Consider the following 72,089-nt stretch of genomic DNA (forward strand, 5'->3'; position numbering starts at 1 on the left):
GAGAGTCGGGGGCTTATGGGACCCCGGGGTCCCACCATAAAGTTCAATTGTTGCATTTTAAAAAATCATTTATATTAAGTTTGCTTGCTTGCTTGCTTACGACCGTGTAAATCTTGCGGTCGTTTTTTAACCCACTTCCCGTGATCCAATCGAGCTGACATTTTCCACACAGACTCGTTGTGCGTGACAATTAATGTTCGTGAAAATTTTTTCCAAAATTTTACACTTTTTAGGACAAAAATATTATATTTAATTACCAATTGCTTAATGGTGCAATGCAATCATCTGACCCATATGTGGCAGCCATCTCAAGCCAGAGGACGAGAGGACTCTAGCCGCCACGCATATAAAGGATTTATAGTGAAAAACTTTGTTTTTACGGGTTATACTTGTTTTCTCCTCCAGACAGCTCGCTTGCGTCCAGCTCCAACCTTGAATGCAGCACCCGAGGACGGCCCAAACCCGAGAGAAGCCCGGATGCGAAATGCCTCTTTAACGCGTGAATGTGAAGCCGGCAGCCTCACTCGCCACGACAACTCAACAGCGTGCGCCTTGCGACACCTATGGGACTCCGACGGGAACAAGCATGGTTCGAAAAAAAAAGCTATTAGGTTATCTTCTTGGTTCTTTCGGTAAAGTCACGTAGAAGGGAAATAATAAAAACAATAACATAATAAAATACAATTTTCACGACGTTTCGGCCACAACGCAAGCAGCCGTCCTCAGGTGAAGACCTGTTCTTCAACAACGCAAGCAGCCGTCCTTCACCTGAGGACGGCTGCTTGCGTTGTGGCCGAAACGTCGTGAAAATTGTATTTTATTGTTGAATTTTTTATTATTTTATTTCCCTTCTACGTGACTTTACCGAAAGAACCAAGAAGATGAATCCCTGCAGTCACGTAAGCTTTAAATCAAAATATAAATAAAGTAACCATAATAGTTAAGATTTAAAGCTTTCGTGACTGCAGGGATGGGATTCATATTATTGGTTCTCTCGGTAAAGTCACGTAGAAGGGAAACAATAAAATAATAAAAATATAAAACAATATTCTCCACGAAATTATAGTTTGGTGTCAAACTCGGAGCCCCGATGACGTAAAGAGAGGTCCCTCGCCTGTGACATCAGCTGTTCACTAGGAGATTAAAGCGAGCCCGACTGCTGACGGGATATTATGCCGAAAACCGGTTCAGTTTTGCTCGTCTTGAAGAATTGATGCTTAAATTACACTCTCTCACAAGGACGTGCGGCTGATGGCTTTGTGAGAAAAATGTATAAGTTTTTTTTGCGTGTGGAGAGACTTGCGGAGATATTGCTGCTGCATTATGTTATTAAAGGTAGCGTCCGTTTTGTCAGGGTATTTGACATCACCGATGCGTGCTCGGAGACATGCGACCGCACGAGTTGCAACATTTAGATTGGTGCCAACCACACTAGTTTGTAGAAGAGATACTTAAAAAAATGGCTCTCGGAAGCGATTTAATTGATCATTTTAACCTTTAACTTCGATGTGCATTGGTATTGGAAAGCGGCGTTGTATTTTAGGGATTTGTGGATTTTGTAGTGTTTGCAAACGGACAAAAAAAGTGTCTTCGGACAGATATTTCCTCGGCACAAAAGTGTCACGTTTCCATGAGCCATGGAGCCATAGGCGGACTTTGATATATTTGGGGTGGGGTAAGCTATCGCTTTGTCCCTCACATTGGGAAATCGCAGGGTGCATATCATTCATTTATCATCTTAATTGTAAACTACTGAAAACGTATTAATAAAGTTGTCCAGTTTGGTGGGGGGCATTGCTACCCCCGTGCCTTCCAAAACTCCGTCCGTGCAATGTAGCCCCCCCAAAGTGTGAACTCCAGCCGCCACCAAGGCAGCACGTTTCTGAATTCAACTCGAGCTGGGCCGTGAATTCAGGATTTTTTGCTTTTATTATTTTCAATTTGTTTATTTTATTTAACAATTTTTATTGTGGGGTTTTTGCTTTTATTTTCAATTTATTGTTAATTTTATTGAACAATTTTATAGTGGGTTTTTTGCTTTTATTATTTCTAATTTATTTCAATTTATTTTAATTATTTTTATTTTCTATCTACGTGACTTTACCGAAAGAACCAAGAATATGCAACCCTTAAATGTCCTGGGCCTGAATTCCATACAATCAGAAGTTGAGCGGAGACAAACATGTTTTGAAATAATGTTTGTTGGCAGCGGGAAGGATGTGTTGAATGTAACGTTTAATTTATTTATTTACAGCGATGCAGTCTTGCCGTGATTCTATTTGTAAGAAATTTGTATTTTTGGGAAAGCCTTGTACGTACTACATGGTAAACTAGTGACTTGGCAAATCATGGAAATGGCATTTTGTTTTACCCAACGCAAGTCGCCCTCCAAACTCAACTTCTGGGAAGAATTAAGCAAACTGTAAGTAGGCTCGATTTTGACTATCCCATGAAAAATCACTGATCAGGTTTCTTTAAAAAAAAAAATCTGCATGCTGGTGGCTCACAAGGACCGGTGGTTCAAAGAGCTCTGCTGCAGCATCTTAGGTGTGTAGCTTACGAACGGCCTTTCGGAAGAGTATTGAACACAGGCATATGGAAACTGCTGGGGTTTGTGTACATAAGCACTGTCAACCATAGCGAATCAATATTACAGGCAGGAACAACAGGTTCCACACTGCCCACCAGGTAGGAACAACAGGTTCCACACTGCCCACCAGGGATTATTTGTCTGTCGTGCATATTCGGAATTCCGCCCACCCATGCACCTCCCCACCGACCTCCGAGCTACACCGCGATTGGTTGACGATGTCGGGGAGGGTGGGGGGGGAAGGGTAAACACGCCCACTCATCCAACTGCCCCCCCCCCGAACGCCGCGCTGTCCAACCAAGCTCCTACCTGCCCACTCCGAAGGAACGTGTTTAGTCCTCAAAGCAGCACGAACAACATACGACGCCAACGCAAAGGAAATTATGCTTTCATTTTATTGGAGTGCAATTTTTTTCCCCCCATTTCCTTTTTTTAATGCAATTAAGCGGTCACAATGCAATGGAATGAAACAATAAACGATGAACGAGAAATCGTCTTACTGCAGTGCTGCGATTCACAAAAGTGCATGTTATGATGATGGCGAGCACCACTCTTTAAATCGCGGACAGTTTCTCAACACCAACAACGTACTGCCTTTGCCAGGTGTTTCGTGGCCTGACGAATGTAACACCGCAGTAGAACACACAATAGGAACGGAGCACACGGATTTGTGGCCAAATGTTTTTTTTTTTTCAATGAACGACCCGCAATGGAAGACGTTATACTACACGAGGAACGGATCTTAAAATGGAGGAAAGAAAACAAGGCATTTTGTTCACCCAAGTCCTCCGAAAGAACAAAAAATACCACCAAAACACATGGTCATGCTGACCTGACATGGAGTGTTTGAGGTATGGACATACTATGACAAAATAGGTTTTCAAAATAATTGACAAATTAGGCTGGTGTTCAAAGCCCTGAGGTTCTAACTGTCAAATATTTTAACGATGCCCCTCCAGTTGATGAACATTATTGCAAAAACAGAGTCCAGTATTTTATTCACCTCTTACATTAACAATGCAAGATCATTTCACCGGATGGCAAGTTGTCGCTGATATTGTTCTTAAAGGACACGTTTTATTTTAACACGGGTGAAGTTGTTGAATGGCTTGATGCAAGTGTGGAAAATGCAATAGGTACGGTAGTGGCAATGTTAATGTGGTATTCAAGATTTCTGATGCTTTTAACTAATTGAGCACTTTATGATGCACAATTTAAGCAATGTTAATTCATACTTAAGTGGTCATTCATGGGCGTTCACAGCAATGATTAATGCGGTTTATGAACCGTGCGTGTGTTCCATACAATTATTGGTTGTTCCAAGACAAACCAAACTTTTGAAATAAAAACACTATGCGTTTGTAATCTGCCTGCGAATTTAGTGAGAATATCAGTTTGGCATCTTAACACATGGCTGAGTGTAAGCGCATTCAAAATATCTCTTTAAAAAATGTAGTCCACACATTCAATTCAAATCAGGGACAGTGGCTTTTTGCGGACTTTTACATTATAAAATCTCAACGTAATAAGAAGATTATTACACTCTCGTGACATGGTGGTTATTGGATACGTCTGTTTCATGTTTTTTAAAGTTCCACATTAACATGTATGATGGGAAGAACATGTTCACTTTTGCAGAAATGTGCACCAAGTCACACAAAAAAACTTTTGCAAAAAATTACATCACTTGCTTTTCCTTTCCAGTGTCGCTAATTTTCAAGGTACTATAATAAAAAGAGATTTGTGCAATTTAACAAGGATTAGATATGTATACAACTCACAATATAAACTTCTCCTATTGCACTAATTCAGTAGCCAATTTTCATCCACAGTGTCATCTCAAAGTGGAACTTGCATTTAAATCAGAAGAAACTCAGCATAAAAGATATTCTTGTATTTAGATGCTGTCAAAATAAAAACTGTACCATGTATACGTATCGCTATTCCATTTACAAATGATATGTTTAGAAACATTTCATACACATGTCCAAACGTGTACGTTGGAAAGACAGACTGGCTGATTGTCAGACTTGTTGCAGTCACAACTATGAAATCTACTGAAAACAATATTATTTCAGGAGGCATATTGGTTGATAATGCCTCTGAACAAATTTATTGCAAAACTTGGAAGTACGACAATGCAATGCTGCATTGGTTCAAATAACAGTCTGTCGCTTTAGGCATTGACAACCAGCAGCTTGCATTTTGTGGCTATCACCTCTACGATTGTAAGTCCAACTTCGGACAACCCGATCCAGTTGGAAAGTTGTAGCGCTGGCCGACAACAATGAGTTAAGTCAGCTGTGAACATGAGTCACAGGGGATGGAAGGAGACTGGGCTACAACTGGGGGATCCGATCAGTGGGCTGCGATTGCTTTTTAAATAATGCCTCGGGTACGTTCAAGAACGTGCGGCGGTGGGGGGGATGGGGCATCATGCGACTGTGTTGCCAGAAGTCCTTTGCAAGTAACATATAAATTTGTGTGTATTCCCCACCTCCCCCACCCCTACACACACCCCCCCGCCTCCTCCACCCCATCTCAAAACAATTACAAATTATACAAATCGTCGTTATTTTTCCCCCACCGACACCTCAACTGTGGTTGACCTTCTTGAAGCGGATGACCCGCGACGGGGTCGCGATGCGGCTCCTCTGCCAGTCGACCTGCCGCAGCGTCTTCCTGAGCGCCTGCGCCCCTCCGCCCGACGTCCCTGCGGCCTCCCCCGGAGCCCCGACGGCCGCGGCCCCCCCAGCGGCGGCCGCCCCCGACACATCGGCGCCTCCCCCGCCTGCCGCCGCCACCGTCTGGCGGAGCGTGAGGAGCGCGCCGGCCACCAGCCCCACGATGAGCACGAGCGTGTACGCCGTGACGGGGGAACCGGCGCCGCCGGCGCCGCCGCAGCCGCCGGCTGCCCTCGACGCCGACGCCCACGAGCCGGGGAGGGACGCCAGCTCGGAGGCGGCCCTCGACGAGCCGGGGTTGAGGTCGAGCGCCTGGCGGAAGTGGACGCTCGCGCCTGTCACGTCACCCACCGCCTTGAGCATTTCTCCTGCGAGGGAAGGTGAAGGGAGAGAGGTCAAATTCGCGAGTAAGGCTGTAGCAGAGGCGCTACGCGTCACCAAAGGTTTTGGTCCGAGTGGTGATGTAATGACATGCCTCGGTGGGGTGACAAGCAGCTCGCTTATGCTAAATTGTACTTTATCTAATGAAAAATGTGAAAAAACAAGCAGTTTACAAATTTTATGATTTAACCTGACTGATTGAAGTGGTCGGCTGTCAATTGTTTTACCCTTTTACTACACACTGACTTTCAAAGCTAATCGTAATGTATTTCACATTTTGTTTAAAAGATTAAAGGTTTACACAATTTTAGTATTTACAATCATCATCTGGTAAAAGGGTTTACAAATCGGCAAAATGCCACTCGTTGGCAAGTTTGACAAAGTGAAGGATATTTTCCCAACCTTTCTCGTTTCATTGTTCCGGTAAAGGTGCTAGTTTAGCGCCCTCTGGCTGTAAACCACTGGTAGGTCACCAATGAGAAAAAAATCACAACGCTATTGGTACCAATCACAACTATTGTGTACAAGGTATAGGGACATTTAATACATTTTTATTTGACCAGGTAAGGCCCACTGAGCTATATAGTTATTTTTAAGAAGCGACCTGGTCACAAATGGTAGCTCAACGAAGTAGCTTATCACGTGGAAATTTATAGCAGCCAAATACTCTAAAAACATGTTTCTAAATGTGGAGGAAAAAACCAGAGGGCCCGGATAAAAATCCCAAGCGACCACGGGGAGAGAGACGTGGAAACTCCAAATATACAGCAGGCGTCAGGGTCGCGATCGAACCCACGACTTCTTGTATATCAGGCAAGGGGGTTAACATCTCACCACCGCGGCACCCCTATCCCCACATAAACACGGCGAGTCTATGCGAGGGCTATTATGCCAGGGTTAGGCCAGCTCATAGAGTGTCACATGCTGGAGCCATACGCTCCCAAGGGGTTATAGAGTTAAGCATTAAGGCGAGGCTTCGAGTCATGGCGAGTGGTTACGGTGAGCGTTTAGGAACGGGGAAAGGGTGAGGGTCACCCCGACTCACCGAGCGTCAGGTGCTGGAGCCACGCGCTTTGGTCGGGCGGATGTAGGTGCAGCGCCCGACGCGCCAGCTCGATGCCGTCCGCGCTGAACTGGTGGCTGAAGAGGAGGCGCGCCAGGTCCAGCAGCACGTCCGGCCGCTCTCCCGCCAGCGCCAGCGCCTTGCGGAAGCACTCGATGGCGTGGTATGCATTTCCCTTGAGGCGCCAGTAGTTGCCGATTTGCCGGAAGAGTGAGGCCATCGTGCACGGTGATTGCTTCTGAAAGGGATTAAGGGGGAAGGTGGCAGAACGTGTGCAGCAGCCAGGGAAACGTGAATATTCCTGGAGTTGCTGGGAGACGCATGGGTATATGCTACTGCATATGCCCATGTATTCGCAGTTGTGTTCCCCACAACATGCATGGTGATAGCAATCCATTTCGCCATAGGATACATCAGACTTAATTTTACGTGATTACTTAAGATAAACTTCAATTCTGTGTGAAACGCACGGATATATCGGATGGTGTGTGTGGTTGTGCTTGACAAACAAAAAAACATAAAAAGCAATCGAGAATAATAGGTGTGCGCATAAGATACGTTCCAATGTATATTCGAAATACAATTACTGTATTAGATGGAAGTCAGCACATATTTATAAATATATGCAGTTGATAAACCAAGCCGTTAAAATGCAAATTAACAGCAACACAAATAAAACTGATGACGAGCAAATGTGGTTTGATTAGAGGGGATGTTGGGGAAAAAAACAATGCCTTACTCTTGCATGGTAGTGGAAAATAACCCACCAAGGATTGCACCGATGGCAGAATTTCTGCAAAAACCACTGCAAGACATTGCCTACGACGAAGCATGTGAAGTGGAAGTCGCGTTTTCAGAGTTTCAACTCGACCAGCCGCCCTGGTTATCTCCGGCAGGTGCAACAACCGGAAAATACTCAGCAACGCCTCCTTGACAGTGGCGTCGTGGTCCAAATTTTTCTAATTTGGATATTTACCCGTGCCGATCACTCGCGACTGGGATTAGACACGCAGCAACGTCGCCCCCCTACTGTGAAACTACCGCAGACTGTCTGTAAAACACAGCCTTGTCCTTCGCGACAGCCTTGTGCAATAAAAATGATGGCACCATTACCAAATGTGCCAAATAATGTTTACTGTTATAATGAACCCTGCATGTGCCCCGTGTCAGCAGATCTTTGAAGCCTGTTGAAGTTAAAACGTTTATTTAGTTAAAACAGGCGTGAACTCACGAGAGCAGGATAAATGTGTACCCCGATACACGCTAATTTGATTTACGACGATTGGTTATTACGTTTAGCTTCCCCATGCGTTTTTGGGTTGTCCCATGTATCGCTTGGAACGATGCCTGACATTCACTCCATGCGCTGGAGCTTCTACAGATGCTGAATTGAGGAAGTTCACTCGGTCCTTCGATTATATCGTTTTACCGGCTGCTGCTGTTCTAGGCTAAGGTCTTCAATGTGGACTGGACCATGTTGTTGTTTTTCATGATTTGGGATGAAACCGGAGTGCCCAAAGAACGCTCATCACCGTACATACGGGGCAGCGTCCTCTAAAAGTCCGAGAAACAGACTGGTTCACAAAAGCCTACTTGCTGCACTGCTGTATCCCAACCACCACCTCATAATCAAGTGGTTTTGGAAGTTAATGCCTATGCACGAATAAGCCTTGCCTTAAAACACTCCATCACAGGGTGCCTGCTTTTGTTAAACAAAGACCAATATCCCCCGTATAGCCTTCAAAGACTGTTTGGGCAAGTGTTGTTAGCGAGCACCTATGAAGGCCGAAACGGCACACGAGCAGATGGGTGGCCAGCACCACGCCGGACTGCCTTCGTCTCCCCAGTGGAAATGTTTTTACACATTGCACCAGGTACACTTTTGAGGCCAAGCCAACCTAGGGGAGACCCATTACCGGTTAATTAACCGCTACACTACCGCTGCCCACACAAATTAGCACTGAACGTTGAGAACCGTGGTAAATCGGAGGTGCGGAAGAAAGACAAACACAAAAATCAGATCTAAAGAAATGAGTTCTCAATCTAGATTAAAACGTAAAGAAGCTCCAGTGGCTTCCTAATATCGGACGGACGGGCGTTCCACACGGCCGCACAAGCACATCTTGAACAGGAGCAACAGGGAGGCAGGGAGCGGCCCTCACCTCGCGGCCGTGCTGTGCGACGGCCTGCCGCAGGTCCATCTCGAGCGCCACCTCGTCCACGTGGCCGCCGTCCTCCGAGCCCGTGAACAGCAGCGCCACCTCGGGCTCGGGCAGGAAGGCGAGGAGGTGGCGGCGCGAGATGCCCTCCAGGTGGTCAAGCTGAGTCAGGTTGACGGGCGTGCCGCACGTCAGAAGCCCCTCGTCCGAGTCGTGCCGCCTGCGCGCACAACAAGCACGGCCGCTCGTACTTTTATTGTCTTTCTTTCTTTCTTTGCCCATACCGCGCAACAGAATAATCATGAAAAAACTCATTGTAACGATTTGAAAGTAAGTGGCGGTTCTGAAACATAATTTGGAAGTGCGATTCCAAGTCAAATTCACCCCCTTTTTTAATTGTTACCACGAGATTTGCACCGTTTCCTCTTTTTACCTGTATCATTTGCAATCGTATTCACTATTAGTCTACACGAAACGCTGGCACATCATGTCGCATAAAGCGCAAATAGTAAGTTCTCGCACGCACCTCCGATTAGCGCGGTTGGCTACATATGGTGCGAAAGAAGTTCAACATACGTAGCTATAAAGTATTTTAAATGGACGGAAACCAACGGACAGGTGCTCCCTCTAATGCCAAGGTACCACCCTCCCACCCCCCACCGACCGCGAGGGCCTCCACCGACCTCTGCTGCTCGCCATGACTCGTGCTCGCTCTCCTCTGCCGAGCGCAAGCGCCGCAAGGCTGCTGTTCTCGCGCACGCCCCGTCTTCGTCCGCCCGCTCATCATCATCATCATGATGGGGTCACCGCCCGGGCCCTCCCAATCTGTCTCGTCGTCGTCGAGGAGTGTATATTGCTGGTCGCCTCCATCTTTGGGCCTCACCAAACCTGGGGGAGAGATAGCATCATCATTTATTTACTATTATACCACACCTTCAATGGAGTATATCTCCAGGCTCCAGAACAAATAGGCATTTGATATAAATCACTTGGGAAGAAAGTCATTGCCATGTACAATTCAGTATAGATAATACAAACAAGAATGAACAACAGTGAGAAGGTAAACTGTGCTTGAGGCCACTTCCCCTTTTCTCACCGAGTTATTCATAGGCGATCTGAACAAAAATAAACACGTCTTTAATTTAGTCTTAATTTCATGAATTGTGGGGGTATTAACAATAAGTTTTTTTAAAAGGTTGGTGAGACAATCCTCCTCGTTAGGTTGGGCTTGCGCTTCAATAGCAACCCCAGAGCCAAGCAGGGAATTCACTTAAACCCCTCCCTGACAGCACACAAAAAGAGTCGAACCTCTGCTTTTGTAGCAACCGATTTACCAGCAATAAGATTCACACTAATATGAGAGGTGCACAGCGAGGGTGGATGAAGAATGGTAACCAACGAGCTGTGCAAACCGAGAGACAGTGAGTGTGCAAAAGAACTTGCAAATTGGAAAGATTCGTTTTGCCCAAACGAGAGAGAGAGAGAGAGGTGGACAGGCACTTTGTGGCGTCCCCATGGTGGTGGTGGCGGGGGACAGAGAAAGGGGAAGACGGGCTATAAGAAGAGATGCGCAGGGTACAAAAGGTCAAGAAATCGGGACAGAAACCGAAGCAAAGGCCGGGATAAAGGTGGCGCTGGGCTGATAGCGTGGAGCAGGCACGAGACACTTCCCTTCCAAAGCCGGGGAGGGGAAACCAGGAGCGCGAGTGGCAGAAGACGCACGGGGAGTTGTGTAGCAAAACGAGGTAGTTGGAAAAAACGGGAACAAGAGGGAAGACCATTACAACGAGACCCCCATTTAGCCGCAACAGTCATTGGGGGGAAGTGCCGTAATGAACAAGCGCCATTCGCCACTAAGTGTCAGTGACGTCACCACGGCGCTTGTGTCGGGCTATTTGCACTTTAAAGCCACGTGAAGACCCGAGGTGCCATGGGTTGACTGAGATGACTGGCAGATGTACCACCTGTGCCCCCTAATGTGCCAACTAGGGGGTCATTACCAACACACAAACATACTTATAGGACAGACCTGCTACAAGGGAGTCGTTATTCAAATGTATTGTGTCGTCATCTACAAGTAATTTACAAATAAGCATGGATCGCCCATGAGCCCCCCCGAAGTGGTAATTTCACACTTTTAAAATCGCAAAGAAAAAAGTTTACAATTATAGGTGCCACAAAAATTGGGAGTGGGGGGTGCAAGATTTTTTAACTTTTCGTTTTTTAACATAGCCCAACAAATGTTTGTATCTGGAGATTGCACTCACTGTGCCAAAACGAAATACTAGATTAGGTTTTAAAATCACTTAACCAAAATGGGAAAATTTTGTACCCTGCATATATTAGGGTGCATACAACTATTCTGATGGGAACAGGCATGACATTTGTCCGGTGTCACTTACAAGTTCAGAATTTGCTAAACTGTTGCTTTTCTTTAAAATATTAGTCGAGACATTAGTCGAAAAGACTCAAAGGCTAATGGGCTCAAACGCTTTTAGTTTTTTGTATGTGGACAAATGAACCTTTGCCTACTTATTATTTTAGACACGGGCTCAGTTTCCCCGACTTAAAAATAAACGAACATTTGGATTCACTGGTCTATGGGGATTCTGGATAAATATTTTCCAGCAACGTTTGCCACAGTCTCCGATTAAATTACCAAAACCTAAAACCAGGCCAGAGTTTGCTTGTGGACACACTGGTGCAATGGGCTGAAGGTCTAACTCTTCTTTCTTCATGGCGATACAAGACCCATATCAGTTTAATATCTTACCTTAAAGATTTTTTTTATCATGACTAACTGTACAGTCCACAGCATGGAAACATTTACATATTTGCTTTAGAACGTTTTTTGTGTTTACTTTGTTGTACTTCCCCCACACTTCCGATTAACGCAATTGGCTACATATAGTACGAAGACGTTCCACAACTTATTCGCACTAGTTGTATGGTGAATATGCAGCAGTGTGGTGTGCAATAGAGTGGGTAGAATAATACACAGTGTAATATTACATAAATATGCTACAAATTACTCTTGATATGCAAATTATTTTGTCAAGGCGCTCTTCTCCTCCTCCCTCCCAGCTAAAATAGACGCTCCAAGCCCAGGACGTGTCATTCAGACTGTCTTGTCGACGGACCTGTTCTTCACCTGAGGACGGCTGCTTACGTAATGGCCGAAACGTCGTGAGAATTATTTTATTAGTTTTATTTTTATTATTTGCATTCTACGTGACTTTACCGAAAGAACCAAGAAGATGAATCCCTGCAGTCACGAAAGCTTCAAATCGAAAAGTTCTACAAAAATATATATACAGCGCAAAGTTATTCCCCTTTCACCAGAAATGTCCCCCTTTAAAATGTTGATAAATAATTTATTTTCCATTCCATTTCTAAACACATCAAAGTACAATTTTACAGGTTTACTGAACCACCATGAGACTGTCAATACTGAAAGACTTGGAACGATCATTAAGACACCGTTAGATGTTGTGCACACGGAAGTATAAGATGTTCAATGCAGCAGCCTGGGGTCACCAGGTTTCTATTGCGGAGATATGGATTTTGTCCAGGCATGTCCCGAAACCATGTTTTGGGCACACCCATCAAAGACGACCACAGACGACATGAGATTTAGTGCACCGACAAACAACAACGACCTCCCAAATATTGGATTTGTTTTCTCCTCCATCCCACTCCCATTTTTTCCCTTCGACCCTATGGAAATGAATAGCACAAGCATGAACGCATGGTTTATATGCGCTTATTTTTCTTCTTGAAATTACATGTAAAATCTAAGGTTCGTCAAGGAGCCATACCTAGATACACATTTCAGGTAAGAAAAGTAATGGAAACTCTCGTAATTTGCGGTAATAGAATGCAAGTAAAGTACATTATGTAAGTGCTTAGCATGTGCATCTGTGACTAATGCTTTCAGACAAGCACATTTCATGCATGAAGCAACTTGGCAAAATTAAGCCTCTCCCATTGACAGTATTCTTTTCACACAATACGCGGTGTAATGCTTAAATTATATTTAAGCAATATGGCACTATCTACTGTGTACAGCATAAACAAGAATATAATTTATAAAACGCATTAAAAACAACATGTTCTGCAATTGGAAAGTTAGTGTAGGCGTTAGATTAATTATATAAACAAAACATGGTAATGAAACATTTCCTTAAACTGCAATGGGTGAGAAACACAACGACTGGCACAATAAAGTAAGCACTACATTAGCTTTGCGCCATTTAAAACATGTATGTCATTTATAGAGGCTCACATTTAATACGCCAATGCACATCATCAACAAACGTGAAGGCAGATGGTGTCAACAGGGCACACAATCGCGTGTCAGTTTGCAACCGGAATAGTCACCAATGTGAACAGCTGTGCCCCCTTTCCTTTCAGTCAGTCTCCAGTGACAAACGAAAATATTGACTCCTTTCCCTCCACTGCATAGCGGTGCTGTTTTCACGACTTTACATCCATATTTCTAGAATCTAAATCCCTCATATTTCTCATTATCGCCGTCTTCAAACACTGCCTAGCCAATGCTTGGCGAAGACCTCCCCCAACCCCCCCAGGCTGTGAAACGTTAGGCGCAATAATCCATGTACACATTTTATTCATAAATCAAGTGACAGTGCGCATCAGAACTGCTATAATCAATCCACTGCTGGATGCAGGCCTCCCTCCCAAGCGTTTACAACCCCCATGGTCCCACAACGCAACAATGTTTATCTCCTGCACATTACGTTGTTTTTGAAACGACAATAAAATTTCATTGCTCCATCTCTGGCATGTTTCCTCATTTGGCAGTCACCTCTGTGGCGAGTCTCTACCATGGCCATCAATGTTTCTAGCCATGACCCGTGTCCTGCTCAAGTTGCTTTTAAGTCAATATTACGTCTCGAACTTGTGTTTTGCTCTCCAATTCATGGTATTTCTCTTCCTGCCTCTTTGTCTACAGCATGCAACCTATGTGGCTTCTTTGCATACTTTCCAGCTTGTGCCGTTTTCCTCGTCAAATGTGCTTGTGTCAGCTGTATATGCGATCGCCAGTACACAGTGATTTAATAAGTATAACCAGTAAAAACAAAGTTTTTCACTATAAATCCTTTATATGCGTGGCGGCGAGAGTCCTCTCGTCCTCTGGCTTGAGATGGCTGCCACCTATGGGTCAAATGATTGTCGGCCAGTATTAAGCAATTGGTAATTAAATATTTAATTTGTTTTCCCTAAACAGTGTAAAATTTTGGAAAAATATTTTCACGAACATTAATTGTCTCGCACAACGAGTCTGTGTGCAAAATGTCAGCTCGATTGGATCACGGGAAGTGGGTTAAAAAACGACTGAAAGATTTGCACGGTCGTAAGCAAGCAAGCAAGCACGCAAGCAAGCAAGCGAACTTAATATAAAGTATTTTTAAAAAACTGAAAGTTGGCTTCCAAAAACACAAATGTGAGTCCAATGAGACAGACATCTCGTTATCAAGAGACACCTGCGGTGCAAAGTACAACAGGCGATATATCAGTTCAGAAAAAAGAGCAATACAACTGTAATAGATAGAAGAGAATAAACAGCGTTTTTCAGATAAATATAGAAATTTGCGATAAGGAATTGTATTGAGAATCAGTCCTAGGTTAATAACATATCAACATTTCAGAACTAAATGAAGAGTTTAACTTTTAAAAACTTTATCTGTAATATTTGTTTCTATGAAATAGAACTGACCTAATTTTGAATGTTAAAACAAACATTAAAATAAAACAAATTTATTGCAACTGTCATATAAAAAATACACACATTAACATTTTTACAGCAACCCTAGGGGTTATCTTGCAGTCGTTCCAATGGGTTTATATCCATGAGCTTTATAAAGTCAGGTTAAACAGCTGGCCCTTTGCCACGCAAAACACCACATTACGACACAGTATTGATCATTTGGGCGTTTAACTTGAACTCTGAACCGCCGTAAACACAAACACGCTGTGACACCAAATGACATGCGGACTCGCTCCAGTTAATGCCTCTTCAGGAGGGTGTCGGCCTTGAAAGGTTTGGGAGCAATATAAACGCGGTAAAAAAAACACATCACAACACGCTAAAGGCCGAGGCGATTTTAAAAAGTCACAAATGTACACAAGTAATCGGTAGACTTTCAACACAGCACCCAATGAAAAGTTAATTAGTCCCAATAATGGTGATTGTATATTGTTTTTACAAGTTCAGAAGGAAACTGTGGACTGACCGTGCTTTACGGGTAAAATAATTCAAAATCTTTGCTGTAACTTTTTGAGCACAAATCTGATATTTTTTACTTTCCTAGTATACGCATAGGCACACCTATATTTGACAAAATTTTAGAAATATAGTGCGTCTAAATCATCATGAGCCTTTACATTATTCCACCACAATCATCTATACAAATGAGATACCAATATCTCAAACAATATGCGCATTCGATTTGGGGGTTAAAACACTGAGCACGTGTGGGTATATTCCAATGTCTATGAAATAAACACATAGGTGTATCAATCTTAATTTGGAGCTTTCGTGACTGCAGGAATTACTCTTTGGTTCTTTCGGTAAAGTCACGTATAAAGATAAAATAAAATATTAAATAATAGCTATTATTTAATTTATAACTGCAGGAATTACTCTTTGGTTCTTTCTTATTTTATCTTTATACGTGACTTTACCGAAAGAACCAAAGAGTAATTCCTGCAGTCACGAAAGCTCCAAATTAAGATTGATACGTGACTTTACATAGGTGTATATACGTGTGTGTGATCATGTGCTTTACAAAAACAAACGCTGAAGATGTAATCAGAAGAAGGTTGTGATGGGTGCGGCATATTTTCAGGATGAAGGAGTTTGCAGGTGGCCGAGGACAGGGAGTCGGTGGTGAGGTGACCAGAATAAGATACCAAGAGGCACACACCTACAGTTGGTTCCGGCTGGTGATGTGTGTGTGATCAGGTTCGTTTGAGTTCGGGTATGGATTTTACAAAAACTGCAGATCTAAGAGGAAATGGCGACGTAGGGTTGCATCCGTGGCTTTGGTTATGGCAGGGGTGTACAACTGGGTCAACTAGAATGTTTCAGGGCCCCTCAGGCAAGAGAGGCATTCGCTTAACGCTAAGTGCTACCCTGTGTAAAGAATGGGGGGAAAGGGGGCCCCCCTTCTTGCTACTCAGTGAAGCATGCAGGCAAGTCAGAGGACAACGAGACGGGAATACGGAGACACAGAGGGACATACAGAGAGGTAGATACACACACACAGTGAACACAGAGACACGTAGGGAGACGCGAAGACAAAGACACCGAGATAACCACAAATGTCCCAAATACTGTAGGCAGAGATACAAATAGAAACGCAGACGTACAGTCACAGAGGAAGGACCTCAAAATACACCAAGACACAGGCAGGGACAGAAAGCACGTCCGTAAACACACGCACACAGGAGACACAAAGAAACAAGACACGCAGAGACAGAGAGAGACAAAAACACGTACAGTATTTAGATACAGACACGCAGAAGGCAGACGGGAAAAGCATCCAAAACACAGGCGGACAGACACACGGGAGGAGGCGTCCACACGAGGGAGAACGCAGAAGCCAAGGGGCATGTTGAAATGTTTCCGAGAGCAGCACAGAGATCAAGAGGACCCCCTCCCCTCCATTACACAAGCTGCCAGAGGTCGACAGCCAAGGGGACACAGAGATACGTACAGTAGGTGCGCCAATAACCAAAGGGCACAACAACAACAACAACCAAACAGCAACGCACTCAAACTCGTATCATCAAAAACGACCGTCAAGAGGGAAATACGCAACGACAATGCACGACGTAGCTTAATAAAAACAAACAAATAAAACCACCTCTTATCTTGCGGCCTACTTTATCGGGGGAATCCCCGGCCTTGCCTAGCGAGCCCTGCGGCTGATGTGGGGGCGACCTCGGCCAGACAAACAAGGCTCGACACCCCCCCCCCCCGACCACCCACACCACAATAACATCGAAAATAAAAACGAACCTTCGGGCTCGTAGAGCTTCCAGTGGGTCGAGGCGATGCCGCTGGACGTGAGGATGCTGGAGGAGACGACGTACATGGCGAGAACCGTGAGGCACGGCAGGTCCGAGTAGGCGCCCATCGCTGTCGCTTGCAAACGACTCCGCGAGCCGCCACTGCATTCCCCACTACAGATAAGCAGCTCGCCCCCGGCGGCGGCAACGGCGCCTTCTGATTGGTCCGGCGCTTCAGTGGCGCCAGCGACGGTGGCCAATCACCGTCGTCGCCGCCGCCGCCGCTGCCATCGACGACGCGAACCACGTGGGTAGACAGGCCCGCAAAGGTGTCCCTTTGGTGCCACTACCTGGGAAAATGTCTCCATTGTGGCATATTAGTCGTCGTGCGTTTCTACTCTTTCTCCTCTTTGTTTCGGAGTGCCCAATATTTGTTCTGAGAAAATGTGTCCACTGGTGCACATTAGCCATCGTTTGTTTCAACTTCTCCTCTTTGTCTCGGAGTGCCCAAGATTTGTTCTGAGAAAATGTGTCCACCGGTGCACATTAGCCGTCGTTTGTTTCTACTCTTTCTCCTCTTTGTCTCGTAGTGCCCAAGATTTTCTCAGGTAGAGCTCGCATTACCTGGGAAAATGTGTCCACTGGTGCACATTAGTCGTCGTGTGTTTCTACTCTTTCTCTTATTTTTCTCGGAGTGCCCAAGATTTTCTCAGGTAGAGCTCGCATTACCTGAGAAAATGTGTCCACTGGTGCACATTAGTCGTCGTGCGTTTCTACTCTTTCTCCTCTTTGTCTCGGAGTGCCCAAGATTTTCTCAGGTAGAGCTCGCATTACCTGAGAAAATGTGTCCACTGGTGCACATTAGTCGTCGTGCGTTTCTACTCTTCCTCCTCTTTGTCTCGGAGTGCCCAATATTTGCTCATTTTTGCACGCAGCTTTTTTTGTGTGGAAGATTTGCTGGTTTATCCAGGATGTTTCTGTTGTGCGTCGTCGCTTTAAGATGTTCTCCGTTCATATTTTGTTTGTTGCGGTTGCACCCGACTTAAGAGCCGCATGGCTCACAGGGCTATACCTAATAAATGAAACTTGAAATTAAAGGTAGTGCTCGCATTACCTGAGAAAATGTGTCCACTGGTACACATTAGTCGTCGTTCGTTTTCACTTTCCTTCTGTTGTCTTGGAGTGCCCAATATTTGCTTTGGTGGTGCGCGCGCGTCTTTCTGGAACAATCTCTTGTGTTCGTCGTCGTCAGGCAGATAGCCCTGTAAGATGTCCACTGGCACACATTTCTCGTCGTTTGTTTCCCATTTTCTCCTCTTAGCTTGTAGTGCCCAATATGATCAGGAAGTACGCGCACGTATTTCTAGTAGCACCAATCTCCGTCGTCGTCGTCACGATCCATGTGGGCAGACAGATCCGCGAGGTGTCCACTGGTACACATTAGTCTTCGTTCGTTTCCACTTTCCCCCTCTTGTCTCGGAGTGCCCAATATTCGTGTCGGTGGTGCGCGCGTCTTTCTGGCACCAATCTCTTGTGTCGTCGTCACCACGCACATTCTCTATTAGTGTTTCCTCTCTCTGCCCGGTTCCTTCCATTTTCGCGAGCAACGCGACTTTTAATTGTCCTGTTGACCGTCTTACACGTGTGTCCGAATAGTGCCAATTTCACTCTCATCACTTGCCTGCATCATCACGTGTTCTGGGCGCCGCGCTGGCGAGATGTTAACTCACTCGCCTAATATACAGGAGGTCGTGGGTTCAAGTCCTGACCCTTGACGCCTGCTGTATTTTTGGAGCTTGCGTGTCTCTCTCCCCGTGGTTGTGTGGATTTTTCTCTGGGTCCTCCGATTTCCCCTCCACATATCACGCGTTTAGAGTATTTGGCTGCAATATATGTCCACGTTGATAAGCCACTTCGTTGAGCTATAATTTGTGACATTCCAGGTCACTTCTGAAAAAGAGCTATATAGCTCAGTGGACCTTACTTGATAAAACAAAATATAGTTTTAGTTTAGTTAACTACCTCACCTGGTATACAGAAAGTCGTGGGCTCGATCCCGACCCTGACGCCTGTATATTTGGAGTTTGCGTGTCTCTCTCCCTACAGTAGCGTAGATTTTTCTCAACATCACGCGTTTATAGTATTTGCCTGCTATAAATGTCCACATTGATAACCCAATGCGTTGATGCATATAATTTGTGATTGCCAGATCGCTAGCTCAGTGCGCCTTTTATCTGGTAAATAAAAAAAAACAATTAGTAACATTTTCCGATGTGAAACCTTTTTTTATGACTGCTATGCCGGTCACTCCGTTTTGGCCCAAATCACGAAGCGGAGTTGGTCGATGGCGCTCGGCAAGTGGCCAATCCGCGTTGCGCGAAACGTGCGCCCCGAAGCCTTACGAATTGTGGAGCTCTCGTTCGTCCGCGTTGTGCTGGAATACAAGACGCACTCCGGGGTGTTTTTCCACCCCGTACGTTTTTTAAATCCTTTATATTAAGTTCACTTGCTTGCGCGCTTACGACCGTGTAAATCTTTCGGTCGTTTTTTAACCCACTTCCCGTGATCCAATCGAGCTGACATTTTGCACACAGACTCGTTGTGCGTGACAATTTATTTTCGTGAAAAAATCTTTCCAAAATTTTCCACTTTTTAGGAATTTTTTTTTCATATTTAATTTAAAATACCAATGTGATAAAAATGAAACTCTTACTCAAGAAAAACAGAAATGAATAATAAAATAAAACCGATGCCACGCATATGAAGGATTTATAGTGAAAAACTTTGTTTTTACGGGTTAATTTTTTTAAAGTTGGAGTGAGTGCGTCTTACAATTCGGTAGCCGTTTGCGTTTTGCCAGATTTGTACAAGTTAATTGGGTCCGTGCTATAATCCGATAGATGTGTGTGATTTGTTTTTTTTATGTTTAACACGTAGGCTTTCGCGACCAATATTCATAATATGTAAATGATGTGGCTTGGCTCTCCAACACACCAGGGTGCTGTACTAGTGACGAATTGGCCACGTTCTGTTTAAGTGACAACCCTTGCTGGTTTTCTGTCGGATGGTGGCGGTTTTTAGCGACACATTAAAAAAATGTACGCGATCTAACCCCAACACCTATATTATGCTTGGCTTTTTTATTTTGCTGATATTAATTTCCACGTGATAAGCCACTTTGTTGAGATATAATTTTTGTGGCCAGGTCGCTTCTGAAAAGTATGCTAACACCTCAGTGGGCTTTACCTGGTAAGAAAAAATAATTGAGTTTCATTTATAAAAATGTGTGATTTGTTTACCTTTCCTATACGGTGCACTCCCGTCGTGTTTCTGTATTGTTTGTTTTTGCAACGTTCTGACCTTCCCCTACTGGACATCTGTGAAAAAGAGCTTTATAGTTCATTGGATTCCTCCAGTAACAAATAATTATTCTGATATAAATGTATTGAGAGCCTTATAATCTAGTACTAAACCTGTACACTATAGTCATGTTAGACCAGATGTGTATAATATTCTTGGTTCTTTCGGTAAAGTCACGTAGAAGGGAAATAATAAAATAATACAAATAAAACATAATAAGATAAAATTCTCACTAAGAATTCTCACTAAGAATTTCATCTTATTATGTTTTATTTGTATTATTTTATCATTTCCCTTCTACGTGACTTTACTGAAAGAACCAAGAATATGAATCCATGCAGTCACGAAAGCTTTAAATCCAGATTTGTATAACTTCATGGGGTGTGTCTTATTACGCGGCAGGTGTGTGTGAACAGATTGACATAACTTCATATCGTTATTAAAATCAATTCAATTACCGTTGTTGTAATTATCCCCGCGGCGTTTGAAAACTAAAAACTAAACTTTATTATTTTACTGTGTAAGGCCCACTAATTTGTACAGGCGACCCCCGCAACCTACGACCGAATTGGTTCCTGGACATCGGTCGCAAGTCAAGCTGGCGAAAGTGGAACCCTCATCTCCCATAGACGCAATGCTACACATTGGGATTCCAATCTTGATTTGAAGCTTTCGTGACTGCAGCATTCCATACTCTTTGGTTCTTTCGGTAAATACTCTTAGGTTTTTTCGGTAAAGTCACGTAGGTGAAAATAATAATAAATGAAAATAAATCAATTTAATCACGACGTTTCGGAGGCAACACAAGCTTCCTTCATCAGGTGTAAAAAAGGCGCAGCAAAATAACTGGAGTGAGAGTTATTTGTGATCGGACATTATTATATAGGGTAAGAGGAGGGGGGAGGAGCCAAGGAGGACGGGTGTAGGATGGGGGGGGGGAGCCAGGAAGGTGAAGGTGGTACTAAAGAACGGCGTCAAATCTAGAATCTTTCGGTAAAGTCACGCAGGTATAAATTTTATAAATTTAATTTTTTCGGTAAAGTCACGTAGGTATACATTTTATAAATTAATTTTTTTCGGTAAAGTCACGTCGGTATAAATTTTATAAATTTTATTTTTTCGGTAAAGTCACGTAGGTAGAAATTTTATCTTATACCTACGTGACTTTAACGAAAGAACCAAAGAGTATTGGGATTCCGTTCCAGGAAACCCATTACATACGGTAAAAACACCAAAATTGACCACGAAAATAAATGAAAGTCGCCCTAACAGACATTTATTTTCTTGGTTCTTTCGGTAAAGTCACGCAGAAGGGAAATAATAAAATAAAAAACATAATAAAATAATTCTCACGACGTTTCGGCCACAACGCAAGCAGCCCTCCTCAGATGAAGAACAGGGTTGTCGGGAAGACAGCCTGGTGGTGCCCATTCAGACGCTATCTTCCCGACAGACCTGTTCTTCACCTGAGGACGGCTGCTTGCGTTGTGGCCGAAACGTCGTGAGAATTATTATGTTTTATTTTTATTATTTTATTACTTCCCTTCTACGTGACTTTACCGAAAGAACCAAGAAGATAAATCCCTGCAGTCACGAAAGCTTTGAATCGAAATCTGTGCACATGTTATGCGCATACACGACGCCAGGTGGCGCTGCGTCCGTGCATGCCATTTGCAAGCTCGTCGCCAATCTACTCGGGGTTGGTAGCGGTCGTTTGACGGTCGTAGACACGAGTTTTGGTCGTTACTGTGGAAGTCTAACATATCTTCTTGGTTCTTTCGGTAAAGTCACGTAGAAGGGAAGTAATAAAATAATAAAAATAAAACATAATAAAATAATTCTCATTATAAAATAATTCTCATTATTTTATTATGTTTTATTTTTATTATTTTATTACTTCCCTTCTACGTGACTTTACCGAAAGAACCAAGAAGATGAATCCCTGCAGTCACGAAAGCTTTAAATCGAAATTTAAGTCTAACTTACTTTAAGAAATGTCGTAAAAGCGGCGGGTCTAAAGTCGGCTGTCAGCTGTAGAGCTCTTTTTGAGAAGCGACCTGGCCACAAATGGTAGCTCAACGTAGTGGCTCATCACGTGGAAGTTTCTAGCAGCCAAACGCTCTCAACGCGTGATTGTAAATGTGGCGATCAAAACCGGAGGACCCGGAGAAAAATCCCACGCGACCACGGGGAGAGAGAGAGACGCAAACTCCAAATATATAGGCGTCAGGCTCGGGATTGAACCCACGACCTCTTGTATACCAGGCGAGGTAGTTAACATCTAACAAACGTGATTCCCAATGTTTAGGGTGGGGAGCGTAGTCATGTTTAATATCAGAATGTTTATTTATCCTGGCGGAGGAATCGGATGACCTATGAAGCTGTTTTTCACAGATGTCCAATGAGGCTGGGTCAGTAAGTTACATCAACACGCTCACCACTGTCACCACTCTCACCACGCTCATCACTCTCACCACTCCCACCACTCTCACCATGCTCACCACTCTCATCACTCTCACCACTCCCGCCACGCTCACCACTCCCACCACTCTCACCACTCCCGTCACTCTCATCACTCTCACCACTTGGACCACTCCCGCCACGCTCACCACTCTCACCACTCTCACCACTCTCACCACGCTCACCACTCTCACCACTCCCACCACTCTCATCACTCCTACCACTCTCATCACTCTCACCACTCTCACCACTCTCACCACTCCCACCACTCTCACCACTCTCACCACTCTCATCACTCCCACCACTCTCACCACTCCCACCACTCTCACCACTCTCACCACTCCCGCCACTCTCACCACTCCCACCACTCTCACCACTCTCACCACTCCCGCCACACTCACCACTCTCGCCACTCTCACCACTCTCACCACTCTCACCACTCTCACCACTCTCATCACTTCCGCCACGCTCACCACTCTCATCACTCCCGCCACTCTCACCACTCTCACCACTCTCACCACGCTCACCACTCTCATCACTCCCGCCACTCCCACCACTCTCACCACTCCCACCACTCTCACCACTCTCACCACTCCCGCCACTCTCACCACTCCCACCACTCTCACCACTCTCACCACTCCCGCCACACTCACCACTCTCGCCACTCTCACCACTCCCACCACTCTCACCACTCTCACCACTCTCACCACGCTCACCACTCTCATCACTCCCGCCACTCTCACCACTCTCACCACGCTCACCACTCTCGCCACTCCCGCCACTCCCACCACTCTCACCACTCTCACCACTCTCATCACTCCCGCCACTCTCACCACTCTCACCACGCTCACCACTCTCACCACTCCCACCACTCCCACCACTCTCATCACTCCCGCCACGCTCACCACTCTCACCACGCTCACCACTCTCACCACTCTCACCACTCCCACCACTCTCACCACTCTCACCACTCCCACCACTCCCACCACTCCCACCACTCCCACCACTCTCATCACTCCCGCCACGCTCACCACTCTCATCACTCCCGCCACTCTCACCACTCTCACCACTCTCACCACGCTCACCACTCTCATCACTCCCGCCACTCCCACCACTCTCACCACTCCCACCACTCTCACCACTCTCACCACTCCCGCCACTCTCACCACTCTCGCCACTCTCGCCACTCCCGCCACTCTCACCACTCTCACCACTCTCACCACGCTCACCACGCTCGCCACTCTCACCACTCTCACCACTCTCACCACGCTCGCCACTCCCGCCACTCTCACCACTCCCGCCACTCTCGCCACTCTCGCCACTCCCGCCACACTCATCACTCCCGCCACTCTCACCACTCCCACCACGCTCGCCACTCTCGCCACTCTCGCCACTCTCACCACGCTCACCACGCTCGCCACTCTCGCCACTCTCACCACTCCCGCCACTCCCGCCACTCTCACCACTCTCACCACGCTCACCACTCTCGCCACTCCCACCTTTCGCCACTCCCACCACTCCCACCATGCTCACCACTCTCATCACTCTCACCACTCCCACCACTCTCGTCACGCTCACCACGCTCACCACTCTCACCACGCTCACCACTCTCACCACTCTCACCACTCTCATCACGCTCACCACTCTCACCACGCTCACCACGCTCACCACGCTCACCACTCTCACCACTCTCACCACGCTCACCACTCTCCCCACTCCCACCACTCTCACCACGCTCACCACTCTCACCACTCTCACCACTCTCGCCATGCTCACCACTCTCACCACTCTCACCACGCTCACCACTCTCACCACTCTCACCACTCTCACCACTCTCGCCATGCTCACCACTCTCACCACTCTCACCACGCTCACCACTCTCACCACTCTCACCACGCTCACCACTCTCACCACGCTCACCACTCCCGCCACTCTCACCACTCCCGCCACTCTCATCACTCCCGCCACTCTCGCCACGCTCACCACTCTCAACACGCTCACCACTCTCACCACGCTCACCACTCTCACCACTCCCACCACGCGTGCCGCCACCAGACCAAGTCGTTTTTCTGGTTGTGGCTTGCGGCGTCGCTCCACGTGAATGCAGAAATTGGACCATTCCGTACGGAAATTCGGCTCATGGCGAATTGCTAATTACTGTATATATGCCGAAAGCGCAGCCGTGCCAAATTATCCCCAATTACGAGGTCCTGATTTAATGGGAAGGCCACTCTTTTCCCACCATTCGCAGGACGGATGGTTGCAACGTATGTGGGATTATTGAAGTAAAGCGGCCACAATATGTACGTATGCAATGTGACAGCACGGCCAGCCAAGGTGTTGGGCTCGCCTTGAGGGTTCCAGCGATGACACCCCATTGCAATGTCCAGGCCATCGTTGATGTCCGTAGCACGAATGCTGATGCTGCCCAACTTGTGCTTGCCAGGAATGTAACTGCCCCTCCTCTCCGCTGCCATTCTCTACTCGGCGCCTGCCCTGCGCCAAGTCACACTTTCGCACCTTTCCCCTTCTCGCTCCACGCCCTCCACTCTAACAATCAACCAGATTCGCCTGCTCCCTTAAAACCCATCCATTCCCCTCTCCTAGCCCATCCTGCTACTGCTGCCTTTAAAGTAAAACAACTAATATTAATGCGTGTCTATAAAATACCGTATTCCTTGCACGACATATGTTGAACGGTGTTTAAATTAGCTCGTTTTGTTTCCACGATAAAGTTTGTTGTGTTGCTGTCATAAACTCTGCGTGCCGCGTGTGCTTGTTGTGTCGCTCGCGAAGCGCGATGTTGGACATTAGTTTCCAAGTTCGGAGTCACTTTGCACCACGTGGCTCGTAATGCGAGGACGCGCCCGACGGGACGACAGCCGTGGAGACGGAGCGTGCAGGAGTGGATCGATGGCTCCAGTGCTGGGCCGTGAGGCAGGGGTAGAAACCCCGAAATACCAATTCTCTGGAGCAGTGAGAACGCGAACATTGGTCTTTTATATCTATGGGACCTTTTTTTGGTCGTATCAAAAATTATGAAAATAAGACTTTTACCCTTTTTGACACTCAAACAGTTGTTGAGATATTCTTGGTTCTTTCGGTAAAATCACGTAGAAAGGATTTCACACCTCATGATTGCTTGTGTTGCAGTCGAAACGTCGTGAGAATGTTACTGTTTTATATTTTTATTATTTTATTATTTTCCTTCTAGGTGACTTTACCGAAAGAACCAAGAATATGAATCCCTGCAGTCACGAAAGCTTTAAATAAAAGTTGTTAAGATGTTCAAATACAGTAGATATATTTTGCGAGGCATCAAGTCGGCGTTCACTACTCGTACCTGCCGCAAAGCAAACAAACATTGTCTAACAAGATCTACATTGTCTTTGGAATTGGATGTGCTCATAACGAGCTTGGAGGGGGGGGGGGGTGACGGAGGCTGGCGCCGCTGGAGGGTAGCGGGCAAGTCTGAGTAATGAAGTCATCCCATAAATAGCCGACAAGACGCCTAGCCCCCTCCCTCCCTCCACCCCGAATGTGTATTCCGCACAATGTCAAAAGTTAATGTATTTATTTTATACCTCCGTGACTTTACCGAAAGAGCCACAGAGCATCGTTTTTGTTTATTTAGACTGCAGGAAATCGATAGGCTGCGAAGCTCTTTTTCCACAGACGCCCAGGAGATAATTGCAACTCAGTTTTATTTAGCGCCATTGACACATTGCCTCGCACCGATTTACAGTATATTCCCAGTAAAAAAAAATACCTCTTTAATATTATCATTAAGAGGCAAACAACCCCACACAGACGGACACTGAACGCTCTATCACGCATTGAACGCAGATTTGTCCTCGGTGTACACTGAGGTACCCGGAATTTGGTGGATAGAAATTGCCGGGCAGGGGCAGGATACGATTCGAGCACATCGCCAAGATAAAACGGAGCTCGCAACCATCTGAGGGCCTCGGAAGGCCAATACAAGAACTTTAAATTCGATGCAATTTTTTTCCCTGGAAGGCCAATGCAGGGAATGATGAGTAGGTGAGATGCGCTCAACTTTTACTCACTCCACACAAAACCCTGGACAAGCTGCAACCGACGTAAAACATTCCCTGTTGTATCACAGGAGGGGCATTGCTGTAATAAAGTCTTCATGAAATAAAAGCACGTATACCGGTCTCTCGGCATCCGACATTGAGTCAATTGGTGGAGTGCGTGAAATATTTCGCAGGTGAAAGAAGGGGTTCTTCGATTCCTTGCATGACTCTCAAAAGTCAAGGAAGGGGGAGATCAAAAATTGCCCCCAAAATGTTCCGTACCTCGGATGATGATTAATTTAAAGAGCATCAATCATCATACAGAAACCATTTACTTGATAAAGCGGGTGACTTCACAACGTGACCTCACAAATGTATGTTAGAGTGTAATGCAGTTAGTATGGTATAGAGCGAGTATCATGGTAGAGTGAATATCCACCATCATCACGGTATCAACGGTTTTGTGGTGGGAGTTGGATGCCGTGTTATTCTCTGAATTATAAACACGCCTGGAAAGTTAAAACGCACAACAAACGAATATGGATGGCTGTCAATATAATTTTGCCAACGTGGTCACGAAAAAAAAAACCTACCGAATTATAAGACGCACCTTCAAAAAATGCTTGAATGTAAAAGTAAACGATTGTATTTTGATTTAAAGCTTTCGTGACTGCAGGGATTCATCTTCTTGGTTCTTTCGGTAAAGTCACGTAGAAGGGAAGTAATAAAATAATAAAAATAAAACATAATAAAATTAAGAAGGGAAGTAATAAAATAATAAAAATAAAACATAATAAATTTAACATAATAAAATTATAATTTTAATAAAATTATAATTTTATTATGTTTTATTTTTATTATTTTATTACTTCCCTTCTATGTGACTTTACCGAAAGAACCAAAAAGATAAACGATTGTATTTGCTCGGTAAAACTAGCTGATCTAAAAAAATATATATTCTTCAGAGTCCGCTTGGCCTCACGTGGAGTGTGACTCATCGATGTGGCTTATATCATCATCGCATGGTTGGCGACGTACGGTGCAACAGAAGTTCAACACACATACATTCGTTCGTGGGAATGCACAGTAGCGACTAGCCAAATCATTTTCAACGTCCGTTTTGTAAATGTGGTGGGTTGAAAAGCCGGACGAAACTACAAATCGCACGTGACCGCGGAGAGAAAACGAACGTCTCCTCGTGTGAAAGGAGTCTATGCAGCGTGAAACCCACGCCCTGCCCGTGCGTGCCAGGCGAGGCTGGGTACAGCTTCTTGGGCGGACATAGTCCGGGCTGGAAACGAGATGGGACCGATGCGGTACAGAAGGGACGTGGAGCCTGATTTGGCTCTGCCGATGATCGGTGTCAAGATCGGCCTCTATGGAGGTTCGTGAAGGACGCTGCTGGGGGAGCTGGAGGCAGTCGCCCCTCCAGCAACAGCGGAGGGCAGAGGAGCGACGTCCAGAAGGTGCTTGGGGAGCGCCCGGGCGGCTAAAGCGCGGAGAGTTGGCACAGCGGAGAACAAGACGCGTGGTGCATCTGCCAGTCATCTCAGTCCATCGACCCGTGGCACCTGGGTCTGTTCTGTGACCTCCTGCCAGCGGGCATTCGACACTTCACGTGGCCTCAAAGGGCACCTAGCATGGCACAAGCACCATGGGTGACGTCACCGCCACCGAGCGTTGAAGGGGGGTTGTTAGTGCCGTTCACGTTGTTGTTGTTGTTGTTGACGTGAATAGCTTCTCGACTCCGCCGGGAGCCGTGGAGTGAGTCTGATCACGCGACTCACCGTGGCGGATGGTCGTGCAATGCGGAGACATTAACAGTGAAGCCTGAAACCTCCCCCGATCGTGAACTCACTTCGATTATGGCACGTGTTGCCGTGTTCGTTTTTTATTTTACATTTATACGTAAAAAAGGTAGACAACTCGTTAAATGAAAATGTTTAACGTGTCTTTAATTCATGGGATCTCCTTTGCCAGTACCAAAATATGATAATAGGTTTTCCCCCTTTTTCTGGCAACAAAACAGTTGTGTTAAGATGTTAAAACACCAAACTGCAACCTTTTACAAGGAGTCATGTCTGCATTAACCACAATGCTTGTGGTCATAATGCAAACAAAAAACATTATCTTATAATATATGCATTGTTTTTTAAACTGAGTGGCCCACACCAGAGACAGCTTTCTTGTTAGACCAGCGGACGCCAAAAGGCGTACATCTTAACACCTGTTTTGTTGTCAGAAAAAAGGGGAAAAACCTATTATCGTGTCTTTAATTATCATAACATTAGACCACTTCATATTTTTGTCCGTAATTATCAACAATGCATGAAAAAAATTTTGACTTAAAACTTTTGTGACGGCATGAATACATATTCTTTGGTTCTTTCGGTAAAGTAACGTACATAGAAAAATAAGAATAATATAAAATAAAGTGAATAAAAATAAAAACCAGGCTACAGTCTACATTATAGACTGCCAGTACACTCACCGTGGTTAAGAACCAGGCTACAGTCTATATTATAGACTGCCAGTACACTCACTCAGCTTAATAACCATTGCTACAGTCTACATTATAGACTGACAGTACACTCACCCAGCTTAATAACCAGGCTACAGTCTACATTATAGACTGCCAGTACACTCACCAAACTTAATAACCAGGCTACAGTCTACATTATAGACTGCCAATACACTCACTCCGATTAAGAAACAGGCTACAGTCAACATTAGTGTTTTTTGTTGTTGTTTATTAATATTATTCACTTTATTTTGTATTCTTCTTTTTCTATCTACGTGACTTTACCGAAAGAACCAAAGAAAATGCATGACATATTTTTCATGAATTAAAATGACCTTTGTTTCCCATGTTAAAAAGCTCGTAAATTATTATATGTTCGATGATCGAGAACACAATAAATCATCAGTTATAAAACATTTCCAATTATCAAACGGATAAATATGTTGCATATGAATATTGCTGAGTATTAAATACATAAATATGCTACATTTTTATATTTTGTCGATTAGCGGAAACACGTTACAATATGTATTTAATTTATCCGCAGTTATCGACATTGTATTAAATCAAATTAAATAGTATATATATAAGATTAACACACAAACACAGCTACACATATCACATCGGACTTAACAGCCAAGCTAAGGATAAAAAAATTAAGCATTTTGTAATCGATGGGATAAGTATTTACGAGTAATAGGGCAGTTATATGTGTTTACAAACGGGAAGAATTGACGAATTAACTAGTTGAGATAACGAGGATGAGTTGTCGCAGTTTCATCACCATCTGGATAAGGTTCATCACACGTTCACTGATTTAACCGTTGCTTCTTTTCTTTCGAATTATAAGCATGTGACGTGTTAATTAACATCGTTTTTTTTCCACGGATGGCTACGTACGGTGCGAGAGAAGTTCCACATACATACGTCGATATATACCGGGCACCCGCTAGGTCGACTCAGCATTAATTAACTGGTGATACAATGGCGGCTCCGGCCATCATAGGTGCTCGCTTACGGCTGGCACTTGCCCCAAAAGTCGTTTTAAGGCTCTGCGGGGGGACATTTAGCTTCGTCGATATCGCATCAATTGAACTGCCAGCGAATCTCAAAGACCACCTCGAGTCTGGATGGCCACGGCTTGGGGCGAAAGCCTTCATCCAGCAGTAGATGGACCAAGAGCGACAGCTGCCTATGTACGATCTCACAGTGGCAACAAGAAGGGTGTTTGTCGTCATCTCGAGAAGCCGCTGAGACGATCGACACAGTCTCACCGCGAATCGTTGTACAGTATATCCACCGCTGGATGAACGCCTTCTCCACGATATCGCCATCGCTCACAAAAAAGTGCGATGTAGAAACCTCCCATGCAGGAGTGGAATTTTAATAAATGTCAAATGTGTTTTTTTTTTACATATAGCCCTATATTAATAACGTTCAACATTGTAATGTATCATATTCTTGTTTCTTTCGGTAAAGTCACGTAGAAGGGAAATAATAAAAATAAAACAATACAATTCTCACGACGTTTCGATTGCAACACAAGCAATCATCGTGAGGTGTGAAAGCCACAGCAAGAAAATTTGAAAAAAGTGGCGTTTTTTTTGCAATGGTTTGCACACCAGATAATGATTGCTTGTGTTGCAATCGAAACGTCGTGAAAATTTTATTGTTGTATTTTTATTATTTTATTATTATTTCCCTTCTACGTGATTTTACCGAAAGAACCAAGAATATGAATCCCTGCAGTCACGAAAGCTTGAAATCGAAATTGTAATGTATCGTTCTCTGCTGTATATTACTTGATACTGTAAAGGACCAATATTCTCACTGGCTCTGAGAATTGGCTGTTTCGGTATTTCCACCCCTATACCTTGCGACCCAGCGCTGGAACCACCGATCCACTTCATGCGCGCTCCGTCTCCACGGTAGTTGTTCCGTGGGGCGCGTCCTCGCGTTGCGAGCCGCGCGTGGTGCAAAGTGACTCCGAAAAATAATATCTTACATCGCGCTGCGTAAGCGACACAATAATCACACACACACAGAATTTAAAACAACCAAAAAAGATTTATTTGTTTTTCGTAAAAACAAAACAAGCTTTTCATGGGACCTCCTTAAAACAAGCAACATTTAAACAATATTCAACAACCGTCGTGAAAGGAATACGGTATTTTATATTTAACCACACTTTAACATTATTTTTGTTACTTTAAAATCAGCGTCTTTAGATTTGTTGAAAAACAAAACCGTAGCAATTATCTATAACACGTTTCTAAACGGTTGCGTTTCAATCCCATACCCGCCATAGCAAACGATTTGACACCACGTCCATAATACTGTAGCCACTATCACCGTACTTTCGTCGTTTTACCAATGCGTATAATGGCGACCTTTAAAAAGAACGAAGGCAGAGCTGCAATTCATTTCGCAATAACTTGAAATTCATAACATACAATTACAAGTTAATCGAGATTAATCAGAGCAGCTGTTGTTGATAATGCCGTGTGCTTAGTTTTTATTTTTTTTAATGATCAGTAACCGAACATGTGCCCGGTATGAATACGCCTGCTGTTATACACGTAAACCCCACATATGTGAGGATGTCAACATTTTGGCGTGATCTGTGTGGGATTAAAAGCAACCAAAAGACACTGTGCTCTACAACACACGCACACACAATCTCACGTCCGTTAAGTCTTTGAACAAAGGACAAATCTCGCAAAAAGCAAAAGCGCAAAACAAGCAGGTCACACAAAAAACAGCTCACATTGGCCCGGAAAAAACCCGAAACGAATATGTTACTGTATTTGACCAGGTGAGGCCCAATACGCGATCTAGCTATTCTTCCGAAGTGACCTAAGCATCATTAATTGATGACCTTTCCATCATAAATCATGGCCAGGTCATAAATCACGGCCAGGTTGCCGAATACTCTAAGCGCATGTTTGTAAATGTGACGGGGGAAAAAAACAGAGAAAATCACACTCCACCACCACCACGGCGAGAGAGACACGCAAACTCCACGTATACAGCAGGCGTCAGGGTCGAACCCACGACCTCCTCCTGTACACCACGCGAAGTCGTTAACATCTCCTATAGCCACCGAGGCGCCCGACATCCCACAAAGACGCACAACGGGATGGATCATTGGCGGCTTTCAACTCCTTGAATCTTTCTCGACGAGAAGCGGTTTCCCACGATGGGCTTGAGGTTCGGCTGCCGCTGTCGGACCACGGGGCAGTGCGTGATGGTGTGGGCTTCGTCTCCGCTCGCGCCGCAGCCGCTACACGCGTAGTTGCGCAACACCGGGCATTGAACCCGCCCGTCGGGACTCTTGAGCGAGTGCGACGTGTGGATGTGGGGCGACTCGCCGTTCCTGTAGCAAAAGGCGCAGAATTTCGTCGACTTCCTTTGACCGCGAGCGCGAGTTGAGCCCGTCGCGGTGAACCTCGCCGCCGCGTGTATTGGTGGTGGTGGTAGTGGTGGCGACGGTGGTGGTGGTGGCGACGGTGGTGGTGGTGGTGGGGGTGGTGGTGGTGGCGACGGTGGTGGCGAGTACAGCAATCCTCGCCGAAGTCGCTGTGGAGAGAGAGCAGCAGCAGCGAGACCCAGGAAGCCGGGGGGAGGTCGTTGCACACTGAAGTCGCGCTGCTGCTGCTGCTGCTGCCCCTGCTGCTGCTGCCCCTGCTGCTGCTGCCCCTGCTGCTGCTGCCCCTGCTGCTGCTGCTGCTGCCCCTGCTGCTCCCTGGGCAGGAACCCCCACGACCCGGGGTAGCCGCCGTCTCCGCGCGGCTCTGGCGGCTCTGCGGGGAAGCGCCACTGAGCTCCAGGTCCCGTCCACTCTGCCAGCGAGGTCAACGCCGCGCCCCGCTCGTCACGGTGTCCACCAACACCTGCAGCGGCACGTGGTGGTCGTGGTGGTGGTGGTGGCGACCCAGCGTGTAGTAGATTCTGGAGGAAGAGTCGATTCTCTTGGCGCTGCTGCTGCAGTTGCTGCTGCTGCAGCAGTTGCTGCTCTTGCTGCTTAAGTTGATGCTCTTGCTGTTGCTGCTGCTGCAGTTGCTGCTGTTGCTGCTGCTGCAGTTGCTGCTGCTGCTCCTCGCGACGACGATGATGATGATGACTCCGAAGGGGACCGTTTTCTGGACCGGATCTCTCCCTCTCAAGGGACTCCTCGTTGCGGCACCACGAGACATAAGACTCAAGGATGGCGTCACAGAAGATTGTAGACGAAGAGGACGCGGGATCGTTTCTGCCGGTCGAGCCATCGGCGTTCATCATCCGCCGTGACTCGTGGGCGCAGTCGCGTGTACGATGGTGCTGCTGCTGATGCCCCAAATCGTTTAGGTAGTCCCAAGGCCCAACGTTGCTGTGGGTGCCCCAGTTGCTGAAGGAGTCATCGGAGTCATTGCCAGAACCGTAATTCGCCATTGTCGGGCAGCGGATAATAATATGGTGAGAGCCTCCTTTTTATAGCATTTTTCGCACGTCAAACTCCCGCCCACACGCTGCATCAGCCAATCGCGTTCACGCGTTGGGTAATTTGGAATCTCAGGACACGCCCTATAGCCTCAACAGACTGTTCGGGCAAGTGCTATTAGCGAGGGGTGGGTGGCCAGCGCCACTCCCGGTTGTGTTTGTCTCCCCAGTGACGATGTTTGCACACCGCACCAGGTACTCATTTGAGGCTGAGTTGATCTATGGGAGGCCCAGATCCCATTCAGATAATCGTCACGGGTGTTGATCGTGAGTGGGAATTGAACTAATGGCCCAGGTTCGTAGCACAGCGTGCTGACCATTGCACCACCGCTCCCCCCACACAGACACACGCACGCAGAAAGACCTCCCCCCCACCAACGTATAGACTTAACATACTGTACGAGCAAGCGCTGTCAGCGAGTAGCACCTATGAAGGTGGGTACAGCACGCAAGTGGGGGGGGGGGTGGCCAACACCACGCCCGACCGCCTTTGTTTTCCCAGTGGTGATGTCTATATACGGCAACATGTACTGGTTTTGACCGTGACCAAGAATCGAACTCAGGTCGCTACTTTTGAGTTATCCCGTCTCGATTTCTGCGACGTCTTACTGATTGTCATTCCAAGCAATGTACAGGGCAGACTCCGCCTTGTTGAGAATGCGGCTGCTGGAGTACACCATTCCATGAGCACATTACAACAGTCAGTCCTCGTATCTCTTCATTGGCTACCGGTCAAATTCTGAGTGGATTTTTAGATCGTGCTAATTAAAGGGCTCATCCCTCATTGCCTGCATGAACTAATACATGTACAGTACATGTATATATTCCATCAAGGACCTGAAGAACTTCTGATCTCCAACTGCTCAGCCCTCCCAGGTCTAGAGGTTGCGCTGTTTTTGGTGATCGGGCTTTTGTTAGCGTGGCACCCAAACTTTGGAAAGCTTTGTCACTCGAAATCAGGCAATCGGCGTCGGTAGATACATTCAATTTAACACGCAGGTTTTCGCGACCAATATCACCCATAATGGAGTGTTTTTGGGTTAGATCGCGATCTAACCCAAAACAACTCTATTATGGAAGATATATTTAAGTCTGCACTGAAAACCCATCTCCTTTCAAGTGGCCTTCCCTCTTCATATTCTTAGGTTTTTTTCCGGTCAAGTCACGTAGGTAAAAATTAAAAATTTAAATTAATTAAAGTAAAATTAAAATAAAATAAAAATCACGACGTGTTGCCTCCGAAACGTCGTGATTTTAATTTTATTTTAATTTTACTTTTATTACATTAAATTTTTTACCTACGTGACTTTACCGTAAAAACCTAAAAATATGAATCCTTGCAGTCACGAAAGCTTCAAATCTAGAACTTCCTTCTTCAGTTTGGTCGGTTGCCCTGGTTGTTTCTGTTTTCTGATTTTCATGCGTTGCGCATTGCGATCCGAGGATGGGATGTGCATTGTACATTCGAATTATTTTTCTGTAGCGCAGCGCGCAAACCACTGTACTTACAGCTCTCCACAAAGACACACCATCTCGCGTGTCGCCTTAACAGACTGCTGGGGCAAGTGCTGTTAGCGAGCACCTATGAAGGTCAAAACGGCACACAAAGGGGGTGGGTGGGCAGCACCACGCCCGGTCGCCGTTGTCGCCCTATTGGCGATGTTTTAACGCGCCGCACCAGGTACTCATTTGAGGCTGAGTCGACCTGAAGGAGGCCCAGAACCGGTTCAAATAATCGTCACTGGTGTTGGCCATGAGCGGGAATCGAACCCGGGTGGCCAGGTTCGTAGCGCAGCGCGCGAACCATTGCACCACCGCTCCCCACACGCACACACACACTCGTCCGGGTGCGCACACACACGCACTCACTCCCAGCGCGAGGCAGACGCATTACATCTCGCGGAGGATCGCTCCTCTGAACAAAATAGTTCAACGGTTCAGTTTCAATTGCGAGTTCGCGTTTAAAGTCAATGTCCTTTTTTTATTAATACTTCATGGAAGCTGGTTGGTAAGTCCATAATAGAGTTTTTTTTTGGGTTAGATCGCGTAAATATATAAATGTGTCAAGCCACAACATTTTGCAATCTGTACTCAGATTGTAAATGGTGTGGCTTGGCTTTCCAACACACCGGCGTGCTGTACTAGTGACGAATTGGCCACGTTCTGTTTACGTGACAACCCTTACTAGTTGGCTGTGTCGGGAGGTGGCGGGTTTAACGACACATTTATATATTTACGCGATCTAACTCCAACAAAACCTCTATTATGGATATTGGTCGCGACATCCTACCACGTGTTAAACTGATTGGTATGGGTGTTTGTAATTCGGGTGTTTATAAGTCAAAATGACTTCCTGCACATTTATAGTGCCAATACTTACGTGTAGAAATACCCACGGAATCCTCGCGTGACTATTTAAAGATGACATCACGAAGGAAAGGAATGAGAAGGCGGTGCGTGAGAGGGAGCGCCCGGGAGAGTGGCGACATCACTGAACGAAATAAAATTAAACAAATCACGACGCTTCGATCGCAACACAAGCGGTCGTGATGACGCGATGACGATCGCTTGTGTTGCGATCGAAGCGTCGTGATTTGTTTAATTTTAATTCTACCTACGTGACTTTACCGAAAGAACCAAAGAGTATGGATTCGTGCAGTCACGAAAGCTGAAAATCAAGATCACTGGACGAGGCAGGGCGATCGGCACGCTTGCTGGCGGCATTTCGAGTGGAGTGGCAGCACGCGGCGTGAGCGCGTGCGTCGTCTCAATCTTCGTTTGGTCAACTCGTTACACAATTTCTGATCCTATCGAATGTGTTTTTGAGTTTTCCGATCATCGATTATGAACACATTCCATTTGACATACGTGTATAATGACCGAAAATGTCGCCGAGAACAATGTAGAGCCTCACCGCTGTTAAAACATAAATGAAGGTTTACGATTGGTGGAAAGAGGCCTCCCACGGGGATTGGTCGGGAGGCAGTCTTTTGAAATGATTGGAGGAAAAAGTTTAAATGAGAATTGGTGGGATACAAGGTAGACCCATGGGCGGCAAGGCGAGGTTTAAAAAAATTAGGTTTGATTTGGTTTAAATGAAAAAAACCTCAATTTCCCGAAGGGCCAGTTTGGGTGAGGTTTTAAGGTTTATTATAAAAAGACGGCATTGTGTTTTTTTACAGGAAGTCATTTCGGCGCAGCAGGAGAAGGATGCCGGCGGGTTTAGATTCGTTTTGCTGCTCAAGGGACGTAAGACACCTTTGCAGTATAATTGGCAGTCTGACGGCGTGGCCTGGCCCGATCTTCAGAAGATCGGCGTCAAGCTGTTCACGATGGCGACATCCTCTGCAGCCTCGGAGCGCAACTTCTCAACGATGGGCTTCATACACAGCGAGCTCAGAAACAGCTTGGCGCCCAGTTCGGTGTAGGAGTTGGTCTACCTCGAGAGCAATGATGGGGCGTTCGCCGAATGCAGTTCTATGTCCGAGTGCGACGACATGGACTCATCGGAGGACTAGTACTGATCTGGGAGTATTGCGAATTAAACCATGAGGTGTATTAGGTTTATTAAGGTTTGAGCCTTAAACCTCAAATTCGGATCTGAAAAAAAATAGGTTTTTTTCCACCCCTGGGGAGAACCCGCAGGCGACGGTTGGGATCCATTCGGGTGAATTAGAGTGAGGGAACATTCGAGAAAGGGGACTGGAACGATATGAAAGTGCAGAGCACAAGGGGAGGGGATCTTGAGGCAAAGTTCAGCTTTAAGTCCAAGCACGAAGCCCAGCCCGAGATTGTTGCGTGTTAATAAAGTGGCTCCCATTACTTCGTCGCCCGAGCCATTAAGCTCCAAAATTCTTGTTCTCTCTCTCTCTGCCTGTATATTTAGTGTAATTTTCTCTGTCTACACTCGTTTTGTATCGTTCTTAGGTTCTGCTCTGTCTGTGTGTCTCCGTTCCTCTTTTTTTTATGTTTTGTCTTTCTTTGGAATTTTCACACTTAAATTCTAACTTAGCAATCTTTGAAATACGTAATCGACCAGGCAATGCGTTAATTGTGTGTTGACCGACTCTCTGTGTCGTTTTACATAACATTTCGATACTTTGCTAGGTTATTTAATTTAGTGTGTTCTGTCTCCCTCTAAGCCTGCTTACCTTACTCCCCTCCCTTCGTACTCATTGACATGTAAATGTTTTCCCTACCCCCTCCCTCTCTCTGCCTCCGCCCCCCTCTGTCTATTTAAGGCCACCCCACAGAGACGATCACCTCTCTCTGTACCTGGGTTGCTCTCTCTATGTATCTTGGTGATATCTGTCTGCTTATATGTCTGTCTATAGTTTTCTGGTTATATTCTATGTCGCTATTTCATTATACCTGATGATGATTGCTTGTGTTGCAATCGAAACGTCGTATGCTATTATTTAATTTATTATTTTATTTTTATACGTGACTTTACCGAAAAAAACAAAGAACCATTACACGTGTAGAGCACCTTTGTCCATCCACTTCTGTAGGAGGGCCTCCCTACCCCAGCCGTGTGGGTTATTTGACCATACTTCACCACGCTCATTGACGCGGGGGAGCAAAGTGACGTCACCTCATGAATATTAATGAGGGGGGAGGGTGCTCCATGTGGAGTGACGTCACCTGCTCATGAATATTAATGAGGGGGAGGGTGCTCCATGTGGAGTGACGTCACCTGCTCATGATTATTAATGAGGGGGGAGGGTGCTCCATGTGGAGTGACGTCACCTGCTCATGATTATTAATGAGGGGGGAGGGTGCTCCGTGTGGAGTGACGTCACCTGCTCATGATTATTAATGAGGGGGAAGGGTGCTCCATGTGGAGTGCAGTCACCTGTTCATGATTATTAATGAGGGGGGAGGGTGCTCCATGTGGAGTGACGTCACCTGCTCATGAATATTAATGAGGGGAGGGTGCTCCATGTGGAGTGACGTCACCTGCTCATGAATATTAATGAGGGGGAGGGTGCTCCATGTGGAGTGACGTCACCTGCTCATGAATATTAATGAGGGGAGGGTGCTCCATGTGGAGTGCCGTCACCTGCTCATGATTATTAATGAGGGGGGAGGGTGCTCCATGTGGAGTGACGTCACCTGCTCATGATTATTAATGAGGGGGGAGGGTGCTCCATGGAGTGCCGTCACCTGCTCATGAATATTAATGAGGGGGGAGGGTGCTCCATGTGGAGTGACGTCACCTGCTCATGATTATTAATGAGGGGGGTGCTCCATGTGGAGTGACGTCACCTGCTCATTATTGAGGGGGGTGCTCCATGTGAAGTGACGTCACCTGCTCATGATTATTAACGAGGGGGGCTGTTCGATGTGGAGTGACGTCATTTGCGCATGATTGTGGGGGTACTCCATATTGAGTGACGTCACCCACTCATGATTATTGATGGCGGTGGTGCCCATTTGAGGCAGTCACCTGCTCATGAATATTAATGAGGGGGGCTGGTCGATGTGGACTGACGTCACGAGCGCTGACAGACATTCCTGGGTGATTGTCGTAGGTATTGGGAGAGCAAACAAGCCAGCAGTGGTACCAAAAACCCAATTTTTTATTGCATAATCAGTGCTCCGTCTACATTTGGAATGCATTCAAATATTGTTTTACCTTGTACACAAAATTCACTTTCAGATATTGTCTACTCCCAAAGTAAAGTAATATTTTACAACATCAGCATTCCCTTTTCCATTCAAACCTTTGGGTTCATCACATGTTTGGTCAAGGTAATGACATTTAACTGAAAATGTACTTTAGATGAACCAAAATCATTCCATTTCGCAATTATTACCCCCACCCCAAAAAAATGTCTAACTGAATAAATAAAAATATCATTCAGTGAGTATATATTATGAAAAGGAAATCCAGACTTTTGCATTTCCCTTAAGGAGCGGGCGGGGGTGGGGGTGAAATATTTTTCTGACCATTTTGGTTAATTTCAACCAGAAAGGAATTGTAATTTTGAATGCACACTGAATTGGAGACGCAACAAGCGGGCAAGAGGGGAGTTTTCACACTTGGGACAGATTTCCACTGCACTTTGAGCCCTGGCTCACGTTTACAATAGAAATGTAACCATCTGCACCCCTTATCGCAATACACTTTAGGTCAGAACTGCGCACACAACAGTCCTCAAACTCTTGCCAAAAAAAAGATTCCACAGGGTCTTCTTCAACTTGAATTTTATATGACGGACTTAACCGTAGTGAACTAGGGTGATCTGCCAATGGTAACCCCCCCCCCACCACCACGTCCCCGCCGCCACCACCCCTCCACATTAGGAGGCATCATCCATCGAGACGTCGCATCCCAGCTGGCAACGGGGAGCCCGTGGTGACGCACGGCGAATCTCCTCTCCTCACTCGGACTTCTCCTTCTCGCGATAGTGAAGGAAGACGAGAGAGAAGAGGAAGACGCCGAGCATCATGGAGAAGGAGCTGGCATAGTACGGGTAGGCCGACGGGATGAAGCGTTCGTACTGCGTGTGCTGCAAAGGCCTCACGGACACCTGTGGGCAGAGAACGATGACGCTGGGTTTGTGTTACAGCTTCTGTGCCACGTAGGTTTTTGTTATTATATATTCAATTAATCCTTTTATCTCTCTCAATACCTCATCCCAATAGAGCTATTTATGTCATGTAATTAAATCAAATTACTATTTGTAGCCTCATTTTGTAAAAAAAGTAACAAAAAACTGTCGTGCTACAAACATTAATTTATGTAGCAGACTGGGTGCGAAAGTGTTTCCCCCCCACTGTATGGACCAGGTCACTTGAAGGGAACTCAGGATTAGTTCTGTGGTATCTGCTTCTGTGGACCAACTCTCTAATGGGTGAGGGGGTGATTGTATTGCACTGTGAGAAAGTGGATTCCTTGCTTCGTGACACCAATAGCACAATCGTGATTAAATTGGGGGGGGTTAAGAAACGCGCGAGCTGAGACTGCAAGTTTCTTGTTAACGGGAGACCTGCACAGTGCTTCACTCGATCCAGGCAGCATTGCTTGCTGTGCCACATTCACTTCATGTTAGCAGGATGACACTGAAGGGTGGGTTGAGAGTGAATGTGTCCGTACCTGAGTGGTGGAGTAGAGGTGAGTGTAGCCCAGTCGGTTGTAGTCGATCTTGAACTGAAAGACTCCGTACACATCTGGTAGCGTGAACTGGGTGCTGTACCGATTTCCTGTACGATGACAAAACATGGGTAATTTATATACTCTGCGTATAACAATAAAGATCCCCCCCGTATATTCTTAACAGACTGTTGGGGAAAGTGCTGTTCAGCGAGCACCTATGAAGGCCAGCACGGTGCACCAGGGGGTGTGGGGGGGTAGCCAGCACTGCACCCATATAGCAACACACCCACACACACAAACCCCCTATGACAAAATCACACAGAAGGGTCCCCCCCACCCCCTCCCCATCAGAGACATCCTGGCCACCAACCTCAGCAGGTGGGTTTGTGAACCTGTCGAATTGACGGACTTTTAGCGAGCGACATCTCCTCGTGTGCAAGCGTGGGGGTGAGGTTTCCCCGGAACTTCCATTTGCAGTCTCCCTCATCTTCTCCCTTCCACTGCTCGTCACATTTGCTCGCTGGTTTATTTCCGTTCAGCGCTTTCTTTCCCCTCCGTTTCATGCCCTTTCACCATCTCACCACCCCTCTCCGTCTCTTCTTCCCTCCCGCTATCTCGCACCCTGACATCCCCCCTCTGTTGTGATATATAGTATGGTAATACGAGTATGGTTGAGAGTATGATGTGATAGCACAACTCTCAACTCCCACCCCCCAGCCACCGATGCTGCCCACTGAATGCAACATGCAGCCAGACTGGAATCCAGAGGTCATCCAGAAAACAAAACGTTTTCTTATCAGGGCCCCATGGGTGTATTGGTGCAGTCTCCTGATTAACATTAACAATCGCTCTGATCTCTGCATACACGTGAGATGAAGATGGGTCACTGGCCAAAATGTCACCTATTATATAGAACAGGCTGGCCAGCTTGTGCTTAAATTAACCATTTCTGGCAAACCATTCGGCTTCAGGTGTACGTGCGAATCATAAGAAGCATTGAAGCCGTGCGTTTCTGGGACAATCCACGGATGCTGCCTCACCGCTCCTCTTCAGGTAGGTCCTCACGAAGGGGTCGATGCGCACAAACTCAAGCTGCACGTCTTTCCCATCGTAGGGCACCCACTTGCCTTCCTCCAGCTTCTCAATGACAATGCTGAACTCCTGGAAGGGGGTCAAGGACAGACATGGGGACAGAGGGCATTACTTTTGCTGAACACTTGACTAACGTTAGTGTTAGCACGGGTGGCTACGTACCGTGCAAAAGAAGTTCAACATACACACAGAATTTGGGCAAGTGTTATTATTTGGGGGTTTAGGATAGTTTTAGGAACCATGTGAATGTAACAAGGGCTAGTGCTAAGATCAAAGCATCAGGGACGGTGTTGGTGTTATAGTCAGCATAAGGACTGTGAGGTAGTGAGAGATCAAATCATGCGGTGTCCACACCGATTGTCACTTCTTTCGGAAGTGATCTTCCTCCCGTTCATTTGCTCACTTTTGTCTTCCAGGATATTTTAGTGCCTCCAGAAGAAATTTCGCTTCCAGAACAAGGAATGTCAGGAAATATTTTTTTTCTTTAGCGTCTTTCTTTTTCAGAAGATGTGTAATCAGATATTGAAATGTATGGTTTGTTAAAATCGACTTTTAACAAACATAACCTACAGGTCAGAAGCTGTCAATTGACTCCACTTAACTCTCGGTCTTTCACACCTAACAGGCTATGGGAAAAAAATTTGCAGAATATTTGGCTGCTTTACATTTCCACATGACAAGCTACTTTCGTCAAGCTCTCATTCGTGGCGAGGTCGCTTCCGAAAGAGACCTATAGAGTTCAGTGGACCTTACCTGTTAAATAGTTGATAGTTTACTTTCAGTATATCCATCAATGTCACCATTGCTAACATTACGGGGATTTTTCGATTTAAAGCTTTCGTGACTGCAGGGATTCATCTTCTTGGTTCTTTCGGTAAAGTCACGTAGAAGGGAAGTAATATTAGTTATATTATATTATTTTATTATGTTTTATTTTTAAATCCTTTATATTAAGTTCACATGCTTGCTTGCTTAGGACCGTGCAAATCTTTCGGTCGTTTTTTAACCCACTTCCCGTGATCCAATCGAGCTGACATTTTCCACACAGACTCGTTGTGCGTGACAATTAATGTTCGTGAAAATTTTTTTCCAAAATTTTACACTTTTTAGGACAAAAATATTATATTTAATTACCAATTGCTTAATGCTGCCATGCAATCATCTGACCCATAGGTGGCAGCCATCTCAAGCCAGAGGACGAGAGGACTCTAGCCGCCACGCATATAAAGGATTTATAGTGAAAAACTTTGTTTTTACGGGTTATACTTGTTATTATTTTATTACTTCTCTTCTACGTGACTTTACCGAAAGAACCAAGAAGATTGACGGGGATGCTCACCACCAGGTCGGTGACGGTGTAGGCAGCTGGGGGGTCGGCCTCTCCCACGGGGTGGTGCTTCGCGTCCCCGACCCGGAGGACTCCTTCCTCCTTAAACACCCAGCGTGACAGTGCAATGGCCAGCTCCTCGTTGCCAGCCTTGTTGAACCTGTTTTCGATTCAAAACACATTTCCATTTAAAGCTTTCGTGACTGCAGGGATTCATCTTCTTGGTTCTTTCGGTAAAGTCTCGTAGAAGGGAAGTAATAAAATAATAAAAATAAAACAATAAAATAATTTTATTACTTTCCTTCTACGTGACTTTACCGAAAGAACCACAAAGATCAAAACACATTGATAGCATTTCACAAGGGCAGTGGCGGAGTCATTCGCGCACAGCCTAAAATGACAGGTCACGCGTAAGAGCAGGGGAAGAACCCCAGCCGGGGAAAGCGGACAAACCTCTTGGAGCCCGGAGTGGACTTCTGCACGGGGGAGTTGAAGGCGGCGTTACTGAAGAAGTCGAGAGAGCCGGAGAAGATGACACGGGCGTTGTTTCTTCCTTGGAGCCCGGCAATGAGCAGCGTGTTCTTGCCGACTGCGTGGGGGTACTGCAGCGACGGCGTCAACAAGAAAAAAACATTTAATAACGCGCTCAGATGGGCCAGTCTCTGTGAGTGCGACGGGAGGGGTGTTAATTAGATCTGGGATCAGGTATAATTACAGCAGCATAATGACGTGACATTAATATTACATTGCAATTACAACTCAATTACAATTCCAAACCATATACATGAACGAGGAATGCACGAATCCATGCATATCCTGATGGAATCGCTGCAATCCATACCGCGTCTATTGCATCCTTAGGGCTGGCTGAAATAAATTAGCATTCAACTATAATACATTTCAAAACCGTTGCTTTTTCCTCCTGCCATACAAAAGAATTGGCCCCAGTGTGGTGCAAAAATCTAAATTAGGACTACAGGTGTACCTGGATATTTATGCATGAATATATATATCGAAGTTGCGTTTAAAAGTGTTACTCAAGTAGATTTTGGGTGGGAAAATATTTTCTTCGGAAGGCATCTGAGGCTATATAATGGGACCTTATGAGAAAATACATTTCAATATATACGGTACGATATTTCCAAGAACGCAACCCAAATGTATAGAGGCACGCCCCATACAATTCTTGTCGGTGCGACATGATGGGTTGAAAATTTTCCGTCTCACCGATGCGCCGTTTGAGTGAAATCACATTTTGGAAAATGATGAGATGGATAAAATATAGATCTCGTTAAAATTCAGGCTCAACTATGTTTAGCTTAAGAGATCTTACGAGATCAGGAGAGTTCCGGTTTGTTTGGTCATATACAATTAAATCACAAGCGCTGCTTTAATCCAATTCGATCACTTCAAGTGTCGTAGCAACGGCAGGATGTTGTGCGCGTGTGCAAACCTGGGTCACGGGCTTGTCTGGGAAGAACGAGTAAGTAGTGGAAGATCCGGTCAAGATGTCCAAGACCAGTGCGTTTTCAGGGTCAGCCACCATGCTAGACGCAATGATAAAACAAAAACACCACGGACACACACACATTACAGAATACAGTTTGAAATCTCTCCCACTCAAAAATTCAGCTTCTCGACTCCAGCGGTACTCGTCTGCTCTACCATTTTATATAATAGCCCGGTGCTGTGCCACTAGCCCCATTTCAAAATCACACAGGGGAGAGGCATGCGCTTGTTAGGCAGGGGAGTACGGGGCCGGGGGTAGCTGTTGAATCTCAGTGGGCTTCCCACTATATCGTGTCAACTTGTGAGTGGTGAATGTCAGGTACGATGGGGACTGGTGAGTTTCCAGGAACTAGTGAATGCCTGAACGTATTTTTAGTCCAAATTATTTGGTGATAATTAAGTGGTGCATGAGCACAAAAACACCTCCCATTTGTCAATAACAGTGGTTTTAAAACTAAAAAATATATATAATGGGTGATGTTTTGGGCAATGGCCTTTATTCACCTTGCATAGAGGATGTGGGCATACAGGATGTGCTATGAAGAGCAGCCATTACCCAAAATGTTGCATGTTATACACATTGTTCTTTATAAGGCAGTGTTTTTGACAAATGTGTTGTGTTTTTGTCACTTTTTGTTTGTCTGCTCACCCAACGCCACGGAACAGGATGGGGTTTCCCGTAGGCTCCCCAACGACCATGGGCACCTTGATGAGGTTGTCAGCATCAGCCACCACCAACGTGTGCTAAAAAAACAAAACCAACAGGCGTTTGAACCACGCAAAATTTTGCTCATCCGCTTCATTCTTAAATGCCACTTTGCATGTAGATTATGCCGCAGATGCTCCATCAGCAAAGCATACGAGGCAAATGTGATAAAAAAACATCTAGCAACAACATTTGATACGATTTAACCGATTCATATATTTTATGTGATGAGTTTTTTTTACACGAATAACTAGGTTATAGCATCCATAAGAGCACATCGAGACCATGTAAGCATTTTGTACAGATGAATAAATATATTTGCTGCCACAAAACCATTAAGTCACGTAAAACATGATTTAATAATGAAAGCAAAGGCAAAACTGACAGCTACAGCTTAATATGAATAATTTAATAAAATAATAACCTGTGGCAATAAGTATACATGATCTAAATAACTTTGTTCACCTTGGCTGAATACCGAATCCTTAATTATAATTACACGTGAATAACGTGTAAGATGGACACTGACATTATGATGCAAATAAATAATTACCAGAAAGAAAATCAGCTTTTTCATACAAATGAAAACTCATTTTTCACCCATCAGCCGATATACACCAATGTCTTCCAGTAACCATTTGAGTATAAAAAAATGTGTGGAGAAATGGATTCCTGTCTGTTCATTAGATAGCATTAACCCATTATTCTCCACCAAGCACAAGGCACGGACCTCCCCCTCGTCCGAGATGTCGTAGCTGTGATGATCAATCACGGCCGTCTTCTCTTCATCAAACTCAATGCCACACTCGCTCCCCAAGTCTCTGATAGGGTCACCTAAAATACATCACAACACACAAACAACAACATCGACAACAAGCCACCCCAAGAGCTAAGGGGTCAGGATGCTAAGGCGGGCATTGGCTGGGATTACGAGTTTAGGTCTGGGCGACTATTCATGATTTAACATGGTTCTCAAGTGTAGCGAGTTGGTGTCTCGTCCTGGTTACTGAACCATAAAAACACACTACAGGTTCGACTTGCGATTCCCCGATTTTACGACCATTCTAAAAGTAACCAAGACCCCCACAGTAACGACCATAACTCGTATCTACGACCGCCGAGCGACTGCAACCAATACCGAGTCGTTTGGCGTCGAGTGTGCGCATGTCAGGCACAGACGCTGCGCCATCTGGCGACGAGTGCACGCAAAACATGTGCACAGATGGCGCCACTTTGCTCTTCCGCCGTAAACGTATGTACAGTATAGCCTGACAGTCTGCAGCTGCGCCGAGAGAGGCGTCTCTTTCGCAACGCTCTTCACTTTTGTACATTTTCTTCAAATTTTGAAAAATGTTCGTCTTTCGCTAAGTCCGAGCAGAGGAAATGCGATGCACAGTGCAGAAAGGTACTTAAGGATTTTCAAATGTGTTTGGTTTAACTTAATAAATGTTGGTCAAGGTTATGTTAAGCTACAATAAATGTTTGTTAGGGTTATTTTCATTCGTGGCCAATTTTAGGTATTTTTACGGTATGTAATGGGTTTCCAGGAACGCAACCCCAATGTATAACAATGGGCCCTATGGGACATGAGGGGGTTCGACTTTCGACTTGTGACCGTCGGCCAGGAACCAATTAGGTCGTAGCTGTGGGGGTCGCCTTTATAAAGTTCTCATCTCATAAAAAAAAGCAAACTTCCATGCTCCTAAGATTTCTAAATATCCATCTACTTCAGTGCCATTTCATGACTAAGTTTTTGTGCCAGGGTATGTGTGAACAGGTAATACTAGTTCGAATTAAAGTTGTCACTCGAAAGGAAATCTCAGAATTAGTTAAGAGATCTCCTTTAATAGCCCATAAATGACACTGCGTCTCAATTCCCTGCACACCGAGGGCTCACCAATATCAGAGCTTGCAGCCACCAGCACATTTCCCCCTCCATCTATGAATGACGTGATCGTTTCCACATTGATGTTTCCTCCGAAATCTGTTTCAAAGAGACACACGAAAAATAACAGCGTCGTCAATTCTGAGATGGCAATAACGTGGTACTGTCAGCAACTCGGCTGGCCAAAATACATTTTCATACATCAGGTATTTATGAGTTGTAACTTGGAGAAACTGCAGAAAGCATTCACAGCAAATTATTTTCATTTTACCACCATGCAAGTAGTAAGTGATTCTGGGCTTGTTTTTTGCAAAAGGATATTGGTTAATCTCATCTATTCACAATTTATATTGTAATTTGATTATTATATTCACATTTAGACTAATGTATAGAATTACAATTAAATATAGTAAAAAACGCATTAAGTCCTAGATGTGCTCCATTTGCGTATTTCTAAACAAATCAAGAAATACTCAGATTGTAAATGTTGTGGCTTGGCTCTCCAACACACCGGTGTGCTGTACTAGTGACGAATTGGCATGTTCTGTTTGAGTAACAACCCTTACTAGTGGTGGGTTTTATTGACACATTTATATTATAAATAAATGCTTGTATTAATCTCATTATCCAAAATCCTGAACATTAAGTTATCTTCTATAATAGTTATTCTGCCCAATCCACCATTACCATGCCGCTTGTCTCATCCCCACACAGTCACCTACCTCTCAACCCAATGCCTCAGTCACCAGCACCAACATTCAAATGCAGTACATATACTACTAGGGTCTTGTTTTTGGTACACCTATCATCCCACTCCTATCTGGATGACTATGAGGACACAATCTTGGCATATACATCACGTTCATTTTTTTTTTACGGTGACATTTTTCACTCAAAACTTTTATTTTACCAGGTAAGGCCCAATGAGCTCTAACCACAAATGATAGCTCAACGAAGTGGCTTATCACGTGGCAATTTGTAGCAGCCAAATGCTCTAAACTCATGTTTCTAAATGTGGAGGGAAAAACTGGAGGACCCAGAGAAAAAGCCACATGACAACGGGGAGAACATGTAACTTCCAAAAATATACAGGCATCAGGGTCAGGATTGAACCCATAACCTCCTGTATACCAGGCAAGGTAGTTAACAGCTCACCACCATGGCCTCTCATGTGTAGTGTAGAAGCGTGAAGTTCAGGTTGAACATCAGAATCTTTATTTAACTTGGAGGATGAATCTGATTAACTATGAAGCTCTTTTTCACATGTCCAGTAGGGATGGGTCAGCAAGTTACATGAATAACCGGAGGACCCGGGAGAAAAATCCACGTGACCACGGGGAGAACATGGAATCTCCAAATATACAGCCGTCAGGGTCGAATCCACGGCCTCCTCCATACCAGGCGTAGGAGATAACATCTCGCCACTGCGGCACCCCAACTAGGTCCTGCATAAAGTACATGCAAATATCTATCTACGAAAATTGCACGTGGACTTTAACATCAATGTATCCATTTCACAGTGTGGCACATATCTAACGGGACACAACTGTCATTAAAATTTTACCACCACCATCACGACCACCAATAATATCACCACTATCACCACCAACAAATCCACCACTACCATGAACACACCATCACCACCTTCACAATCACCATACCACCAACAGCACCAACACGACCATACCATCAACCAGACCTGCACCATAGCAAGGACCTCTATGAACCGCATCTCAAACACCACCACACCACCTCCAACACACAACCACTACCAGCACCATCACAACCAGTATGTAATTACATTTAATTGAAACTGCACAATTATAAATGTGGATTACAGGGATCACAGTCACGTGCACCATTAATTTTTGTGTCGTGACAGTAACTAGTGCTTAAATAATGACCAACGGTGTTCCTTTTTTAAATCCTTTATATTAAGTTCACTTGCTTGCTTGCTTATGACCGTGCAAATCTTTCGGTCGTTTTTTAACCCACTTCCCATGATCCAATCGAGCTGACATTTTCCACACAGACTCGTTGTGCGAGACAATTAATGTTCGTGAAAATGTTTTTCCAAAATATTACACAATGTTTAGGGACAAACAATATTAATATTTAATTACCAATTGCTTAATGCTGCCATGCAATCATCTGACCCATAGGTGGCAGCCATCTCAAGCCAGAGGACGAGAGGACTCTAGCCACCACGCATATAAAGGATTTATAGTGAAAAACTTTGTTTTTACGGGTTATATTATTATCTATTCTAATCAATGCGGTGCAATTCCAAGTGCAATGAACGTTAATATGCATGCGTCCTTTATCTGGGAAATGCCAATGCAATCAGCACGTGTGTCAACATGTGCACAGTCCAGGGCTTTACCTTCCACAGACGGGGAGAATATGATGAGATGATCGTACAGGAACTCTCCATACTTGATCAGAGACAGGCTTGGGTCATCGGCAGTCTTGTATGTCAGCTCAAATCCTCGGTCTGCAGGTCACAATCATAAGAATGTCAACTCATGCTACGTGCTTATTTTTGATGCACAATTTTATTGTAACTCAACTTCATAGCTGACAGTTGCTATACCCTTCATTACAGCCCTCAAAGCAATACAATCTAAATTTATATCATAGACTTGCAGAGCCCCATAGACTTGCAGAGCCCAATAGACTTGTGCAGAGCTGTATAGACTTGCGCAAAGCCCCATAGACTTGTATACATACCCATATACTTGAACACATACCCATTGACTAAGATCCATAGGCTTCCATATACAACCAGACACTTGCAAAGAAACCCACAGATTTGCAGAGACCCGTAGACTCCCATATAAATCCAATGATGTGCATACTCACACGGATAGCCGAAATATAACCGCCTCCACATTCACCGTTGCGCACTGACCAGCGTGGTGAAGTATGCTCAATAACCCCCTTTCCCTAGCACGACCCATACGCTGTACACCAGGGAAGGAGCTCATCCAGCAGTGGAGTGAACATCGCCAACTCGATCCTTCCTTTTTAAAGCTTTCGTGACTGCAGGGATTGATCTTCTTGGTTCTTTCGGTAAAGTCACGTAGATTTGAAATAATAAAATAATATAACATAATAAAACATAATTATTGTATTATGTTTTTATTTTATTATTTCCACGTAGATTTGAAATAATAAAACAAAATATAACATCATAAAACATAATTATTGTATTATGTTTTTATTTGATTACTTCCCTTCTACGTGACTTTACCGAAAGAACCAAGAAGATCGATCCTTCCTCTTAACGGCCTGGCCTAGACCTAGGCCTAGGCTTTTGACAGGCGCGGCACCTGCGAGCGACGAGAGAAAGACGGAGTGCGTGTCCTTGATGGCGTGATTGTCCAGCAAGACGAGGGTCTTCCCTCCTCCGTGCACGAGGCTCGCGGAGCTCAGCAGGAGGACGACGACGACGAGGAGGAAGAGGGGGAAACGGAGAAAGAGCGGAGAGAGCGGCGAAGGAGACACGGGGGCAGCCATGACAGCAAGATGCGCGCACGGATACAAGAGCGGGTGATGCGCCGCCGGCTTCTCCGTCGTGGCAGATGTCGATCGCGCGCGAGGTGCTTTGGTCGAACGGCGAAATGAGTGGTGAGTACACGCGGGTCCAGATGCCTTTGACGCCGTGGGAGCTGCGATAGAAGTTGACGAGGCGCGGTGGGGAACGTGCGTGGGACTACTTGGCGAGCGCGGTAGGATTCTGCAGGAAGCGGTTGGCCAATGAGCGGGGGCCACCTGAGCCTGCCACGTCACGTGCTGCAGCAGTTGTGGAGCGCGTGGCAGATGATGAGTGAGTGAATGGGTCGCGAGTGAATGAATGGGGGAAATTGATGGATTGTTGAGTGAATGAGTGAATCATTGGATGGGTCAAAGGTAATTGAACGGACGAAGGAATAGGTGAATTTATGAGTGGGTGAATTAATGCGCGGGGGGCGAATTAAACACATTGTCCTGCGGAGGGAGCTGGTAGGAACGTTGGGTTGCTCGGTCAATGGCCAGAGTCAACGGCGGCGTGGTGTATTCCGCAAATGTGCCCGACTCTGAGCCGGCGTGAGTAGGTTAAACGTTGAGTTTTATAAGGGCACCACGGGGTGACCAGCCCCTCCCCACCCAGCCCCACACCTACCACCCCCCACCCAGCCCCACCCTCCCCACCCAGCCCCTCCCCACCCTCCCCACCCAGCCCCTCCTCACCCATCCCCTCCCCACCCAGCCCCTCCCCACCCAGCCCCTCCCTCCACGACGGACGGACGGACACAATAATCCCCTGTGGGCTGGTGTAACCAGAGGTTCCTACAAGTATTAGTGGGTGAATCAGTGGATATATTAGTGAATGCATTGTGAATGAGCGAATTATATTCATGAATGAATGAATGATTACATTGGTGAGTGAATGGAGTAAATGAATAAATGAAACAATGGATAAATGTGTGAGTCAATAGATGAATTTATGATTAAATTTGTGGATGAATTAGTTAATTAATTAATGTGATATCTATGGGATCCTTTTTGCCTGTATCAAGATGATGATGAAAAAAAGAATAGGCTTTACCCTTTCCGGCAATATTTTAGACTCTTGTCGGAGCGGCGAAGCGAAACGCTCTATCCGATATTCGGAAGCCACTGGAGCTAAGCACTTTCAAATAATCTCCATTGAAAACTCATTCCTTGAGAACTGCCATTCGCGTTCAGTTCGCTGTCCCCCCCCCCCCCCCCCCCACGGCGCCTACGATTTGCATGGTTAGGCTACGTACGGTAGCGAGAGAAGTTCAACATACAGGCACACATAATTCTAGATTTGAAGCTTTCGTGACTGCAAGGATTCATATTCTTAGCTTTTTTCGGTAAAGTCACGTAGGTAAAAAATTCAAAATAAATAAAAGTAAAATAAAAATAAAATAAAAATCACGACGTTTCGGAGGCAACACAAGCTTCCGTCTTCAGGTGGAACCGTCACAGCACGATAGTAGCTGTATCAAGTGAGAGAAATTCCAAGAAAACACATACATGGTCGCGGTACCTGCGGCAGGCATCGCGTCGCGATGTTGTTGTCTGGGGGGCGAGGCGGTTCGTTCGCCAGCACACAGAGAGAGGGCCGATTTGAGGCGTCAATGACCGCGCGTCGCAATTCAGACTGCAGGCCACGGGGAGGCGTTCGCACGTAAGGTTGGGGAGCGCTGGGAACGCGCAGTGAACACGTTCCAGCGAGTGAGCTCATTGGCAAATTATGTTGATACCTCATTGGTTTTTTCGGTAAAGTCACGTAGGTAAAAATTTAAAATTAATGAAAGTAAAATTAAAATAAAATAAAAAGCTACCTACGTGACTTTACCGAAAAAACCTAAGAATATGAATCCTTGCAGTCACGAAAGCTTCAAATCTAGAATACCTCATTGGGTTTTGGGTTTTATTTGTATATTTTAAGTGACTTGTTTACCTTTCCTATAATTGGCACCCATATCGTGTATTTATGAAAAATATATATAGATTGTTGTTACGTTCTGACCCGCCCCGACTGGACATCTATGAAAAAGAGCTTTATAGCTCATCGGATTCCTCCGGTATAAATAAATATGAAGATTCTGAAGAGCGGCTGTTATCACTGCGCCTGTGCATATATGATGTTTTGTAGCTCATTGTCAACCCTATGGTGGGCTAATTAGGCAGATATAGCAAACAGTCAACACATTTGTGAATAAGAAAAATAATAATCTATTCGACGTTTTGGACAATGGCCCTTCTTCACAGCACACGAGAGACCAGGGAGGAAAAGTTGCCTGCAACTTCGCCCTGCTTATGCGCACTGATTGAAAAACGTTTCCTTCAGGCACAATAGAGCATTTAATGTATCATGGGACCTTTTTTGACAATATCAAAGTATGAAAAATAAGAATAGGTTTTATCCTTTCTGGCAATACAATATGTGTTAAGATTCTATATTTGAAGCTTTCGTGACTGCAATGATTCATACTCGTTGTTTTTTTCGGTAAAGTCACGTAGGTAAAACAATAAAATAAAATAAATGTCTCGCTACAGTTATTTTGCTGTGGCTTTTTTACACCTGATGAGGGAGGCTTGTGTTGCCTCCGAAACTTCGTGATTTAATTTAGTTTTCATTTATTTAATTTTATTGTTTTACCTACGTGACTTTACCGAAAAAACCAAAGAGTATGTGTTAAGATGTTCAAACACAAAATAGATACATTTTGCGAAGAATCAAGAGTATTTAATTAATTTTACAAAACAGTCTTTGCAATTGAGATACAATGAATCTTATTTTCAATATATATGTGTGTGTGTGCATCGACAGTCAGGTTGCGTGCAGTGGAGTAAAATATGGTTACACCTCTTCCGACACGTCTGTTCATCGTTGAAGAGTAGGCGAACTACCTTCTAAAGAGATGCCTCCAGTGAGTGAGCCATTGCAGTGTTGCGCCTTTACCTCTGTGCATACTAAGACATTATTTCGTGATGCTGCTTTGGCAGTGGTGCAGAAGCACAATTGACCCAAACAACTCAACACCCTCGTCCATGTATATATGTTGAGCTTCTTCCACACCGTAAGTAGCCAACCATGCTAATCAGAGGTGCGGCCAAATAATAAAAATGTAGGGGTGTTAGAGAGAGAGCCCGTTATGCATGGCAGCTTATGGCAAACAAACACAGTGGGCGGGGCTACGTGAGTGCACGGGGAGGTGCCCTCTACGACGTCCGCGCCAGGCAACCTTGGGGGGACTGATTCGGACGTTATGATCCCCCGGGGCCCCACCCCTCAGCGAGGGGTTGGGTATAAAAGGGGATGTATCAAAGGGCTCGGGAGTTATGTTAAGCTAACCAGGGAAGACTGAAGACGTCTTAGATAGAGACCTGGACTCCCCTGGTTCGCTGTCCTTATCAGGGCCGAACAGGACCGAGCCAGTGGCGTGGTCCCGAGAGCCAGAGCCGGTGCTCTTGTAAGAGCTGGTCTGGGACTCCGGGTACCGGGCCCGACTTACCAGTGTCGGGCCAGATAGCCTCCCCTAGCCCGTTAGTGGAGGACTAGGAGGCAGGCTAGGAATAGCTAGGACGTGTATCCTCAGCTAGTCGGGTGAGGGGGCCGATACCCCCTCCAGTGTTGTATGCCACGAACGTGCTGTGTTAAATAAACCCGTGTGCCTCCAACTCCGGTGTCCAAGAGTCGTGAACACTACTACAAAAATATCTAACAGGAGACGTTTCGGGGAATGGTCCTTCTTCATCGAACATAGAGAGGACAAAGCAATACAGTGGATAAGGGTTAAAGAGAATGCACTTGATAACATGGGCCCTGGTGAGAATTTATTTTAAAACATGTTTTCTGATAACCATTTCTTTTACCGTTTCCCCGCTCTCCCCTGCTCTCAATTCGGCCAAGCATCCCTCCAGAATGGCTAAAATAAGTACCACTTTGTGGTTAGGCAACAGAGATAATCTTCAGGCATGACTGAATTTCCCCTGCCATAGAAACATGTAATTTCCACCACTAGCTCAGGGATGCTTGCGTGAGAGAGCTAACAACCTAAATATGTTGAATAATAATCTATTGTATGGCAATACTAATACTGCAATTTATAATGCACACACTACTTTACAGATATATTACGCAAAGTCGCTTCAAACATGACGTTTCTTTATAGAAAGTGACGGTAAAAAATAAATCTACGCAGCACAGTGCTACATCCGTGCGTGACGTCACTGCAAAAGAGCCCCCTCCCCATTATTAATATTCATGCGTGGAAATTTACACTGACACACAAGGTCGCGCACTCCACATGCCGCACCCCTCCACAATAACCATGAGCGTGTGACGTCACTCCACATGCCGCACCCCTCCACAATAACCATGAGGGGGTGACGTCACTCCACATTCCGCACCCCTCCACAATAACCATGAGCGTGTGACGTCACTCCACATGCCGCACCCCTCCACAATAACAATGAGCGTGTGACGTCACTCCACATGCCGCACCCCTCCACAATAACCATGAGCGTGTGACGTCACTCCACATGCCGCACCCCTCCACAATAACCATGAGCGTGTGACGTCACTCCACATGCCGCACCCCTCCACAATAACCATGAGCGTGTGACGTCACTCCACATGCCGCACCCCTCCACAATAACCATGAGCGTGTGACGTCACTCCACATGCCGCACCCCTCCACAATAACCATGAGCGTGTGACGTCACTCCACATGCCGCACCCCTCCACAATAACCATGAGCGTGTGACGTCACTCCACATGCCGCACCCCTCCACAATAACCATGAGCGTGTGACGTCACTCCACATGCCGCACCCCTCCACAATAATCATGAGCGTGTGACGTCACTCCACATGCCGCACCCCTCCACAATAACCATGAGCGTGTGACGTCACTCCACATGCCGCACCCCTCCACAATAACCATGAGGGGGTGACGTCACTCCACATGCCGCACCCCTCCACAATAACCATGAGCGTGTGACGTCACTCCACATGCCGCACCCCTCCACAATAACCATGAGCGTGTGACGTCACTCCACATGCCGCACCCCTCCACAATAACCATGAGCGTGTGACGTCACTCCACATGCCGCACCCCTCCACAATAATCATGAGCGTGTGACGTCACTCCACATGCCGCACCCCTCCACAATAACCATGAGCGTGTGACGTCACTCCACATGCCGCACCCCTCCACAATAACCATGAGCGTGTGACGTCACTCCACATGCCGCACCCCTCCACAATAACCATGAGCGTGTGACGTCACTCCACATGCCGCACCCCTCCACAATAACCATGAGCGTGTGACGTCACTCCACATGCCGCACCCCTCCACAATAATCATGAGCGTGTGACGTCACTCCACATGCCGCACCCCTCCACAATAACCATGAGCGTGTGACGTCACTCCACATGCCGCACCCCTCCACAATAACCATGAGCGTGTGACGTCACTCCACATGCCGCACCCCTCCACAATAACCATGAACGTGTGACGTCACTCCACATGCCGCACCCCTCCACAATAACCATGAGCGTGTGACGTCACTCCACATGCCGCACCCCTCCACAATAATCATGAGCGTGTGACGTCACTCCACATGCCGCACCCCTCCACAATAACCATGAGCGTGTGACGTCACTCCACATGCCGCACCCCTCCACAATAACCATGAGGGGGTGACGTCACTCCACATGCCGCACCCCTCCACAATAACCATGAGCGTGTGACGTCACTCCACATGCCGCACCCCTCCACAATAACCATGAGCGTGTGACGTCACTCCACATGCCGCACCCCTCCACAATAACCATGAGCGTGTGACGTCACTCCACATGCCGCACCCCTCCACAATAATCATGAGCGTGTGACGTCACTCCACATGCCGCACCCCTCCACAATAACCATGAGCGTGTGACGTCACTCCACATGCCGCACCCCTCCACAATAACCATGAGCGTGTGACGTCACTCCACATGCCGCACCCCTCCACAATAACCATGAGCGTGTGACGTCACTCCACATGCCGCACCCCTCCACAATAACCATGAGCGTGTGACGTCACTCCACATGCCGCACCCCTCCACAATAATCATGAGCGTGTGACGTCACTCCACATGCCGCACCCCTCCACAATAACCATGAGCGTGTGACGTCACTCCACATGCCGCACCCCTCCACAATAACCATGAGGGGGTGACGTCACTCCACATGCCGCACCCCTCCACAATAACCATGAGCGTGTGACGTCACTCCACATGCCGCACCCCTCCACAATAACCATGAGCGTGTGACGTCACTCCACATGCCGCACCCCTCCACAATAACCATGAGCGTGTGACGTCACTCCACATGCCGCACCCCTCCACAATAATCATGAGCGTGTGACGTCACTCCACATGCCGCACCCCTCCACAATAACCATGAGCGTGTGACGTCACTCCACATGCCGCACCCCTCCACAATAACCATGAGCGTGTGACGTCACTCCACATGCCGCACCCCTCCACAATAACCATGAGCGTGTGACGTCACTCCACATGCCGCACCCCTCCACAATAACCATGAGCGTGTGACGTCACTCCACATGCCGCACCCCTCCACAATAACCATGAGCGTGTGACGTCACTCCACATGCCGCACCCCTCCACAATAATCATGAGCGTGTGACGTCACTCCACATGCCGCGCCCCTCCACAATAACCATGAGCGTGTGACGTCACTCCACATGCCGCACCCCTCCACAATAAACATGAGCGTGTGACGTCACTCCACATGCCGCACCCCTCCACAATCACCATGAGCGTGTGACGTCACTCCACATGCCGCGCCCCTCCACAATAACCATGAGCGTGTGACGTCACTCCACATGCCGCACCCCTCCACAATCACCATGAGCGTGTGACGTCACTCCACATGCCGCACCCCTCCACAATAACCATGAGCGTGTGACGTCACTCCACATGCCGCACCCCTCCACAATAACCATGAGCGTGTGACGTCACTCCACATGCCGCGCCCCTCCACAATAACCATGAGCGTGTGACGTCACTCCACATGCCGCACCCCTCCACAATAATCATGAGCGTGTGACGTCACTCCACATGCCGCACCCCTCCACAATAACCATGAGCGTGTGACGTCACTCCACATGCCGCACCCCTCCACAATAACCATGAGCGTGTGACGTCACTCCACATGCCGCACCCCTCCACAATAACCATGAGCGTGTGACGTCACTCCACATGCCGCACCCCTCCACAATAACCATGAGCGTGTGACGTCACTCCACATGCCGCACCCCTCCACAATAACCATGAGCGTGTGACGTCACTCCACATGCCGCACCCCTCCACAATAACCATGAGCGTGTGACGTCACTCCACATGCCGCACCCCTCCACAATAATCATGAGCGTGTGACGTCACTCCACATGCCGCACCCCTCCACAATAACCATGAGCGTGTGACGTCACTCCACATGCCGCACCCCTCCACAATAACCATGAGCGTGTGACGTCACTCCACATGCCGCACCCCTCCACAATAATCATGAGCGTGTGACGTCACTCCACATGCCGCACCCCTCCACAATCACCATGAGCGTGTGACGTCACTCCACATGCCGCACCCCTCCACAATAACCATGAGGGGGTGACGTCACTCCACATGCCGCACCCCTCCACAATAACCATGAGCGTGTGACGTCACTCCACATGCCGCACCCCTCCACAATAACCATGAGCGTGTGACGTCACTCCACATGCCGCACCCCTCCACAATAAACATGAGCGTGTGACGTCACTCCACATGCCGCACCCCTCCACAATCACCATGAGCGTGTGACGTCACTCCACATGCCGCACCCCTCCACAATAACCATGAGCGTGTGACGTCACTCCACATGCCGCACCCCTCCACAATAATCATGAGCGTGTGACGTCACTCCACATGCCGCACCCCTCCACAATAACCATGAGCGTGTGACGTCACTCCACATGCCGCACCCCTCCACAATCACCATGAGCGTGTGACGTCACTCCACATGCCGCACCCCTCCACAATCACCATGAGCGTGTGACGTCACTCCACATGCCGCACCCCTCCACAATAACCATGAGCGTGTGACGTCACTCCACATGCCGCACCCCTCCACAATAACCATGAGCGTGTGACGTCACTCCACATGCCTCACCCCTCCACAATAACCATGAGCGTGTGACGTCACACCACATGCCGCACCCCTCCACAATAACCATGAGCGTGTGACGTCACTCCACATGCCGCACCCTTCCACAATAACCATGAGCGTGTGACGTCACTCCACATGCCGCACCCCTCCACAATAACCATGAGCGTGTGACGTCACTCCACATGCCGCACCCCTCCACAATAACCATGAGCGTGTGACGTCACTCCACATGCCGCACCCCTCCACAATAACCATGAGCGTGTGACGTCACACCACATGCCGCACCCCTCCACAATAACCATGAGCGTGTGACGTCACTCCACATGCCGCACCCCTCCACAATAACCATGAGCGGGTGACGTCACTCCACATGCCGCACCCCTCCACAATAACCATTAGCGGGTGACGTCACTCCACATGCCGCACCCCTCCACAATAACCATTAGCGGGTGACGTCACTCCACATGGGGCAACTCCCCCCCCCTAATTAATGATCATGAGCTGAACAATTTTTCTATTGAATATTTCAGATTTACTGCAATATACACCCGTCCTTGGACAGGCAAAAAAGCTAGTATAATGTAATGTTTATCCGAGAGCCGGGGTTTTATGGGACCCCGGGGTCCCGCCATAAGGTTAATTTGCCAAGGGGCCGTCCATAAATGACGTCACGCACCTGGGGGGGGTCAGACATTTGTGACGAGGGGGGGGGGGGGTTGAGAAATGTGACGTCACATCAAAATGCGCAACTTTAAATATAGACAACACGTTCTACTTAATTAAATAGACGTTTTCATAAATGTTTTCTCCTACAACATCAGAGTGCAGCGCCACATTAAATACGCACGTGTTGTCTATATTATTTAAAGTTGTGCATTTGATGTGACGTCACATTTCTCAACCCCCCTCGTCACAAATGTCTGACCCTCCCCCCCCCTAGGTACGTGACGTCATTTATGGACGGCCCCTTTGACCAACACGTAGCTACCCAATTAGATCTTGAAATGACACTTTCACACTGTGGCATGCAAGCAATTGATTTATAAATGAGTTACACATCATTTTCACCAGCCATGGTCTATCCCGGACCAGGATTGCCATCGCCAGCCATCGTGGTGGTCTTGTACACGTCGCTCCGAGTAGCACGGTTGGCTACGTACGGTGCAAAAAAAGTTCAACGTACAGACATAGGTACACGCTCGCACAATGAATGCCTTTGTGCCAGAACTGATTTCATCGCTGCATCTCTGCATTGGTCGTCCCCACCGGGTTTATTATTTCTCCTTTGACTGCAATTCCATTGCACCAGTCGACTCAGAGGTGGGACAAAGTCATTGTTATGCAAGTCCAAGTCGAGTCTGAAGTCATCAAATTCATGACTCGAGTCTGACTCGAGTCCAAGTCACATGACTCGAGTCCACACCTCAGAGGTGGGACAAAGTCATTGTTATGCAAATCCAAGTCGAGTCTGAAGTCATCAAATTCATGACTCGAGTCTGACTCGAGTCCAAGTCACATGACTCGAGTCCACACCTCAGAGGTGGGACAAAGTCATTGTTATGCAAGTCCAAGTCGAGTCTGAAGTCATCAAATTCATGACTCGAGTCTGACTCGAGTCCAAGTCACATGACTCGAGTCCACACCTCTGCACCAGTCGTATCCGCGGCCTTATTAAATGTGCAGCCTACAAACGTGGAACGTCGGCACAACGTCGGCATGTTTACTGGAAGGACAAGCGCGCTTTGTGGCTTCTACATCCGTGCACACAAAAACACCCCAAAGCGTGCATTCAAGTTTTCAGTTACCCCTCTTGTGCATTAGTGTTTTTTACACAATAATATACGGAGTAGTTTTCAACGGTTGCATTTTTCTTCTTGGTTCTTTCGGTAAAGTCACGTAGAAGGGAAGTAATAAAATAATACAAATAAAACATAATAAAATAATTCTCACGACGTTTCGGCCACAACGCAAGCAGCCGTCCTCAGGTGGAGAACAGGTCCGTCAAGTAGACAGAGTCTGAATGTCACGCTCCAGGCTTGGAGCGACTATTTATGCTCCAAGCCTGGAGCGTGACATTCAGACTCTGTCTACTTGACGGACCTGTTCTCCACCTTAGGACGGCTGCTTGCGTTGTGGCCGAAACGTCGTGAGAATTATTTTATTATGTTTTATTTTTATTATTTTATTACTTCCCTTCTACGTGACTTTACCGAAAGAACCAAGAAGATGAATCCCTGCAGTCACGAAAGCTTTAAATCGAAATTTAACGGTTGCATTGTTTGCTTTGATGGCTCCGAGTCCGTGCCTCGTGAATTTAATTTTAATGTTACGAAGCTCCGGCCTCGTCCATCAGCCACATGTCCTCCCCGAGCCAATTAACTTTTCTTATCCATACGTAACACAATGCCATGCTTTGAAGTTCAGTCACGACAATGTATGACCCACACAGTGATGACTTCACATTAGTGTTGCTGTGCACGGTTATGCACGAGGCCCCCATCAAATTTTAACCAGGGGGCCAAGGCTCTGCAGACATGGGGACTCCGAGCAGATTGAGCAAATGAGATAAGGGCTTTAGAATTGGCAAGATAAGCAGGGTGGTCGGTGGGCAGGAGGGTTGGGACATCAGAGCAACCTGCCCCCCCCCCACCCCTCCCATATAGTGTCTCATTTAAGCACTGTGGCCAGACATTTTCAAAGGGCAAGAGCGACCTGCTGACATTGAAAAGCCACCGGTGTTGTTTTAACGGAGCAGAGGACTGACTGCCTGGTGGTGCATCACTCAGCCAGCTCTGCTGACAAAGGCAACAGTAGCTCGTTCAGTTTTCTTTATGGTCCTTGTGAACGGGCTGCCGGTGAGTTGTGCATTTCGGTGACGTATCTAAACGATTCGTGATAATACTGCACTGTCGTTTAATTGCGATGGACGGACATTGCTGGGCATTGTACAACAATGTGTGGTTGTTGCTGTTGTATATTAAAGTGAATGCACTCCATGTGAAATTTAATGTAAGCATACGTGATTTACAGTTATATACAGCTTTAAAAAAATCGCAATGCAGAATTGAAGAACATACAATGGCTGTATACAGCAGCAGTATTACAATTCGTATCGTATGTGCTGTATTTTTATGTCAAATATAAATCACCCTAAATGCACTCTAATCTCCACAGATATCAGAAGCTAAGGCGGTATAAGCCTTCAAAGTGCTTGGATGGGCACATGTTGTTCATGCCAGTCGTTATAGGCTGTTGCAGGGCTACATTGTTGGTAGATGGTAATGCAGAAATGTTTCATTGTTGTACTGCACTTCTATGCTCCCACCTATGCTCTCCCCATTTTGAACCTGCACTGAGCCGCGTGGTGAATCCAGCAGTGGATTGACAAATAATTGTAGAGACAAATATACACCCGTCTATGCTCTCATCACGACATCTCTTAGCGCTTGCAGCACAGTTCAGGATAAAAGCACACAAGGTAAACAAAAAACAAGCTCTTTACTCAGGAAAGCCTAAATACACCTCCAGGTTATCTTTCCAGTGTCCCGTTGAGGATGTTTGGCCGATTGTTTTTTTTTATGAGTGATTTGCTTGTGGGAGTTAAATAAAGAACGTGGATGATCAGGAATGGGGACCTCGTGTCAAAGGACTGAGCTGTCACTGCTGACACACACGCTTGGCTTTAAATTCAGGGAGCTGCCTGTGATTAAACTAAGTTTTCAAGTACTACGTCGAGAGAATTGTCCTCAGTCCAGCCACCAATGACTCCAAAATAAACCCGATCACGTGAACGTTTCTTCTGCAATTACTGTGGCTGAATTTCATCTTGACGAATAAAACATATATATATCTCTAACCGAGTGACATGCGACAAACAATTTTGTATTTTTAAGGACAATTTCTGATATCTTTGTCTGCATTGTACGATCATTTACATAACTACGTAATGATTTAACATGGCTTCATGCTAACAAAAGTGACGTCACCAGATGCCACGTGACACCAATTATTCTGGGAAAGGCACAAAATGGCGATACAAACATTAAGTAACTTCCTGTCATACTTTAATGAAACCCTTACAGCGCTTGCCGATCAACATAAAAATATGTATTTAATAACGTAACATTCAGAATGCAGGCCTCGATTTCCGGATTTTTCAGATTGAACCCAAAATCAAGAACACGTGTCTCGGAGTAAGCCTCCGTGAGGTGTGGCAGTGCCAACGTCAGTGGCTTTGGCCACGATGGTCGTGCGAACACTGGCGCCTCCCAGGACCTGGGTTAGATTCCAGACTCGGGCACCTTTCTGTGCGCATGCAGGTTGTGTGTTGCCCCCCCCTGCTCTGCATGGCTTTCCTCAGGGTTCTCTGATTTTCTTCCACAGCTAAAAACATAAAATGTAAATTGTGTTGGGCCAAGCATCCCAATTCAAGGAACCCTCCCGTGAGATAATATTTAGACTGTGAGGCTTTCCTGGGTATATAATAAAACATATTGAATTATATTATTAGAATTATAATCATTATAAGGTGAGGGCGAACATAGGGGTCCCAGTAGAGCGGAGACAGGAGATAAATGTGACGAACACCACAATAACACTGCAATTCGGATTTCGATAATCACACAATAATTTCCCAAGCTAATGTCAACTCTCACTGTCCTGCCACCTACACTCAAAGCTGATTTCATCGCTCCATCTCTGTAGTGGACGTCCTCTTCCCTCATTTGTAAGAAACACAAAAATTTTTTTTAACCCTACAATGTTACAACACAATGGTATTGGCCAAATATCCCGATGTCGAAATATAACCTGCTTGGACATTACACAAAGCAACATCGTCCCCGACTGCAAAAGCCTGGCAGGACCCTCCTGAATCAAAGACACTCGTTGAGATTTCCCTTGTTAGGTAAGTGTGAGAACAAACTATATTGTTTTTCTTGTTATGGAATCATTGTTATTTTGACGTTGTGTTTGAAATCGCGCAGCACCGATGCTGAGGCCGCTTCTGCTCGCCGTGGCCCTGTGGGCCGGGCTGGCATGGGCCGGCTGCCCGCCCAGGTGCTCGTGCCGCGGCCGCATCATCCAGTGCGCGAAGCAGGACCTGGCGGGGATCCACTTCCACATCCCGCGTGACACCGAGGAGCTGTGGATGTCCTCGAACCGCATCTCCTCGCTGCAGGCGGGCACATTCCGAGGCCTCACGCGCCTCACCGTCCTCAACCTGGCCAACAACGAGCTCACCTACCTGCCCGCCGGAGTCTTCGACGAGCTCAAGAACCTGCGCGTGCTCAACCTCAACAACAACAAGTCAGTGCGCGGTGGTATCGGCTCAGGCTGTTGTAACAGTAATAACGATTTGTATGTATCTCGTATGTATGTTGAACTTATTTCGCACTCCTTATGTAGCCAAGTGTGCTAATCCGAGGTGCGGGGAAGGACAACTAACTAAAATAAATTTCGATTTAAAGCTTTCGTGACTGCAGGGATTCATCTTCTTGGTTCTTTCGGTAAAGTCATGTAGAAGGGAAATAATAAAATAATAAAAATAAAACATAATAAAATTATTCTCACGACGTAATAAAATTATTCTCACGACGACGGCTGCTTGCGTTGTGGCCGAAACGTCGTGAGAATTATTTTATTACGTTTTATTATTTATTATTTTATTATTTCCCTTCTATGTGACTTTACCGAAAGAACCAAGAAGATAAAATAAACTAGTCGGCCTGTGGCCATATTTGCTGCACTAAAGCAATTCTGCCTGCTGCACGCATTTGATTCCATGTGTTCATTACCTCAAATCAGCAGGGTGAGTTCAACCTCTGTAGACCCTGCTTCTTCCTCTTTAGGCCCTGCTCCTTCCTGATTAGGGTCCGCCCCTTCTTCTTTAGACCCCACCTCTTTCTGTCGAGGCCCTGCCTCTTCATCAGGGACACAGGGATGGGTTTGTTTGGGTGGTGGTGGGGGAAGTGGGGAGCGATGGTGTAGCGGTTATCGTGCTGCGCTACGAACCTGGAGACCCGAGTTCAGTTCTCGCTCACGGCCAACACCAGTGACGATTATCTGAACTGGTCCCAGGCTTCTCCTAGGTCGACTCAGCCTCAATTAAGTACCTGGTGCGGTGTGTAAACATCACCACTAGAGAGACAAAGCGGTTTGGCGTAGTGCTGGCCACCAGAGGTGTGGACTCGAGTCATGTGACTTGGACTCGAGTCAGACTCGAGTCATGAATTTGATGACTTCAGACTCGACTTGGACTTGCATAACAATGACTTTGTCCCACCTCTGAGGTGTGGACTCGAGTCATGTGACTTGGACTCGAGTCAGACTCGAGTCATGAATTTGATGACTTCAGACTCGACTTGGACTTGCATAACAATGACTTTGTCCCACCTCTGCTGGCCACCCACCCCCTCGTGTGCCGTGGCAGCCTTCACAGGTGCTCGCTAACAGCACTTGCCCCAACAGATTGCGAAGGCTATACGGGGGATATTTGTCTTTACCCAGCAGTCGGTAGTGGTGGGTGAGGAAAGTAGGGGTAGTGGTGGGGCGGCTTTATGATGACCAAAATCTCTCTTTGAACAATATAATAGATTACTTATTCATCCCGGAAAGCCACACTGGGCCAAAGGACTCTTTTTCAGGAGGTGTCCTGCTGCATTAGGCTTTCGTGCTAAGATGCTTTCAGGCAATTAATGAGTTAAATTTCGATTTAAAGCTTTCGTGACTGCAGGGATTTATATTCTTGGTTCTTTCGGTAAAGTCACGTAGAATGGAAATAATAAAATAATAAAATAAAACATAATAAAATAATTCTCACGACGTTTCGGCCACAACGCAAGCAGCCGTCCTCAGGTGAAGACCTGGTCTTCACCTGTGGCCGAAACGTCGTGAGAATGATTTTATTATGTTTTATTTTGTTATTTTATTATTTCCATTCTACGTGACTTTACCGAAAGAACCAAGAAGAGAAAAATTAATGAGTTGTTTATTACATGGGGGGGGGGGGGGGGGGGGGGGGACCCACACGCACCAGGGGGCATCCGTAGATCATCCCCGCACAGAAGGAAATGATTCCACTTGCTGCACTGCCTTCTCCCGACGAGCCAGCGTATTGCACCTCGACGCCAAATGGAGGGAAGTTTCGCAATCTTTGTGTGATCCACCAGCCCTCGCTGCCTCCAGTGCTGTATTACAGACATGCAGAGCCACCATCGCACCCCCCCCCCCGTTGTTGTTGTTTGAGAAGCGACATTGGAGTGGTCTCTAAGCAGAGCACTGTTCCACTAATTACAGTGGCACGCCACATCCATCTCGCCCTATTCTGTCTTCGCGATGCAATACAATTATTGCACGCAATTGGTATACACCGGGTTCATGGGGTCGTAATAATATTGGGTGCAATGAAATAGAATCGTAATGAAACACTCGCCGCGTCCGTCAAATGACACTGCCTTAATAGTATGCATTTATGAACGTGTCTGTTTCCTATTCGGGCAGTGTTATTGTCCAATGTGTTGGTTTTGTTGTTTGTTATGCGTGCTTGTGCACCACTGCAAACACATTGCGAACCAATTAATTCATAAAATGATTACGGACAAAAGCACCTTGTACTCTATCGAGTCACGAATACTGTTATAATTCAAGTTGATTTCTTTGAAACAGGCGAGAACTCAAATTGTAAATGTTGTGGCTTCAACACACCGGTGGGCTAAAGCAGTGAACTATTTGTCTTTTGTCAACGTGACACTTTTTTACTGATTGGCCGTGTCGGGTGGTGGAGGGTTACGACACATTTATAAATAACGCGATCTAAACCCAAAAACGTTGATTATGGAGAACTCAAGAGACCAGCATCGAGTTTCATTTGCAACGGTGACTTGGGTCATAGTGATCTGGGTCGCACTTTTTCTTTAATCATCCGCTAAAAAGCGTCGCTTTCCCGAATGCACGAGCGGGGTCGGTGCACAACGGGATCCGTCGCCTGTATTCGGCACAGGCTCAAGTTCTTGCGCGAGGGCACCTTCGACCGGCTGCCCAAGCTCAAGGTGCTGCACCTGCACGAGAACCAGCTGCGCTCGCTGCCCGAGGGCTGCCTGGACCGGCTGGAGAGCCTGGAGGGGGTGCATCTGCACGACAACCCCTGGGACTGCAGCTCCTGCACCGTACTCTACCTGAGCCACTGGCTCAGTCAGAACACCCTCAAGGTGGGCGCGTCACACGAACGCTTCAGATTTTTTTGGGAATCGTCCGATGATTGGGAATACATCTTGAGTCAAAATGCGCTCTTCGGTTGGCGGTTGACATTTGAAGTGGACTGCGACCCTCAAGGGAATGGATGCCTCCCCCATGCATCACGGTCCCTGCCAGCTGACTGAATCGACGGTTGACAAGACGAACGAACGAAAGAGTGGCATCAGAGTCCTGCCAGCTGACTTAATCGACGAATGACCCAACAAAACGAACGAACGAATGAACAAACGGGTGAGTGAACAAATTTCGTTTCCACCACCTCCCGCAGGTGAAAGGTGCGCACTGGTCCACGGACCCCGATGCCGTTCGCTGCAGCGGTGGCGTCCCCGGCGTTCCCGGCGTTCCCTGTGCGGAGCGTGGACACGGCCGCCCTGGGCGGAGACTCGCACTGCCAGCTCGGGGCGTGGGGCTCGTGCCCGGACGCCTGCTCGTGCGTGGGCAACGCGGTCGACTGCAGCTACCGGGGGCTGCCGAGCGTCCCCGCTGAGATCCCCGTCAACACGGAGGTGCTTTGGCTCAACGACAACAGCATCCGCAACGTGTCGGCCACTGCGCTCTCCAAGTACGTGAGCGGGTGGGCGAGCGAGCGGGCGAGCGTGTGCGTGAGTGGTTGTGTGAGCAGGCAGGCAGACGGTAAGGCCCACCGAGCTGTATAGCTCTTTTTCAGAAGCGACCTGGCCACAAATGATAGTCCAACAAGGTGGCTTATCGTGTAGAAATTTACAGCAGCCAAATACTCTCAAAGCATGTTTCTAAATGTGGAGGCAAAAACCGGAGGACTCGCAGAAAAATCCACGCGACCACGGGGAGAATACGCGGACTCCGAATATGCAGGCGCCAAGGTCCGGATCGAACCCACGATCTAGTGTGCACCTGGCGAGGTAGTCAACATCTCGCCACCGTGGCGCCCCCATGGTGGCGAGACGATGGGCAGGCGGGCGAGCTGTCTGGCATTCAACAAATCGTGTCCGGCCCTTGGGGTGCCCGTGTTGGTGCAGGATGGTCACCCACCCATGCCCGAGTAGCGCTCATGTGGGCGCCCCCTGGTGCACAGGGAGTGCTATAGGCTGCGGGTGAATGTGGTGGGCAGCAGGAGGCAGTGCAGGAGTAGTTCTTGTTGTACCTTCCTTATATTCTGCCACGAAAATTGGTCTTTTGTTGATATTTACCGGAAAAATAGGTTGAATGTTTTTTTTCGTTCATGCATAGGGCCTTCTTTATAATCTAGGGGGTAATGCACTGGCGAGATGTTATCTCCCTCGCCGAGTGTACAAAGGATTGTGGGTTAAATCCTGATCCTGACACTAATATATTTGGAGTTTCGATTTAAAGCTTTCGTGACTGCATGGATTAATATTCTTGGTTCTTTCGGTAAAGTCACATAGAAGGGAAATAATAAAAGAATAAAAATAAAACATAATAAAAATTCTTTGAATTTTGAGAATTTTATAAAATCTCACAAATTGTTTGAATTTTTATGATGTAAATGTTTTAATTATTTTATTATTTCCCTTCTACGTGACTTTACCAAACGAACCAAGAATATATATTTGGAGTTTGCTTTTTCTCTCTCCCCGTGAATTATGTGACTGGCGCTATTCGGTTGTTTTCGCTCCTCCGGTATAAACAAACTAGCTGTACTACCCGGCTTCGCCCGGGACTTGTATCCACGACGGCCGGCCGCCTTTGTCTCCCCAGTGGCGATGTTAATACGCCACACCAGTTACTTGTTTTGCGGCTGAGTCCCTCCCTCACCACTCTCCCTCCCTCACCACTCTCCCTCCCTCACCACTCACGCACGGCCGCCTTTGTCTCCCCAGTGGCGATGTTAATACGCCACACCAGTTACTCGTTTGAGGCTGAGTCGACCTAGGGGAGGTTCAAATAATCGTCACCGGTGGTGGCCGTGAGCGGGAATGGAACTCGGTTCGCCGGGTTTGTAGCGCAGCGTAGCGTTAACCACTACACCCACCGCTCCTCACACACCACACACGCACAGACAGACACACACACAGACACACGCAGACACACACAGACAGACACACACACAGACACACAGACAGCACGCTAACCACTACACTACCGCTCCCCACACACCACACACGCACACACACACGCACACACACAGACACACACACACAGACACACACACACAGACACAGACAGCACGCTAAGCACTACACTACCGTTCCCCCTACACAACACACGCGCGCGCGTCCATAGGTACACATACACGCGCTTGCTGCAGACACACACGACTGTCAGGGGCGTACGGCAGTAAACGACTGAAAAAAGAAAGCGGCAATGCTGCGCGAGGAACGCCTTAGACCTGCAACACATTTGTGTAATGCGAGCGTAAACACACAAACACATACAAACACATACACACACATACATACACACACATACACACAAACACATACACACACATACACACACATACATACACACAGACATACACATACACACAAACACACACATACATACACAAAAAACATAGACAATACACACACACATACATGCAGACACACAGACAGACACATAACACACATACATACACACAGATACATACACAGAAACACATACACACAATACATAGACACACACATACATACACACAAACACATCCACAGACTTACATACACACATACATACAGATACGCAGACAACAACAACAACAACAACCGCCATTCGCCACTAAGTGGCGGTGACGTCACCACGATGCTTGTGCCAGGCCAAGTGCACCTTGAGGCCACGTGAAGTGTCGAAAGCCCGCTGGCAGGAGGTCACGGGGCAGACCCAGGTGCCACGGGTCGACTGACCGAGATGACCGAGATGACTGGCTGATGCACCAACTGTGCCCCCTACTGTGCCAACTTGCTGTGCTTTAGCCACCCGGCGCTCCGCTCGTTGTTGTGAGCGTCGCTCCTCCGCCCTCCGTTGTTGTTGGAGGGCGACTGCCTCCAACTGCCCAGTAGCGTCCTTCACGAGCCTCCTCCACTGAGGCCGATCTTGACACCGCTGGTACCAGTCATCGGCAAGTCCACTCAGCTCCACGTCCTCCTGTACCACATCACTCCATCTCTTCTCCAGCCCGTGCCGCGCCCGTCTAGCCCCCTCGATCCGGCCGAACAAAAGCTGTTTAGGCATGCGGTGGCTGGGCATGCGGGCTACATGACCCAGCCAACGCAGCCTTGCCTGCCGGAGGAGCTCACTGATGGGACTTTGCCCAGATCTTTCAAGGATTTGTGAGCTCCTCACACAATCCAGCCTGGTTAAACCCAGGATGGATCGTAGGCAGGCCAGCCTAAATGTTTCCAACCGGCGAAGATGCTCCACCAGGGGGGTCCACGTCTCGCAAGCGTAGAGAAGGGAGGGAATGACCGTGGCCGAGAAGACCTGAAGCTTCGTGCGGAGCGACAGACCAGGTAGCTTCCACACAGCGTTACGCAACCGATGAAAAGATATTGCCGCTCGACTGATTCGGAGTGAGACCTCTGCTGATAGACTGGAGCCGGTCATAAGCACACTGCCCAGGTATGGGAAACTCTCCACTCTCTCCACAACTGCCCCATCACCAATTGGGAGTTGTGGGGGTGGAGTGTCCGATGGTACAAAATACCCAGGCAGGTGCTTGGTTTTGGTGGGGCTGATGGTAAGGCCCCACCTCTTAGTGGCACGCTCCAGTCTCAGCAGCAGCGCCTCCAACTCCTCTTCTGAATGAGCAGCTATTACCAAATCATCGGCATACATAACGTGGTTGACCAATAGGGAGCCATCCCTTGATCGCACCCGGGCGTCGATCAGCCTCCCATTATATCTGTACCAAACGGAAATTCCCCCGGTACAGCTATTGAAGGCTTCACGAACTACGCGGTCAAAATAGATGTTAAATAATGTGGGAGCCAGAGGACATCCCTGTCGCACCCCAAGGTGTACAGGGAAAGGCTCCGACTCCCGGCCACGTAGTTTTACCCGGGCCCGCTCACCATCATGAAGGTCCTTAATGATCGTGAGCAGAGGGTCAGGGACTCCGAAAGCACGAAGAACAACCCAGAGTCCAGTCCTACTGATGGTATCATAGGCCTTGACCAGGTCAATAAAGCAGAGATGTAGGTCTTTTTGGAATTCCCTACACCTCTGCTGTAGCAGACGGACAGAAAATATGGCATCTGTGCAGGACCGCCCTTTCCTGAAACCGCATTGGGGCTCCGCAAGCCCCTCCTCAGCGTGCCTAGCAAGGCGATGTTGAATAATCCTTGCCAGGACCTTACCCGGCACACTGAGGAGTGAGATGCCCCTGTAGTTGTTACAGTCTGTGCGGTCCCCCTTCTTAAAGAGGGGGACCACCAGGGCATCCTTCCAGTCCTGCGGAACCCGTCCAGTGGTCCAGACTGTTGTTATGATGTCATATAGGGCAGTCTGTGCACAAACGCCACCCTCCCTCAGCATTTCGCTTGGGAGATCATCTCTGCCCGGTGCCTTCCCTGGTCTCAGACTCCGGATCGCCCTCAGTACTTCCTCAACAGCTGGAACCTCAGCCAGCCACTCACAGGGGGTGACCTCTTCCAATATTTGAGGCACCGCAGCCTCAGCAGGGTTATCCCCACTTTGTGCCATGATGTTTTCCTGGCTGAGAGAATTTCCCTCCCCCAGGACCTCACAGAAATGCTCAGCAAATCTGCAAACCTGTTCCTGGGGGTCG

At 46.7% G+C, this 72,089-nt stretch overlaps 3 protein-coding genes across 5 annotated transcripts in view; 1 reads left to right on the forward strand and 2 right to left on the reverse strand.

Moving 5' to 3' along the window:
- Positions 1-2,971: 2,971 nt before the first annotated feature.
- LOC133351066 (uncharacterized) lies at positions 2,972-17,109 on the reverse strand. Its single transcript, XM_061565979.1, has 5 exons — positions 16,925-17,109; positions 9,561-9,765; positions 8,881-9,097; positions 6,701-6,956; positions 2,972-5,642 (listed from the first exon to the last, which is right to left on the reverse strand). Exons 1-5 carry the CDS (start codon positions 17,040-17,042, stop codon positions 5,185-5,187), a joined length of 1,254 nt encoding a protein of 417 aa, XP_061421963.1. The 5' UTR covers positions 17,043-17,109; the 3' UTR covers positions 2,972-5,184.
- A 22,223-nt stretch (positions 17,110-39,332) lies between these two features.
- On the reverse strand, positions 39,333-51,091 carry DDOST (dolichyl-diphosphooligosaccharide--protein glycosyltransferase non-catalytic subunit). 2 transcript variants are annotated; one of them, XM_061566021.1, is made up of 12 exons: positions 50,728-51,091; positions 49,779-49,889; positions 47,408-47,494; positions 46,241-46,344; positions 45,454-45,548; positions 44,749-44,842; positions 43,749-43,897; positions 43,308-43,455; positions 41,917-42,037; positions 40,877-40,983; positions 40,138-40,310; positions 39,333-40,100 (listed from the first exon to the last, which is right to left on the reverse strand). In XM_061566021.1, exons 1-11 carry the CDS (start codon positions 50,912-50,914, stop codon positions 40,161-40,163), a joined length of 1,353 nt encoding a protein of 450 aa, XP_061422005.1. In that variant the 5' UTR covers positions 50,915-51,091; the 3' UTR covers positions 39,333-40,100; positions 40,138-40,160. The 2 variants fall into 2 exon arrangements, with proteins under 2 accessions (XP_061422005.1, XP_061422004.1); XM_061566020.1 differs by having other exon boundaries at positions 39,333-40,310; positions 50,728-51,087.
- Positions 51,092-60,204: 9,113 nt separating this feature from the next.
- The window catches only part of LOC133351229 (leucine-rich repeat and transmembrane domain-containing protein 1-like), a 15,263-nt gene continuing 3,378 nt past the window's right edge, over positions 60,205-72,089 (forward strand). Inside the window, exons 1-4 of one of the 2 annotated variants that reach the window (XM_061566307.1) lie at positions 60,205-60,322; positions 64,117-64,438; positions 67,131-67,338; positions 67,502-67,582. In XM_061566307.1, the coding sequence (XP_061422291.1) occupies positions 60,205-60,322; positions 64,117-64,438; positions 67,131-67,338; positions 67,502-67,582 (729 nt within the window). Of the gene's footprint in view, positions 60,323-61,816; positions 61,987-64,116; positions 64,439-67,130; positions 67,339-67,501; positions 67,583-67,652; positions 67,947-72,089 lie in introns of those variants that run through there. The other variant, XR_009756161.1, reaches the window with a different exon arrangement.

Source organism: Lethenteron reissneri, chromosome 36 (genome assembly GCF_015708825.2).
Source record: "Lethenteron reissneri isolate LAM-NWPU_2019-01 chromosome 36, ASM1570882v1, whole genome shotgun sequence".
Classification (NCBI taxonomy): Eukaryota; Metazoa; Chordata; class Hyperoartia; order Petromyzontiformes; family Petromyzontidae; genus Lethenteron; species Lethenteron reissneri.

What these genes read in the sequence shown, in the direction of transcription:
- LOC133351066 (XM_061565979.1), bottom strand. Translation starts at nt 17,042, where the DNA reads ATGGGCGCCTACTCGGACCTGCCGTGCCTCACGGTTCTCGCCATGTAC. An exon ending in GAAGCTCTACGAGCCCGAAG is followed by an intron (nt 9,766 to 16,924) that starts GTTCGTTTTTAT and finishes TCTCTCCCCCAG; the next exon opens with GTTTGGTGAGGCCCAAAGAT. An exon ending in GCTCCAGCACCTGACGCTCG is followed by an intron (nt 5,643 to 6,700) that starts GTGAGTCGGGGT and finishes CTTCCCTCGCAG; the next exon opens with GAGAAATGCTCAAGGCGGTG.
- DDOST (XM_061566021.1), bottom strand. Translation starts at nt 50,914, where the DNA reads ATGGCTGCCCCCGTGTCTCCTTCGCCGCTCTCTCCGCTCTTTCTCCGT. An exon ending in ATTCTCCCCGTCTGTGGAAG is followed by an intron (nt 47,495 to 49,778) that starts GTAAAGCCCTGG and finishes TCTTTGAAACAG; the next exon opens with ATTTCGGAGGAAACATCAAT. An exon ending in TCCACTCCGGGCTCCAAGAG is followed by an intron (nt 43,456 to 43,748) that starts GTTTGTCCGCTT and finishes AATCGAAAACAG; the next exon opens with GTTCAACAAGGCTGGCAACG.